The sequence below is a fragment of the Siphateles boraxobius genome, unplaced genomic scaffold (genome assembly GCF_051911475.1).
Source record: "Siphateles boraxobius isolate OS27281-9 unplaced genomic scaffold, OSU_SipBor_1 12, whole genome shotgun sequence".
In the NCBI taxonomy this organism is placed as follows: Eukaryota; Metazoa; Chordata; class Actinopteri; order Cypriniformes; family Leuciscidae; genus Siphateles; species Siphateles boraxobius.
This window is the reverse complement of record NW_027508722.1, coordinates 24,679,514-24,750,536: the sequence shown is the minus strand read 5'-3', so window position 1 is coordinate 24,750,536 and position 71,023 is coordinate 24,679,514. Positions and strand designations below refer to the sequence as shown.

Sequence of the window (71,023 nt, the reverse complement as noted above, 5' to 3'; positions counted from 1 at the left end):
CTGGGCAGCACCAACAGGAATATCTTATTATTGATGTTAATAAGCGTATGGCATCTATTGCTTTCAAAGAGCTTGCTATTGCTAGCCACTTAGAAATTGCCTACCCTACCTTTAACTTGTACTCAACCCAGACTATTCCTTATAGGGTGCATTTTAATAGAGAAACACCCAAACACATTCACAACAGCTCTACTGTGAGCCTTTTGCTGCTGTGATTGAAATCTGCAGGTTGATCTTTGTTTTAGCTTGTGATTTGCATGTGTGGATAATCTAAAATCCCTGTTCATACTCCCTGGAGTCGCTCTGCAAGGACTGGCTGACCTTCCTACACCTACCATTACTCAGCACTCACACACACATACACACACACTATCTGTTGTTTGTGACAGCAGGAGGAATAATAGGGGTGCAATGATTGCTCCACAGAGCAATGGATTTAAAGAGCGGTTTTTGAGGGGGGAAAGATTTCACCTCCTTCCATTTACCAAGTCTGGTCAAGGGCATTTCAGATGTTACAGTTTATACATTGCAAACATATTCAACAGCTTTACCTGATGAACTGACAGAGGAAATTTGACAGTGCAGTCAGTCATTTCAGAGATGGTAGGAGGAGACGGGTCACTTGTACATTACCCATTCAAGTAGATAGGCGCTGTACCTTTGTGCCTTACCTTTAAATAACCATTTTTATTTCCACCAATCTTTCAACTGTATTGTACATAACAGTTACAATCAAATATATGTCTGCATATGTATCATTGTCACAATTATGTTCTGTCTTGTCTGCACCTGTTCTTGTTATCACTGATTACTTAACCTTCATCCACCTGTGTCTAGTATATAATATATTAATATATATAGATTAATATAAAAATTTATCTTATCATATTTTTAACCAAAGTTACAGCTTCAAGGCTGCATTTATTTGATCAAAAATAGTAACAAAACAGTATTACTGTCACACACACTTTTTATTTGTTCTTAGTTTCTGTTTTCATGGACTTTCGGTTTGTTTTCATTAGTCATGTGTTTCTTTGTCTTAGATTTCTGCAAGTCATCTGTTGTCATGGACACTCATCTAATCATCATCTGTTCCTTAAAGGGTTAGTTCACCCAAAAATGAAAATGATGTCATTAATGACTCACCCTCATGTCGCTCCAAGCCCGTGAGACCTCCGTTCATCTTCAGAACACAGTTTAAGATATTTTAGATTTAGTCCGAGAGTTTTCTGTCCCTCCATTGAAAATGTATGTACGGTATACTGTCCTTGTCCAGAAAGGAAATAAAGACATCATCAAAGTAGTCCATGTGACATCAGTGGGTTAGTTAAAATGTTTTGAAGCATCGGAAATACATTTTGGTCCAAAAACAACAAAAACTACGACTTTATTCAGCATTGTATTGTCTTCCGGTTCTTTTGGGGATCCGCGTTTACGAGTCCGCAGTGACGCTGATGACGTAAGGCGCTGCTGACGTGTATCTGGTGCGTCCGTGTATTCGGGTTCAAACAAATATGGCTGGGCAAAAAAACGCAAGTCTTCCTCTGTGTGGAAATCCTTAGACATGTTTGTGAAGATTGTTTTGTTTCCAGCGTGCGTCTCCCTCAGACTGTAAACGAATCTCGGGGCCCACCAGACACACGTCAGCAGCGTCTTACGTCAGCAGCGTCACTGAACGCGGATCCCCAACAGAACCGGAAGACAATACAATGCTGAATAAAGTCGTAGTTTTTGTTATTTTTGGACCAAAATGTATTTCCGATGCTTCAAAACATTCTAACTAACCCACTGATGTCACATGGACTACTATGATGATGTTTTTATTTCCTTTCTGGACAAGGACAGTATACCGTTCATAGATTTTCAATGGAGGGACAGAAAGCTCTCGGACTAAATCTAAAATATCTTAAACTGTGTTCTGAAGATGAACGGAGGTCTTACGGGCTTGGAGCAACATGAGGGTGAGTCATTAATGACATCATTTTCATTTTTGGGTGAACTAACCCTTTAACATTTCATTATCTCTGTGTATTTAGTTCCTCTGTTTTCAGTCTTTGTTTGGCAGTGGTTGTATGTGTTTCTGTTGTTTCTGTTTCTGTCACTGTTTTGTCTTTGCGCTTGCTTTTGGATTAAACCACGTATATATTTTGAAACTGCCTTCTTCAGTCTGCTTCATCAGGTGACAGATACTATAAATGTTATTACAAATACAAATAATTGTTTTATATTTGAATATAGATTATAAAAAGTAAATAAGTTCTTCTTTTAACAAAATATCTTCCATTTTAATCAATTGTGTGTATTTGTCAAAGATGAATTTCCAGCATCATTACTCCAATCTTCAGTGTCATATGATCCTTCATCATTCTAATATGCTGTTTTAGAAGTTCAATAAACATTTATTATTAATATCAACGTTTAAAACAGTTATGCTGCTTAATATGTGTGTAGAAGCACACGCACACGCACACGAAAAGTTACTTTGAAAAGTATGCATTACAATTGTGTTACTCCCTTAAAAAGTAACTAATTGCGTTAGTTTTTTTTAGAAAAGTAATGCGTTGAGTTACTTTTTTCCCCACTTGGGCTGGCCTTGTTTTTATTTTTTTTATAACAAAAAATGTTTTTGGGCAAATGTAAAGACCCTTTCACACCAAAAGTGAAATAATAAGCCTCAGGTTGAAGAAAGCTGCTGCAGAAAAAAGTTTAACACTTACTTTACCTATAAAAAAAATCTATAGTCATTTTTGCTTATGGTTTAACTGAATCATCGAAGGTCAGAAGCAAGTACATTGGTCAATAAAGTGAGATGTTTTATTTAACATATTCAGCTATTGGTGGTTTGCATTCTGCGTTTCACTGATTTTATTCATTTTGAGGAATATTGAACCTTTTTTGTGCAAGGGAGATGAGTAGGCCTAAATGCACGCTCACATTTATTCTAGAACAAAAATGTATGTTTTGTCTCAACATGGGGACAAGAGGGCTGTCAGTCAATAAATGTGAAAACAAAGTAACTTGCGTTACTTATAAAAAAGTTTTTTTTTTAAGTAACTCAGATATTTTGTTGTAAATTTTGAAAGTACTGCGTTACTACTAGTTATTTGAAAAAGTAATCAGATTACGTAACTCAGGTTACTTGTAATGAGTTATAACACTGTATGTGTAAGTATATATATATTAGATATTATGAAATTAATACATATGAAAGTAATATTACAATTACACTTACTCAAATGGTGTGTGATGACATTTCAGGACATTCGTAATAACCTAAATTTGTCAAATGAAGTGCATATACTTCATTCTTTGCTCAGCGAGTATGCAGTGAACAGCTAGTGCAGTGAATCTGTAGAAAAATGAGACCATAATGCTTGCACAACAGAAAAAACAGGCTCTTATGATTGATTAATCCCTCCTGCCAGCACTGCCACAGGTGATTTCTGGGGGGATTGTGTTTTCACATGGCAGTTTGCTTCAGATTTAAAGTAATTAAAAATGTCCATTAAAAATGAGAGGCTGATTGCATTTTTTGGGGGGTTTGAGTATGCGAATGTGTGTCCACATGTATTTTAAAGGCAGATGTGCTTGAATCGGAATGTGTATAAAGCCCACCTTGCTCATCCTGTCCACAACAGCTGCGGCCAAATGAACTTCGCTAATGCAATTACAGAGCAGCTGTTGCATCCAGATAACACAAAGGTGTGTGTGTGTGTGTGTGTGTGTGTGTGTGTGTGTGTGTGTGTGTGTGTGTGTGTGTGTGTGTGTGTGTGTGTGTGTGTGTGTGTGTGTGTGTGTGTGTGTGCGTGTGCGTGTGCGTGTGCGTGTGTGTGTGTGTGTGTGTGTGCGTGTGTGTGTGTGTGTGTGTGTCTGTGTGTGTGTCTGTGTGTGTGTGTGTGTACACCGGTGGAGACATCAGTATACATAACTGAGCAAGCTGCCGCCCCAACAGGGCTGAAATTGGATTAGTGTCAGCCTTGATAAGACGAAGGACAGTAAAGGGAAGAGTGAGAAATTGAAGAAAAGAGCATTGACAGTAGTATTTTCATTTCCAGATCAGGTGGCTGAAGGTATAAAGGCACTGCTATGGTGCTCCAGTGCAGTAAATGGAATATTCATGCACTGATTGCTTCCTTATCTCTCTCTCTCTCTCTCTCTCTCTCTCTCTCTCTCTCTCTCTCTCTCTCTCTCTCTCTCTCTCTCTCTCTCTCTCTCTCTCTCTCTCTCTCTCTCTCTCTCTCTCTCTCTCTCTCTCTCTCTCTCTCTCTCTCTGTCTGAATTTCTTTCTTTTCACTTCTTATCCTTCCTTCATTGTGCTAGCTGTCATTCAGACACTGTAATCTTATTGTGTTCCTGCCTATGGCTCAGATCTGTGAGATCTGCTGTATAGCAGGCCCAAAGGGAGGTGCCAGCCAACACTGTAGTATTGGCTTTTGGTTAGGCTGAGGACGTCTTCTTGGTGTTTAAGGCCTAGCTTTGCAAGCATCATGTATTCTCAGCTGCCTCTTTGCTGGAAAGTCCAGGTTTTACAAATAAATTAAAATGCCAATATTAATGTTACTCATTGCCAAGGACCTGAAATGTCTTCCATTGTATTGACAATGTGTCATCTGATTCTCAAAGAGAGTAAAACTGCTACTCTAAATACTTTTAGTTCTTTCAAGGTGAAATGTGACACTTCTAAGTCAACAGTACCAAAATGAATCAATAGAGTGCTGCAGGGATGACGTATTTTTGTAGGCCAAAACCCAGAAACTAATAAGCATTTTGGCAGTTCCAGTTCCTTCGAAGTCAATGTTTTTTTAGGAAAAATTAAATAAGGTCTGGGATGTAAGCTTAAGATATTTTTACATTCATGATATAAAATACATCAGTAATAACCACTTGTAATTTTTGAAAGCTTTTACGTGTCTTGAAAAAGATGGTTACTAACATCATCATACCAAACATGTAAACACATCTTAGTCTGCTTTTACATCCGTGTTGTGTTTATAATTGCACTCTTGCAAACTATTCTAACTCAAACTTTCAGGTAAAATATTTTTAAATAAAGACTGAAAGAATTGTCGGATGGTTTATGGTGACGGTGTAGTTTGTTAATAGGCTTCTTTATCTTTTCTTTTTTACTTCTGCCGATTGTATTTAGGCATCAAATTTCACAAAAGCTGTATTCATTTGTGAAGACTTTTCTTGATGAAAAAACTGTATAAAATGCATAAACTTTTGTTAGTCACAGATCTTATTTTCTGCAATAATCCAAAAACCAATGAAGAATTTTCCAGTGGTTTTTGGATTATTGCAGAAAAAAAGGTTTTGTCAAAGGAGCCAGGGTGATGATGACTGACTGAGAATGGGATATTACTAACAATTCAATAAACAAAATGTTAGTAATATTCCCAGTTGCTTACTATTTTTGCTCCACCAAAGGAAATATTTCTGACAGTAGTAGCCTATCCGAGCAACACTCAGTAGTAAAGTTTACTTCTTGAATGAATTAAATTCAATGTCTCGATCTTTATGAGTGATTAATTTAAAACACTTTTTTATGAATCGGTTAAATTAATCATTTAATGATTCAGTCACTTGTTACCACCTATTGGCGTGCAACCAAGAGTCACCAGAAGAAAATAATCACCACCACTAAAGTTCTACACCTTTCAATCAGAACTACAAAAAAAGTATTTTTCTTAGGCTCTCATGCAGCATCACCCAATATATGCCACTTGCAAAGAGATACAAACCAATACATGTTTAATGGGCAGCTCAAACTGCTGACAAAGGTATGAGACTCTCTCCCCTGAAAATCTATATTTCTCAAATAATTATTATGGTAAGCTGATTATGTGGATTTACGAAAGCCTTTCCCTGTGAAGTGCATTTTAGGTTAGAGGGAGAGATACAGGGCGAATAACTTCAGTGCATAAAAAGATTCATCACTCTGCTCACAGCTGATTGGCTCATGTTTGTTTGAGATCTGTGATCTAGAATATAACCTGCCCCAGAGCAGGTAATGAACCCTGGTATCAACATACCCACCTTTGTAGCTACAAAAATCAAGGGCTGGCTCAGCAAAAGTGATAGTGTTTCTGTTCGATTTGTCAAAGCTTCTTACATCAAATATGATTTCACTGAGAGTTAGGTTACCCAAACAACGTGTTTTTAAAGTCTATGATGAGCTTTGATTTTTAGTTTGAGAAATACCAGTAGGCCCTAAATAATTAAATGAGAGTCTGGACTTAGAGCCTTTTGTACATTCATCCAGCTTTAAGGGGCATAAGAATAATAAAATATAGAATTTGGTGTTCCAGTACAACTGTAAGGTTTCCTTAGATGTAATTACATCGTTTACTTCTAAAATATCTATAGAAATATCCTCTAATCTTACAGGTATAAACAAAACTTAATTGAAGAAGTCATTGCAGAGTCTGAACTTTAAAATTGTAAACAGGTCTAAAATAACACTGCTTACTCATATGAACCTTTTAAAAAATTACTGAGTTGATCTTTATATATCAATCTTCCATTAATATAGAAGTTCTCTCCTATAATTGAAAGTGCAATTGAAAGCACAGACCATATGACATATTAGTAAAGTGATTTTATTAGAAGCTGTCTGCTACATGTCAATGTCATCAATCTGATATCCATCAACCCTAAGAAACAAGCTGACTTGATATGTTATGGCGATATAAATCAAAAGCATGTCTGTTTTACATCCTTCTAAAAGCCTGCAAAGCAAATGTCAAGGTCACACCAACCTCTCTGAATCAATATCAATAATTTCATTAAAAGCACAAGATGAATCGTCTTTGCTTCACTGGGGCTTTGCAGTTGCATCCCTAAATGGTAAAATGGTGCACTCCTAAAGCTCAACATTACTGGAAGATCAATCCATGAATATGAAACAGGCATTTGGCTTCAGAGCTAGAAGTGAAGTGAAGTGATCATAGACATTTTAACTGCTTGTGTGGTTAGACATGAACCCTTGTGGCCGAATAAAATTATGCTATTGATAGACAAGAACGTTAAGGTCTCTGTGAGAATTGTGGATTGAGAGGGGGGAAAGAAAGAGGAGAAATAGGAAACAGACGCAGACGGGTATTCAGAATTCAGCTATGGGGCATAATAGCTTCGGGCTTGTCTGCCAAGAAATTTCCATTTCCACAACGTGTGAATTATCCACATTGCCTTTGTATGGTCACGTTCCTATTAAATAAGCTGCAGACTCAATCCTATCTACAGGGACCACACAAATGATTTGCCAAATAGTGAGTTCATATTTGAAAATGTGGCAATATTTCCGTGAACTCATTCTGGTGGTAAATACGCACACTCATTGAATTAACATTTATGAGTGAATACATTTTAGATATGATGATGGTATTTGCATTCTTCACCACAGACTGGTCCTGAAAGTATCTGGCCTTATTATGCATAAAATCCATCAGTGTCAGACCACAGGATGTGCTGCCATGTACATGCATTTACAATATTTTTTGACTGTATTGTAAACACGATTCATCCATCATTCAGCAGTGGACAAGCAGCACACATTGCAGGCCGACAAACATAAAAGCATGTCATTATATACAAGCACACAAGTTCACAGTACCAGCTGTATGCTGGAGATGTTTGAAGGAGTTTTAAATTTAAATTATTCCATCTTTCTTATTTTATTACTTACGAAACAACAAATCAATAAAACATCTTATGCAATTCTTTAACCTGCCATAGGAATAAAACAGCAATTCTGCAGAGGTTTTCAGAGCATTGGCTTTGGAACCATATAAGCATGTCGTCCTCCCACACATCCATGCACACGAATTCACATATGCTGCATTCAACACACACACACACCACATCATAGTTCCTCTGAGAGCTCCTGATTTGCCTCACAGATATACTGACATGGGATTTTCGAAAGATTTCAGCATGAAGCTGAAATGCTAATGCAAACAAATGATCGAGGTATTTGTTATGCATAATCCTCAGAGGAAAGAGTAAAAGTAACTCAGATGAAAAAGAGGGAAGGTTCTGGAGACAATCTCTATATTCATTTGAATATAAGGGAGGTCAGGGCTAGTTGTCACAGATTTTACTTAATATTTTGCAGGGTAGGTTTATGTTTGAATTTTAATTTTAGAATAGACATCCCTAAAAACCGTGAGTAGTCATAACTAACCACTGCTATTATAATAATAGCTGGTTATTATACTCATAATTTCAAATGGAATTGAAGAATACCATTGAACAATTTAAAATTGGCATTGAAATGAATTTGAAAATATTATCTAAACGTACAATGTTCTTTTTTCTCTATATATGTGTTCTATAGCCTATATATACTGTGTTCTCTTGTGTACTCAAACGGCTAGGGCTACTGCAAAAAATAGGTTGTGAGTTTTGAACAAGGTGTTTAAAAACAAAATCTAACATTGTGATAGCTCTTGTGATACCCCTGATCTCAGTCATGTTTATCACAGGCATTGTGTCCTACTGTAACATATTGTAGGCTACACTCATGCATAGGCCTGAATGAAGGGGATTTAGTGATCAATCAATCAGCTTGGTGAAATTAGGTAGCCTATGGCTAGGCTACATCTTCGTGTGTCTGTGACCAGCTTGATGACTACTGAAAATAAGTTGACCATAAAAAAGAAAAGCTGAACTTTAGTTCACAAAATATTGTTTTTGTTACTGCATTTAGTTATTTTTTTATGTAATGTGTATTTAACCAGGAAAAGAGTAACCAGGACATAAATTTACACTTGATATATAGGCTATACAAAAAAAATGCATAAACTTTTGTTAGTCGCAGATCTTATTTTCTGCGATAGTGTGTGTGTGTGTGTGTGTGTGTGTGTGTGTGTGTGTGTGTGTGTGCGCGCGCGCGCGCGTGTGTGTGTGTGTGTGTGTGTGTGTGTGTGTGTGTGTGTGCGCGCGCGTGCGTGTGTGTGTGCGTGCGTGCGTGATTTGTGAGGACACAAATGTGTATAATGACATGGGTATTACACTGGTATTACAACTTGAATGTGATTTAATGAGGACATTGAGTCCTCATATTTCAAATGGCTTTAAAAACATACAAAGCAGTGTTTTATTAAAAATGTAAAAATGTAGAATGTCTCCTGTGATGGGTAGGTTTAGTGATAGGGGCAGTGTAAGGGGATAGAATATACAGTTTGTCCAGGATAAAAACCATTAGGCCTATGGAATGTCCTCACAAATATATAGGATACATATGATGTAAGTCATTTATTTTTGTTTCAAAGCAGTGACAATAAGTCGTTTGAAAGTAAAGGGCAACAGCCTAGTCATTTTGCTGCTTTCAGCACCGAGTCAATAGCGTTACGACGCTGTGTCAACAGTGGCCCCTAGCGGATATTGAGAGTAATGCACAAAAAGAAGTCGTATTTTGAAGAGAGAAGGGTTAATAATTTGTAAGTTTTATTTACTTATTTAATCTTTTATTTACTTTAAAGTTATTTAAAATCCGCGAATGAACAATGGAACAATTTATTCACTTAATTTATCCACCATGGATAATCACAGTTTTTCTTTTAAAGCACTATCAAACAAGTAATAAACAAGCTGCTAAATAGCAGCTTAATAAGCCTAATAAATCGTTCTTAAGGAAACTCTATAGGTTTTTACAATGGTTAACTGATGATTAGCTCAGTACAAACAATAGAAGTCAATAGCAAGTCTTTCATAATAGAAAAACATATGTGTAAGATTTGTTTGAAAGTCGGTTCATTAATAGACTAAAAATATCTCATTTCACACATAAAAATGGCAAAACTTTAGGGTTAAGGTTAATTTATAGCGTGTTGTTTAGCACTGTCACAAACATACCCCTGCTCTCTTGTTTTAGTCCATGTGGCCATTGTACTGACAGAAATTAGTATGAAGTGCTTCAGGTGCCAAAATCAGGTGCTTAAAGATAAAGAGAGAGAGAGAGAGAGAGAGAGAGAGAGAGAGAGAGAGAGAGAGAGAGAGAGAGAGAGAGAGAGAGAGAGAGAGAGAGAGAGAGAGAGAGAGAGAGAGAGAGAGAGAGAGAGAGAGAGAGAGAGAGAGAGAGAGGAGGGGGGGAGGGTATTGCTTTAGCCAAATTCAGACTCATCTACACATTACACAGGACTGAGGTCTGCAGGTAAGCCACATACATTTACTCTAACTTTTCTATCATATATTGATCTATTAGATCAATCGAATTTGGTGGTCATTAGTGGTATAGATTGCATTATTTGTTTAAATTCTAATGTGAATATATAGATGTTATAGAGGATGTTGTACATTATGTAGCCTCCATCACAGTGGAGATTTTATAACAGCACAACCCATCGATCAAACAAAATAGCATTTTACACATGCAGACAAAAAAAAGAGCATGCATAAACACAGGGACTCTCAGACTCTCATAGATTACACAAAACTGTCAGCAACAATATAATATTTAGTGAGCATCTATTATTTGTATAAAGGAATTTTTATAGGACTTCTTCGAGTCCTAGAAATCTCTGCTTGTTTATGCATCTCATTGATTTTTGCCATTTAAAAGCCTAACTAAAAGCTGGACTAAAAGCCTCTTGATGTCCATGAAGCATCTCTGATCCAGGCTGAGCTCTCTGCAGACTGATAAGCATAAGGTTCCAAACCCCCTGAAGATGTATGAGCTGTATTTGGAAGCGGTGAATGACTACATTAACGAATCATATGGAGAGGACGTATGGAGGCTAATCGAGGCCAGAGCGGAGATCCCACACCTCAAATTTGTTCGCCACCAGATGTACAAGTATGTCCTGAAAGTGCAGAGTCGCATATCTGATTAATTAAGTGTCATAGATTGTTCGGGCTAATTTAGCAATAATTGAGTTTATTATTCCAGCGATAATCTGATCCTAAGATTGGCAAAGGCAGCTGGTGAGGTTTTAGGAAAAACTCACAATGAGCTGATGTACGCTTTCGGGGTCTACATGGTCAAGCGGATAGGAAACTATGGCTATGAGAGGATCTTAAAGGTGATTTTTAAGCACGGTAGACTATGTATGTGACATGTACTCATTTAGATAAACATAATACACTATCATTCAAAAGTTTTAGGTCAATAAGATTTTTTGATTTCAATTTATTTTGATGGTCCCTTTAACACATTCTGTTGACTATAAGTAATGTTGCACCTACATGTCAACTAACTCTCATTAGGGTGTTAGTAGAGTATTAGTAGACTGGTAGGGTTAGGGTTAAAATAAGCTGACGTGTAGTTGCAAAGTTACGTATAGTCAGTGGAATGTCTGTTGAAGAACCATCACAATAAAGAGTTAGCCGATATTAAGCAGTCAACTAATACTCTAATCAGAGTTAGTTGACATGTAGTTGCAAAGTTACTTTTAGTCAACAGAATGTTCAAAAGGGACCATCAAAATAAAGTGTAACCAACTTTTATTTTTTAATTGGTCAATTGTGAAAGTAAAGACTTTTACATTTATACAAAAAGGTTATTTAAAATCAAATGTTGTTCTTTTGAACTTTCTATTCTTCAAAGAATCCTGGAAAAAAATTTATCATAGTTTCCACAAATTTATTAAGCGGCACAACTGTTTTCAACATTGAGTAATGATGCTAAAAATTCAGATTTACCATCACAAGAATAAATTACATTTTACAATATATTAAAATAGAAAAGAGTCATTTCAAATTTTAATAATATTTCACAATATTACAGTTTTTACTGTATTTTTGATTAAATAAATGCAGTTTTGATGAGCATAAGAGGTTTTAATAGTATAATAAAAATTTTAAATATAGGCTACTATTGTTTTTTTAAATAAACTGTCTTAACCTATATTTAAAAAGAATTATGATTTATTGCAATATCATTAAAAATTGACATTTTTCTTCTATTTTTCTTTATTGGGCTTTTTTCAATGGACAATTGTATAATTGTACAATTTTTTACATAGCTTTTAAGTCTCTTTTAATGTCTTTGTCTCAGGTACTGGGGCGCAATGTACGAGATTTCATCAATGAGCTGGATAACCTGCATGAGTACTTCCGTTTCTCCTTCCCAAAAGTCCAGCCTCCCAGTTTCTGCGTAGAGGAAGAATGTGAGACAAGTCTTACCCTGCACTCACCGTTCAACAAGGAAAGGATTCACACAGTTTGTCAAAGGTAATAGTGCTACTGTGAGTGTAGAGCGTATATTGTATTCAGACCAGCAGCACGACTGCAAGTGTGACATTGATTTTAAACAACAGTTCAATAAACCACAAATCAATAACATAAATTCAGACGCAGTATTGGCAGTTACGTCATTAAAAAAAGCCAAAGCAGAATTAAATATTGGGCATCTCAGAGCAACAGAAAGTGATGTTTCGCTCCTGAACAAATCGAGTGGATGAATGTTTATATCATATGATTCACATATAAAAGTCGCTTGTTTCGTTTACTAAATGAATCAGAACAAATTGGTTTATTGAATGATTCAATGAGTCACTTGAGTCTAGAGCCCGACCGATATGGATTTTTGGGGGCCGATGCCGATACGATACCGATTAAAAAAGCCAGATACCGATATATCGGCCGATATTATTTATATGTATATTATAATACAGTAGCAGTATTATGTGTATTATAGTACAGTACCAGTCAAAAGTTTGGACACTTTCCTATTGGTGTATTTAAACTTTTGATGGGTACTGTATATAGAATACACAGTATAAACAGAATAAATATAAAAGTTCTGCAATGATCACTCAAATGTGGTGATCAAACACTTGTGTGACAAAGATATGTAATGGAGGCAGGGTGAATGATAGAATGAGAATGATACATTTGAGCTATAACCAAACTAGTTTGCATTGCATGTTATATTATATTATATTCTAAATACTGTTGCATAATCTTCACTAACGACTTTGTCTTTTAATTTAGTCACGTTATATAAAACATAACTTGTATCAATAAATATATCAAAAGTGTCACTGACAAAACCTTATTATCTTCTATTTTTAGTCTTAATTCCTCTAATCTCTACCAGTGGAGGAAGAACTCAGAACTTTTTACTACAGTAATATTAATAATATCATAATGAAAACGTTTTTAAATACATATGTAGGCTACAGTACTTTTATGCTATTTTAAATAAGTAGTAAGCTAAATGTACTAAACGTGAAACATAAAGTGTTATAATTATATAAATTATTGGAATATTGCTTGATGTTGTAATGTAGCGTTATAGGCAGAATGAGCTTTAAAACTGTGTACACGGGCCCTTATCACTCGTGTCGCAACAGCTGTTTACCCGTGACCCGTTACAAAGCAGAATGGGGCATCATTTTACTGTCGGAGATTTGTCGCTCGCGCAACGCATTTTAATCAATGTTTCATAAACCAATTGCCTGGATTTAATAAATAAGAAGTAAATATAGCAGACAATAATCAGGACTTCTCAGCTGCGCGCTTGCAATAGTCACAAGCTCATACAATACGTGACAGAGGCTGGTAGCAGAGAAATCAATTCTGTGAATTACACTGCGCAAATCAAAAGTAATAGGCTACTACCCACCGGATGAAGAAGGGTTGGCTCTCAACAGAACATAAAAAATTCATTTTATTTTATTCATTTCATGTTCGCATTTATGAGGAAAAAACAATGTTACGGACATGACAAGCTCTGAAAGCGCCACTAAAGTGCTTTAAAACTTTCACAGAGACCTCAAACAGAAAGCACAAAGCCTTTCATTAAAGTGAATTTCGTTTTGTATTAATTGTATCTTAATTTAAATCAATGTTTCATCAACCAATTGCCTGGATTTAATAAATAAGAAGTAAATATAGCGGACAATAGATAATCTCGACACGGAGGCGTCAGCGCATGAACTGGAGGTCATCTCATGCATAAATGAACCGAAACTCAGCGTATAAACCTGAGAAATATATCTATATTGAAATGTCTACTTTTAAACAGAACAATACAAAATGAAAGACAGACTGTTCTCTACTGTAATCCGTATGAAATGTGCATTTCTCTCTGGCGTGTTCACTGAAGATTGCGAGTCAGTGTCTCAACTTTGCAGCGACACTGACTGAAAACACTTGTTAATTAATAAAAAATTAAAATGTCTCCTTGCTATATTTGATGTATTCGCAATCATTACTTTTGCCAGTTCTTTGTGACAGCTTTTAGGTGCTTTACTGGCAGCGCCACCCTTACATGAATCACTGCAGCCGCATTTTTATAAATATTCATTTATCGGCCATTATAAATGCCGATACCGATAGTTATGAAAATGGCAATATATCGGTCGGGATCTACCTGAGTCATTCAAACAGTAGCCTTTTGCCACCTACTAGCGTAACAATGTAACCTGAAGAAAGAGTCACCAGTAATGCAAAGTCAATGCCCAGAATGAAATTTTAACAATAATAAAAAGTACAGGCCAAGTATTAAGATTTCCACCGATTACACCGTTACAACTAATATAATTTACATACAAAACTGTACATCTGAGACAAATTGTTTCCTACTGAGTCTCCTTACATTTGCTTAATAAATCTTCTTTATACATAATTTACTGAACGAACAGTTACCATATTAACAGGATGAGCATAATGTGACCTCTGCATGCGTGCTTTCTGAAACTGCATATTAAAATGCTTGAGAGATGTGCAGCATTATTATTCAAATAATGATCTCAAAGTGAAGTTTAAATAATTGAGAGGTGGTAAAATAATGTTTGACTAGATCTTACACAATAAAAGCTGGTCAGCCAAAGTGTTTGTAGCCTTAGGCTGTTTAAAATTGAAAAAAGGCTGTTGTGGCTCCTCTGTAGGGCAGCTCTCTCAGGTGGGTCGACAGTTTTACAATACAGACATTGACGGTGGAGATTCTGTCCAAAGAGGAAACAGAGCAAATGACATATGTGGTAAGAGTCCAAACAGACGAGACATTTACCTTCCTCTCTTTACACAAACCCAGCTCTGTTATTCATTATTTCTCACATTTCTGATCTTCTCACTCTCTCTCTGAAGGTGTACAAGATGAATTTTGACAATGCTGCGTTTAAGCACCGCATGCCCCAGCAGAAAACAGCTCCAGGCTATGAGAAACTGCCCATGAAGAGAGGAATCTTTTTTGACATGTTCCCCTTCAGCGTAATATTCCGTAGGGACATGACCATGTTTTGGACAGGAGATGGTTTGAAAGAGGTGTTTTCTGATCTGCAGGGTAAAAAGGTCAATGAGGAGTTTACCCTGGTGCGACCCATGCTGGAATTCAGCTGGGATAATGTGAGTGAACTGGAGGGTTTGGAGAATAGATCCAAAGCAGCATAAAAGTAACAACCAACAACTTAAAGATGAGGCGTTTAAAAAAAAATGTTTATGCTTTCTTTTCATGCTCTTGGCATTTGTGTCCTGAAAAGGTGCTTTGTTGGTGTGTGCTCTTTCAGATCTACACCCACCTCAACAATGTGTTTGAACTGCTGTCTAAGGCTGTGGTGAAGAGCAAACAGAAGGTCAACATCCCTAAACTCAACAAAGAGGAACCAGAGGAGAAAGAGGAGAGTGAAAAACCTAAAAAAGAAGAGCGAGGTACAGTGCTTATTCTGTTTTAGTTGAACCATTTTTACACTCACTGTGAGGTAAAATCTATGGAATTCTGCAGAATAGATTATATTAGGGTCAAACGTGCAACAAAAATTATCACGTTAAATAAAAAATAATAACGTTTAAAAAAAGGTCAGTCACATGATTCACTCAAGCAAAGGTCAGCAAGAAATAGATATTTTAAAGAAATTAATGCTTTATTCTTCATTCAATTAAATATATCAAAAGTTACAGAAAAGACTTACATTGTTACGAAAAAAAATGTTGTTCTTTTGAACTTTCTATTCTACAGAATCCTGATGAAATGTATTATGGCTTTTGCCAAAATTTTAATCAGTTCAACTATTTTCAACATTTAAAATAATAAGAAATTAAAATAATTATTACAAATGTGACACTCACTTTTTTAGAACCATTCAATTTAAACTTTTCTTGAAAATGGTATAATGGATTTTCTAAATCATATGAAAACAACATTAGCACAAAGAGTACATTTCTAAAGAACTTGGCATGTGTGTTTTAAACTAGATTTTTATTTAGATTTGTCCACACACACACACACACACACACACACACACACACACACACACACACACACACACACACACACACACACACACACACACACACACACACACACACACGCACACACACACACACACACACACACACACGCACACACACACTCACCTAAAGGATTATTAGGAACACCTGTTCAATTTCTCATTAATGCAATTATCTAATCAACCAATCACATGGCAGTTGCTTCAATGCATTTAGGGGTGTGGTCCTGGTCAAGACAATCTCCTGAACTCCAAACTGAATGTCAGAATGGGAAAGAAAGGTAATTTTAGCAATTTTGAGCCTGGTATGGTTGTTGGTGCCAGACGGGCCGGTCTGAGTATTTCACAATCTGCTCAGTTACTGGGATTTTCACGCACAACCATTTCTAGGGTTTACAAAGAATGGTGTGAAAAGGGAAAAACATCCAGTATGCGGCAGTCATGTGGGCGAAAATGCCTTGTTGATGCTAGAGGTCAGAGGAGAATGGGCAGACTGATTCAAGCTGATAGAAGAGCAACTTTGACTGAAATAACCAGTCGTTAAAACCGAGGTATGCAGCAAAGCGTTTGTGAAGTCACAACACGCACAACCTTGAGGCGGATGGGCTACAACAGCAGAAGACCCCACCGGGTACCACTCATCTCCACTACAAATAGGAAAAAGAGGCTACAATTTGCAAGAGCTCACCAAAATTGGACAGTTGAAGACTGGAAAAATGTTGCCTGGTCTGATGAGTCTCGATTTCTGTTGAGAGATTCAGATGGTAGAGTCAGAATTTGGGTTAAACAGAATGAGAACATGGATCCATCATGCCTTGTTACCACTGTGCAGGCTGGTGGTGCTGGTGTAATGGTGTGGGGGATTTTTTCTTGGCACACTTTAGGCCCCTTAGAGCCAATTGGGCATCGTTTAAATGCCACGGCCTACCTGAGCATTGTTTCTGACCATGTCCATTCCTTTATGGCCACCATGTACCCATCCTCTGATGGCTACTTCCAGCAGGATAATGCACCATGTCACAAAGCTCGAATCATTTCAAATTGGTTTCTTGAACATGACAATGAGTTCACTGTACTAAAATGGCCCCCACAGTCACCAGATCTCAACCCAATAGAGCATCTTTGGGATGTGGTGGAACGGGAGCTTCGTGCCCTGGATGTGCATCCCACAAATCTCCATCAACTGCAAGATACTATCCTATCAATATGGGCCAACATTTCTAAAGAATGCTTTCAGCACCTTGTTGAATCAATGCCACGTAGAATTAAGGCAGTTCTGAAGGCGAAATGGGGTCAAACACAGTATTAGTATGGTGTTCCTAATAATCCTTTAGGTGAGTGTATATACTGTATACACACACACACACACAGAGAATTATTCGCTCACATATTCCATGCCTAATAATAGCCAAAGCCACACTGACCAATCAGAACAAGAACGTAGAGGTGTTGACATCAGAAATCAGATACATTAATAGCATGTAAGCATACACATCCTTTCACAAACTGCTCTGAGACACAAGGGGTTGAGAATCCAAATGCTGCTTTAAATGGCCAATCCAGAAACAAAATCTATATTACAGGCGAGGGTCAAAACCACAGGGCAAACAATCCAGATAATAACAGAGTCCAAGACATAGGCAAATCCAGGGAGACAAGCAGAAGATCAAAACCATGAAACCAGAAAATAACACACAAAATGCAGTGTGACAAGATACAAGACTTTGCAATGAGTGATTGAATAAACAGGGCTTATATAGACAGAGTTAACAAAGGCAATGGGTTATGGGAAGTGTAGTTCATTATTGGAAAGCAAAGAAGACGGAAGGAGTGCCCTTGATTTCCACTAGAGCGCACTCCTTCCGTCTTCTTGGATGGAGAAGCTGGTGGATGTAATGCATCTAACCATCTAGCCTACGCAGATCTACATTGTTTTAAAGCAGATAATGTCCTAAAACATCTCATGCTGACTTCTGTTACTGTGCCTCTGCTGTTCTCTCAGATATTAAAGTGATAGATGAAATGAAGGGGACAGATCTGGAATAAACAACATCTGCAAAGTTGCAATGCTCAAAGTTCAGAGCAAAGGGAGATGTTTGCTTTTAAAGAAAAGGACTACAACAAATGGCTGGTAGAGACTACACGACATTCCTCCCGGGTTACTGACATTAGCAACCCTAAAATTTACAAAATTTACAAAAGTTGTTGTATAAGAGTACATTTGTGAGTCAGCACAAACTTTAGCATCCTTCTTTTCACATGCAATAAAAATTCACTCTGTGTGCATCTCACATCAATGCTAATTGAAGGTAGTTAACTCCACATCAGCAAGATAAATTCATCAACTAACCATTCAGAGACGTCCTGTTGTATTCTACATGTTGTCTCTTCTTCTTGAGTCTCTCCATCTTTGTCTGACTCTGTTTTAACATTAAAGGCAGAACAGTTTCTGTCATTTTAGTGTGTCTGTGTGAGGTAATCAGCTGCTAACACGCAAGAGCTCTTGAAACCCCGCCCTCTGAGGCAGCTCATTTGCATTTAAAGGGCCAGACACGAAACGGTTAAAGTGACAACTTTAACATGCTATATAAAAATATATGTGGGGTATTTTGTGCTAAAACTTCACACACACACTCTGGGGACATCAGAGATTTATTTTACATCTTGTGAAAAGGGCATTTTACCACCCCTTTAAAGTGTTTTGGGAACCTCAGAAAGTGCCTTTAGTCTTGATCATCCAAAGGAATCCAAATCTTCTGTCTATGCAGTGAAAAATTTAACTTCTCTCTTGTTCAGGTAAGTGCAGTGAAACCATATTTGAAGACATGCGGGAGCCCCCTAAAAAGCCTCTCCACCTCAAGGGCCAGATGAAGTACATCCCTCAGTGGGACTCCCTCATCTTTCTAGTTACTCCCATGTAAGCTTTCATAATCTCACACATTTACAACTTTGTAGTCTGAGCTAATGGAAAACATTAGTTTAGTTATTGCCACATAAAACTGACAATCAATAGTTCTCTGCCAAGTCATTTCAAAGGGACCATATCCTATATTCTCGTAGCTTTTTTAGTAATTTTTTAGTTTGAAATTACCATTTTCCATTCTCTCTCTGACCTCTGAGAATTAAACAAGTTATCACCTGGGTTTTTTCAGGATCCAGTTTTTACATTTGACATCATCCAACACTGCAGCAAAAATGTTAAGCATACAAAAGCAACAAGAATGTCCTTAAAAACAAGCATGTTGTAAATAAAAAGTTAGTAAATTAATTTTAAGTTACTAAGCCCATTTATTTTACTATCGTGACTATGCACAATTATATAGGTTATTTCCCCCTACTGTCCATGTCCTGATCAGAACAGACCTGCCAGTTGAGTAGTACTAATCTATATAATTTAAATCCTGTTTTCCAAATGAGCCCTTTAAAATGTGTAGTATGTCTACAATTGTCAGATCTGTCTGTAGAAACAGTTTAACTGCAGAAAAAAAGCTGTTTTTATAAAAAGATTACAGTTATGTTGTAGTCTTTATTAAAACATATTCTCCCTTTGTACAGTATTGAGACAGTGGAGGATATGATAAAAATGGGTGTTTACGTCAATGATTTAAACCTGCACGACTCAAGCAGAGAGCTCATCCTGGCTGGAACACAGCAATCAGCAGAGCTCCAACTGGCACTTGACCAGGTATAAATGTCACACTGATGCCACCAAGCCCAAAATCCCATCCTTAAAGAGACACATTTGAGTTATGTAGCTGAATTTCCAGTATGGACTGACTCAAGTCTATTAAGCCAATTATTAAACACAGAGTCTGTTGTTATTCCATCTAGAAATGACAGGCCGATCTCTGACTGGGCCTCCTACAGGAGCAGCAGAAATATGCACAGCTGCAGGAGATCATTAATAAACTGGACGAGGAGAAGAAGAGAGGAGACTCCCTGCTGTATGCCATGATACCCAAAGCAGTGGCGGACAGACTGCGCAAGGGAATCACAGCCCTGGAGACATGTCAGGTACACACAAACCCACCCATTAAACACACTTCTAAACACAAAATTTAAATGAATTTCACTTAGTATAGACTGACCATTGAGATCAAAATCTCTAGAGGGTTAATGATATACGATGAAAAGCACTTTATTTTTTTAGTGCTGTCCTGCTGTTATTAAGCGCTGTTCTTGATCTGTTATCTCCCTCCAGGTGTTCCCAGATGTGACCATCCTGTTCAGCGATGTGGTGAAGTTTAATGAGATCTGTATCCACATCAGCCCCATGCAGGTGGTGGACATGCTAAACGAGATATACATCGTTTTTGACACACTCAGCGAGAAGCACAATGTTTATAAGGTAACATAAGGAACTCCAACAAAGGCAACTTTTCCACTGACACAACATGTTCTTTAAAGATAAAAGACCTTCAAAAGATCTTCAAAACAATCCTCTCATCAATCCTCAGGCACGATATATATATATCACTAACTATCGGTTATCGCCCTAAATTAGATTATTCTATAATCTAATATTGGCAATAGCTATTTCTATTTTAATATATTTTAAAATGGAAATGTAAAAATGGAAGTCATCATACTCCAGTCTTCAGTGTCACACGATGCATGAGAAATCATTTTACTGATTTGCTCAAGAAACATTATTTATAGATATCAATGTTGAAAACAGTTGTGCTGCTTCGTGTGGAAACCATGATAAATTTTTTCTGCATTTTTTTCAAAATTCCAAAAGAACACCATTTATTTTAAATAGAGCTGCAGTCTGTAGTTTTTCCTCTTTGTTGCCATCTCTGTTCGAAATCTGCAATTGCAGTTATTCGCGGAATTATCAACTTTAAGTGGGTTGTGCCTCGGCATGGCACAGCACGGATGAATCCAATGTTCCCTTTCGAAGGGAACTCAACAATACGTCAACGACGCTATGGGGAACGCGCCTCAGGCGTGACAGGTGTCTGAAATCACTATCAAATCACGTCAATCATATTGACCGGCGACAGCCCGTGAATCATTAGCGTGAATGATTAACGTGCAACCTGGAAGTATAAAGGGGCGCCTTGCAAACATGACAAATCATCTCATCGTCTTCAGGGACTGTCTGTTTGAAAACGCTACTCAATGAAACGGTAAGAAAATGAAATGTACAGCACACGAGTGTGTTTTTTCCTGCCTGGGAGAAGAGCGCGCACGAGAGGTTCTCGAGGGAATCCTCTGTGTGAACTGTGAGCGTTTTTCTCTTAAAACGCTCCGCTCTCGTCTGGCCCTCTTCTCGAGTGAAGGGGGTTCAACGTCTGGTCCGCGTGGTCCCGCTCGTGCCGAGGCAGAGCGGCGACTTGCATCATGGGCTTCCAGATAGAGCTCATCGATCATCTTGAGAGTCCTGTAAACCTCTCAAATGATTCGACGGCTGACGAGGGCGAACTGCAGGCACCAATGGTTTCCTGCAGTTGCTGCTCTTCAGGACGAGCAGGAGATGGCTGAGGAGGTTTATAATCAGGTAGATCCTGAACCCTCTCAGCCACCCTGCCCCGTGTGTGCAGACCTGGTGGATGTTGTGGAGCGCGCCGCCAACAGGCTGTAGCTGCCATGGCGACGCGCTAGAGGAGAGACCGCTCGCGGTAGGCTTGGCGATCGGTTTCTCCCCTGCCATACACACCAGCTCAGGTGAGCCTTCCATTCCTTTCTGATCTTCACACGGAGATCGAGAGGGCATGGAAGAGCCCATACTCTGCCCGTATTCACCGACATCAGCGGGTTAATTTACCCGCTGATGTTGAGGGGATCGCAGAGCATGGGTATGTGTCGATGCCGCCCATTTGACGAGTCGTTTGCGAACTATCTACTATGGTGTCTGGGCAGGCGTCGACACTGAGAGCTCCAACCCTGCCATCCAAACCGCTAAAGTCAACAGCACGTTTGAATGGCAGAGCATACACGACAGCGGTTCAGGCTGGTGCTTCCCTGCACACTATGGCGGTGCTGCAGGCATATCAGGCCGACCTGCTGCAGGATCCTGCATACCGCTGAGATCCGGTTCCACACCCAGGCAGGCGGGAGGGCCTGGCCCTTCACGGTCCGAGGACCGTAGACAGGGCCAGAGAGCCAGTGTCGCCTCTCGTGCGCCCCCTCCGTGGAGGAACAGGGCGCAGAAGAGGCGTGACTCCCGCAAGAAGAGGGATCTGAGGGAGGTTATCCAGCACAAGCGCACACAGTGTCGCTGATGGATAATCTCCCCGGAGGGCTTCATTAAAAAGAAATCCAGCCCTCTCCTCTCTTCTGACTCCCCAGACGTTCATTACATAAGGCCTGGGGCTGGGCCTATGATAAGAACGATGTTCCAATGGCCCGCCTAGGCTTGGCTAGTAGAAACGCCTCTTTCAGGCATGTAAAGTGGTGGACCCCAGGGTCATAAAGAACTATCTGGCGAGTCTTCACTCCGCACGTCGCAGGTGAGCTGACTGGTCTTTTAAGAGTAATTTTTTGTGAATTAAAATTCCGAGATGTATCTCTCTACAGACCTCGTTCCCTGTATAGAGCTATGGGGTCATGTCAAGGTAATAAGGTAAGAGAAGTTTCCTGGATCATTAGGGCCCTGAAGTTCCCCGTTAGGTGGCCAGAACGATAACTATGTTAGCCTTCGGGCTGTTAGCCACCTCAGGGTAGAGTAGTTGGTCTCTCTCTTAGAATTTTTTACTTAGAGTGTTGACTGATGCTAGAGCTTCAGATAGATCTTATGTCCGGCCCACGGGTCCGTTGACTTCTTCCTGAGTATTTCGCCCCTTGAGCTCTGTTTGGGTTTCATTAGGCTGAGCGATTTCTGCAGCCCTTTGTATGGAATAATACAGACTATATTCTTTAGTAAGGCTGTGGCTCCTCCGAGCCCTCAGATTGATCTATGCTTGCAGGCTGGCCCTCACCAGGGCCGCCTCTGTAGCTGGCCTAGGCTGTGCCAGGGATAATAGAAGCGCTCTGCTAAAAATTTTAGCATTTCTTCCTCTGACCCTTCACTGTGTGAATGTTGGTTTCTAGCATCCCTGTATAAACAGCCTCCTCCCGTGGGAGTCGTTAGGCCAAGGCCCGCCCCCTTCTCTGCATTCTGGGGTGCCTAGAGTAATGCAGCGTGGTGCTGAGGATGGTTTGTAAGGACATGGTAGGCCTCAAACAGGCCTCCGTGGTATATATGTCTTTATTGAGCAGGGTTAGGCCGTCTTTCGCTTCACGAAGAAGACTGGGTTTCCTGCCCGACTCTGCCATGCAGAACTGGCCTACGGATTTAGGCCGCCAGTTTAGGCTTCACTCACCTCGCTGAGCTACTGCTCGAGCGCTAGGTTGTAGGTGGTTGGCTTTCATTCAAGCCCCACTCCCCTAGGTTGGGCACAGATACATTTCTGTCACCCCTAGAGCCGCTGGCAGGCCCGCACCCTGGTAACCTCAGGGTGAGGTGTGAGTATTCCCCTGTGATACAGGGTAGGTCTGAGCACTTCACTCCCAGTTCTGTTTTATCCCACCTCGCACCACTATGGCTCGGGTCGAGTATGAAGTAAGCTTCACTTCTTCTTTGGTCGAAGTACGCTCCCCTGAAGCCAGAGCATTGCCCTGAGCTGACGCCCATGCATAGATGGTAGGCCCCTGACTAACTGGGGCCTCCGTTGAGGCAGAGTGGCGTATGTTGTACTCCCCTTGTTTTAAGGGTGCTAGCTTTCTTGCGGAGTACACTGCCATGGGCAATGTGATTAGGCACCAGGATGCTGTAGGCGCTGTGTAAACAGTTTTTTTGCCAACGAAGGCTGCGCCATTAGGTAGTAGGCCTCAGCAGGCCTCCTTGATTGGACAGCCCCCCAGAGGGCACTGTAGGCCAGCTCACTTTACGTGGTTGGCCTTGGTGGTTCGGGCAGTTGACTCACTGATGGGTAGTAGGCCTTAAACAGGCCTCCTCGGAGGTGAGTCCCAACATTGTGGGACATACCTTATAGCGCTACTGGAAGCCCATTAGTGAATTATGCTGTGTAGTATGGTTTCCAACAGTGTACTTTATGGCAGAATATGACTTGCTATTAGCTAGTAGGCCCGACCAGGCCTCCCTGATAGGCGAGTCCCCAGCTGGCTGGCCTTAGCAGGCCACCTTATACTTTCACCCGGACTCAGGGCTCAAAGCTACCAGTGGTTATCAGGTAGTAGGCCACTCAGGCCTCCCTGAAGGTGAATTCCCACTTAAGATGGTTATCAGGTAGTAGGCCTCACCCGGCCGCCCCGAAGGTGAATTCCCACTTACGTTGGCTATCAGGTAGTAGGCCTCTCTGGGCCTCCCTGAATGTGAGCTCCCAAATATTGTGGCTGTCAGGTAGTAGGCTGCTCTGGGCCTCCCTGGATGTGGGCTCCCAAATATTTTGGCTGTCAGGTAGTAGGCCTCACCAGGCCTCCCTGAAGGTGAGTTCCCACATGCTGTGATTATCAGGTAGTAGGCTCCTCCGGGCCTCCTTGAATGAGAACGGTCAGGTAGTAGGCCTCACCAGGCCTCCCTGAAGGTGAGTTCCCACAGATAGTGGTGACCAGGTAGTAGGCCTCACCAGGCCTCCCTGAAGGTGAGCTCCCCACATACTGTGGTTGTAAGGTAGCAGGCCTCACCGGGCCTCCCTGAAGGAGGAGCCGGGCCTCCCTGAAGGTGAGTTCCCACGTACTGTGGTTATCAGGTAGTAGGCCTCACGTGCCTCCCTAAAGGATCAGGTAGTAGGCCTCTCCGGGCCTCCCTGTAACGCTCCCTAGTGGTGCTGGGTTTATGAAGCTAGTGGTCTCTTGCTATCAGTTTCAGCTAGCCTTAATAGCCAGCTGCTGAAGGCGAGCTTGCGCCCTGGCTCGCTAAAGTGTTCATTCTCTGCTAAAGGTTCCCTCCCGGAACCTTTTCTGCCTACAGCCTGGTTTGCCTACCAGGCAGACCTTGTGCTCCCCTCACGAGGGTCTCTTTGAGCATGCGGCTTCCTGAGTCTGGTCAGACGGTCGTAGGCCTCTCGTGAGGCCTCCCAGTTAGATCAGCCCTTAGGCCTTCACAGGCCTCCTCAGTGTTTTGAAACACAGACACTGGGTTGATCCGTGGATCGAGTAGAGAAACTCCGTCGCTAGCAAGGGTCGGAAAGCACTATGCTGAGTCATACTCTCCGGGATATCCCGTCTCTGAGATCCGGGCCGAGTGGTTCACTGCCAGCTTCGCAGTCCCTCGGGTTGGATGCCTTACTTAAGGCATTTGTCCAGAGGCTCTGTCTTCAGACAGACAGGATTTGGCCAGACTAAGTGTCTATGTACTGGCGCCAGGTCAGGCCGTCCTGGTGGCATTTCGGGGTGAGTAGGTTCCCCTGAATAGTGACTGGCTGGGGTTCCCTTGGGTTCCCTAGCCACATTCCCTAGAAGGGACCCCTTCTAATTGGAAGCTGAGGTTCCAGGCCCGGAGCCGGCCCAGGTAGACCTTTCATTTAACCATGTTTATGAAGGTTTTTCTGTGAGGCTGTAGCTTGGGCTATGACCGTAGGGAATGCTGTCACTGACAGCCCAGTGTGACCTGAGGGTGAGTGGTTCTAGCGTTTCATTTGAAGTTGCTGGTTCTGACAGTTGTCACTGCCACTTGGCATGCACTCCCCTTAGCATGGCGGCGTTGGTATATCGTTCCCCATAGCGTCGTTGACGTATTGTTGAGTTCCCTTCGAAAGGGAACGTCTCAGGTTACCACTGTAACCTATGTTCCCTGAGAACAGGGAACGAGACAATACGTCTCCCTGCCATGCCGCGGGGCTTGCCTACCGTACAGTCCCTTCAGACGATAAGGTGATTTGTCATGTTTGCAAGGCGCCCCTTTATACTTCCAGGTCGCACGTTAATCATTCACGCTAATGATTCACGGGCTGTCGCCGGTCAATATGATTGACGTGATTTGATAGTGATTTCAGACACCTGTCACGCCTGAGGCGTTCCCCATAGCGTCGTTGACGTATTGTCTCGTTCCCTGTTCTCAGGGAACATAGGTTACAGTCGTAACCTGAGACGTTTTGAGGAGAATGTGCGGCTGTCAGTCACCACACCAGTGTGGATACTGTCATTCAGAATCACAGATTCTATTTTTTGGAAGTATGACCAACATAAGAATTTTCACCGGAAAATGTCATCTGAACAAGTAAGTAACGTCTCGGTTACATATGTAACCCTCATTCCCTGAAGGAGGGAACGGAGACGTAGTCAACATGTCGACTGATTGGGATCACACTTAGGGAGCCTATCATCTTCGAGTACTGTTAAAACGAGCCAATGCACATTGGCATGCGAGATCTGCATCTCACACTCCGCCCCGCAGTCCGGGTATAAATACAGAAGTGGATGCACGCACCAGTTGTTTTTTGCTGAGGAGCCGAGCGGAGCCCGGAGTCAGTGGTGGTCCAGCAATAGTGGTGAGGGGACTACGTCTCCGTTCCCTCCTTCAGGGAACGAGGGTTACATACGTAACTGAGATGTTCCCTTTCAGTCACTAACGTTTCGACGTAGTCGACGTGTCGACTAATTGGGATCCCAATTAAAATGCCACTACTGCTACCACCTTCCAGTGCCTAGACAAAAGCCTTCTGATCCCCCCGCATTATTGATCCTACTTTATTTTACGGCTGCCTTTGATACTGTAGACCATATTGTTCTTATTTGGCGTTTGGAGCATTTCTTCTGTATCAAGGGTACGGCCTTACAGTGGTTTAGATCATATCTTAAAGACAGGTCTTTTTCAGTGGAGATAGGTACATTTTCTTCATCTTCTGCTCCTATTATTAGTGGAGTTCCTCAGGGCTCTATTTTGGGCCCCCTTCTTTTTAACTTGTATATGCGTCCATTGGGGGATATTATTACGAAACACAATGTATCGTTTCATTTTTATGCAGATGATTCACAGCTGTACCTGCCGTTGAAAGCTGGAGATTCAATTCAACCTTTGTTGGAATGCATCAGGGACATTTAGAATTGGTTAGCGCTTAACTTTCTCCAAATTAATGAGGACAAAACGGAAACAATTGTTTTTGGTTCCCCAAAATTGAGGAGTAGTACTATTAGGGAGCTAAGCAATTATTTTCCCTCTGTTTCCTCCCAGGTTCGGAAACTTGGCGTTATCATGGACTCAGAATTGTGCTTAACTAAACAAATTAATTCTGTTATTAGGAATAGTTTTTATCAATTGCGGATTATTTCAAATATTAAATGTCAGCACAAGACATGGAGAAGATTATTCATGCTTTTATTGACTCACGCTTAGATTATTGTAATTCTTTGTATCTGGGCCTTGCTCAGTCGTCACTTGGTCGCCTCCAGTTGGTACAAAATGCAGCTGCAAGGCTGCTGACCGGGACAAAGAAATATGATCATGTCACCCCAATTTTAGCGTCCCTTCACTGGCTCCCGATTTATTTTAGAATTCAGTTTAAGATCTTGTTGTTTGTTTTTAAAGCTCTTAATGATCAAGCTCCATTTTACCTAACAGATCTTCTTACTCCTCAGCCACCTTCCAGATTAAGATCTGCAGACAAGGATCTATTATCTATCCCCGCTCCCGTTTAAAAACTAAGCTTTCTCAGTTGCCGCCCCCGTCTATGGAATCAATTGCCTTTGGACATCCGCCTTGCAGCTTCCATTTACACTTTTAAATCAAAATTGAAAACTTATCTCTATTCTCTGGCATTTTGATACTTAATATCATTGTTTCAATGTTTGTTTTTGTTTAGTTTTATGTTTCTGTGTTTTTATTTATTTATTTTTTATTACTATGTTCAGCACTTTGGATAGCTCTGCTATGTTTAAATGTGCTTTATAAATAAAATTGACTTACTTACTTACTTACTTACTTGATAGAGGTCAAACAAGCAGGATAACTGTTCTTTTAAAAACAGGTTTTTGACTCAGCTCCCTGAAGTGGCTCAAGGGGAGGTCTCTGTAGTGCAGTAGCACCAGAGATAAGTCCCAAGAGGGTATAAAGGGGGCGCAAGGCGATTCAGTTTCCTTGCTCCCCTCAGGAACCTGATGATCAAGTCGTGCTTCCCCATGGATTTGTATCCACTGCATCATGACGTGTGACAATATAGAGGCAACAAATATTTAGAGGGTGGAGGCAGACAGCCTTACCCAACCCATCTTGCAGGAAAGAAAGGACAGAAGTGATCGAACACCTTCGAGGTCTCCTCTCGGAGAGAAGACTCAACTCAACGAACAGGTTCCACTCCAGGGCGTAAGCATGGCTCGTTAGAGGGTTCTCTCACAGAAGTGATGGTGTCTACGACATGTTTTTGGTAGATCACCCAGAACCACCGCGTCCCGTCCTTTCGGGACCAGAGATGGAGTTTCCTGAGGTCTGGACGCGGGTGCCATCACCCGAGGTGGTGAGGTTTGTCCGCTCGGACAGGGAGTAAAACAACTGGCAATGGGATGAGTCTGGAGAGGCAAACAGATGTAACTGTGCGCCCCCAAAGTGGTCCCAGAACAGCTGGACCCCTGGGGATAGAGTCTCTACTCTCCCTGGGCCATAAATTGTCATGAGGGCTTGTCGGAGGCATGATTGAGCAGGCTGGAAACGTAAGTGGAATGAAGTGACCTCAGAAGCTTCTGACCCCATAGGAAGGTGTACTGTCAGCAACTCTAGGCAGTTGATGCCGATGCAGTCGGAGGCCCGCCCAGACCCCCCTTACTGCATGCCCTTTGTACGTGGCCCCTCAGCCAGTGTTTGGCGGACACTTGCTTTAGGGGCGGCTGGCCTGGAGAAACAAAGGTCTGATCACGGGCTGAGGGTTTGGCGGCAGGCCAGGTGATTGTCACAACGAGCGTGCCGCTCTACCATGGCCATCTCGGGACTCGGCCGTGAAACCAGTGCTGAAGCGGTCATCATATGGAGGAAGCCATTGCGGCTGCATCTGTCATATGCCCAAGGTTCCTCTGAAAACGCTTCAGTGGGACCCTTTCTCACTTCTGAAAGCACCGACCAGACATGTACCTTCTGTGAGGCGTGTATAACCGAGTCCAGCTCCTTACCGGAAAAAGAGATCCTCAGCCCCGTGGCTGAGTTTACTCTTTTCCCAGTTGACCTAAAGATCCAACTGGCTATGTAGCACTCGAAGGGTAAGATTTGTACTGAGACTTCGAACTCTCAAATGCAAAAACACAGGATGGCCTGCATTGCGGAGGATGGAGATCTGAAGTATGCGTCCTTCAGGTAGAACACTGCAGACCAATCTCGGGGACGGAGCATTTGAAAATGCATCTCTGCGTTAGTAACTTGAACAGAGGCTTGTACAGGGCCCGAATGAAGAGTCGCAGGTCCGAGATTGGCCATAATCCACCACCTTTCTCGGGTACAACGAAGTACGAGCTATAGAAGCTGGTCTTCATACCGGCTGGAGGAACCAGTTCAATCGCATCCTTCTCCAGTCGACCAGACATGTACATTCTGTGAGGCGTGTTTAACCGAGTCCAGCTCCTTACCGGAAAAAGAGATCCTCAACCCCGTGGCTGAGTTTACTCTTTTCCCAGTTGACCTGAAGATCCAACTGGCTATGTAGCACTCGAAGGGTAGGATTTGTACTGAGACTTCGAACTCTCAAATGCAAAAACACAGAATGGCCTGCATTGCGGAGGATGGAGATCTGAAGTATGCGTCCTTCAGGTCGAACACTGCAGACCAATCTCGGGGACGGAGCATTTGAAAATGCATCTTTGCGTTAGTAACTTGAACAGAGGCTTGTACATGGCCCGAATGAAGAGTCGCAGGTCCGAGATTGGCCATAATCCACCACCTTTCTCGGGTACAACGAAGTACGAGCTATAGAAGCTGGTCTTCATATCGGCTGGAGGAACCGGTTCAATCGCATCCTTCTCCAGTCGACCAGACATGTACCTTCTGTGAGGCGTGTTTAACCGAGTCCAGCTCCTTACCAGAAAAAGAGATCCTCAGCCCCGTGGCTGAGTTCACTCTTTTCCCAGTTGACCTGAAGATCCAACTGGCTATGTAGCACTCGAAGGGTAGGATTTGTACTGAGACTTCGAACTCTCAAATGCAAAAACACAGGATGGCCTGCATTGCGGAGGACGTCCTTCAGGCCGAACACTGCAGACCAATCTCGGGGACGGACAATTTGAAAATGCATCTTTGCGTTAGTAACTTGAACAGAGGCTTTTACAGGGCCCGAATGAAGAGTCGCAGGTCCGAGATTGGCCATAATCCACCACCTTTCTCGGGTACAACGAAGTACGAGCTATAGAAGCTGGTCTTCATATCGGCTGGAGGAACCGGTTCAATCGCATCCTTCGCCAGTAGGAGTGTCAGCCCGCGTGAAAGGGAACATTCGCTTAACACCGAAGTGTAACGAACACTGCTGAACTTGGGTGGACGCCGGGCGAACTGAATCGTACAGCAGAGTCTGATGGTACGGAGGAGCCGACTGGACCGGTCACACGGCGCCGTAGCGGGGCGTGGTAATGGGGACTCGACCTTCACGCATGAAGGCGAGTCTCGATCTCAACACCGTGATGTTCTTGTAATGAGAACATAACTATCCAAAAATCGCTGCTTCAGCGTATATATATATATATACATTTTTTTTTAAACACTTGCAACCATTGTGACCGTCAGAGGGGGACAAGGGACGACCGCATCCAGAAACGCACGGATAGATTGACTTCTTGAAAAAGATGCAAACGCACCCGTGTTGCTCTTTCAGGAAATGGGACCCGTCACCAGTGCCGGAGCACACAGGTTAATGACCGCGGCAACACTGAACAGTGAACTGAAACAGTGAAGCACTCACTTCTTTGCCCTCTGACCAACCGTCAAAAAACACACAGAAACGATGCTGTTAAAACAGCAGTTGAGAGCTCAGAAGCTCGTGATCACTGCTGCACTCGCACTTTAAAACCACCAGCACTGGGAGGGTCTTCCAGAAGAACACCGACACACTCGCTCGTTGAAAACTTCAACACTCTTCAGAGACATCTACACCGATCAGCTCTGAAGCGAAAGACAACTGGTGCGTGCATCCACTTCCATATTTATACCCACGCAGCAGGGTGGAGTGTTAGATGCAAATCTCGAACGCTAATGTGCATTGACTTGTTTTAACTCTACTCGAAGATGACAGGCTCCCTTAGCGTGATCCCAATCAGTCGACACGTCGACTACGTAGAACGTGAGCGACTGAAAGGGAACACCCACATTTGTTCGGACCAACTAAGGGGAAAAAATCATTGCAGTAAATCGTGCTGATTAAATCTAACAATCGCTTATCATATCACGTCAAACCCAGCAAATTATACTTTGTTCTCAAATTGTAAATGTTAACAACATCAGCATTGCATGACTACATTTAATGTGTATTAGGGCTACCTGTAGTTCAGTTTCCATTTCTGTGCCACCAACAAATGAATGTTCCTTAGAACTGATTCTTACCTTTCCAGCAGAAAAAAAGCCGTCTCTGCGTCCGTTTTGAACCCCTTCAAAACACGAAGTTCACACCACCTTTCAAAAGCTTTTCTGATATTTATCCTTGTTTTCACATGGGTCCTGCTGCAGTCTCTCTTTTTTTCTGTAGCCACTCCGAAGTCCGAAGTCTTTTGCATTTTACAACAGGTGAATCTCCAGTTGTCACTGGTGATTGTCATTTCAACCTTTCTGGATCCGCCATCAAATTAATACGTTTAATTATATCAAGTGCTGTGAGAAAAGGCTATAAATCTCCACCTCCAACATCCTCACAGGAAACATGGCCTCCTAGCCGAGACACCTTCTTTATGTGTACAGATGTGATGTAATTACACAAAAACATGCTCGAATTTCCCGCGGATATCCACCAGTACCACTGGAATTAAAAACATTATTACAAGCTTACCGTTTTGAATCGAGCTACGGCAAGCAGATAGTTTTGAACACTGGCTGGTTATGTACTGTTATGATCATTTTTAACCCAAAAAAGTTACGGACTGAAGCTTTAAATACATTTTTTTTTAGCATTATATGTATCAATTTAATGCATCTTTGCTGAATGAAAAAAACGTATTTCCGTACTGACCCTGTTTGGTACAGATACTGTTTGGTGGTATCTGCCAGGATTATGCATCTATGCATCTCTATTTTTTAATAAAACTTTCTAATTTCTAATTAAGTACGGTACCTTTCATCTTTATTGTCATTATGAAAGCGCTTCAAATTGGGTGCGTAATGAAACTCCCAACTAATGCTCTTGCTCACTCAGGTGGAGACCATTAGGGATGCCTACATGGTGGTGGCAGGTGTGTCCAATAAAACCACATTTCATGCCCACCACATCTGTGACATGGCCCTAGATATGTTGAGCTCTGTTGATCACCTAAAAGACCCCTCCACCGGGGACAACATCCAGATCCGTGTTGGTAGGTACACACGGACTCACACAGTATCCCATCCATAACAAAACAACAACTCTTTCATCTGATGTATTCATAATTTGTAGTGCCTACACATTTTAAGCTCTTCATGCTCCAGCTAAAGGCTTTTGTTTTGGTCTTCACACAGGGATTCACTCTGGAATGGTGGTGGCAGGGGTGGTGGGTCTGAAAATGCCCAGGTATTGTCTGTTTGGAGACACTGTGAACACGGCTTCTCGGATGGAGTCAAATGGCGTGGTGGGTCATTTTCTTATGTTGTACTGAGACTAGACTGTCTTATCATGAAATAAATAATGAGGGGAAACAATTAATTAACAGCTAATTTTACTCTTTCTGTGCGGCTAGGGTATGCAAATCCACATCAGTCAAACCACCAAAGACCATCTGGAGCATGAGCCATACATCATTGAGGAACGTGGACAGATTTTTGTTAAGGTACTACAGTACATTATTATCATCACCAATATCTTCACTATTATTATCAACAATGTTATGCACATTAAAACTTACAAAACTATGTACACCAATGAAAAAAAAAATGTTTACAGGGTAACTAAACCCCTGGTCAGAGCCTGACTCCACCCACTGGCAATATTTGAAAAATGCTGGAAAAGTGGGCAGAGCCCAGCGGAGGGGGGGAGTGCACCTGAGACGCATCTCTCTGTAGACAAGGGCGTGGTTAGCTGGTACCCTCTGACCTCAGAGGGTACCACAACTTCCAATAGGAAAATTCAACTGCAGTAGCCACCGTTCAACCTGAAGAGGGCAGCACTCAGACGTTTTTACACCATATATTGTAGAATTAAAACACTTTAAACCCAAATGTCAAAAAACGTACTCGAATCAATGAACAGCATTTATGAAGCTCCATTCTTACAGATCATTAACTAAAAAAAGTTGTTTTAGTGTTTAGTTACCCTTTAAGAAGTATTTTATGATCACCAAGACTGCATTTATTTGAGCAAAACTACAGTAAAATAGAATTAATGTGAAATATTATAATAATTTAAAATAAATGTTTTTTTTATTTTAATTTATTTAAAAAAAATATTCCTTAAATGGCAAAGCTGAATTTTCAGGTTTCAGTCTTCAGTGTCACATGATCCTTCAGAAATCATTCTAATATGCTGATTTGGTGCTAAAGTAACATTACTTATTATTATGAATGTTGAAAACAGTTGCACTGCTTAATATTCTTTTAGAAATCGTGACACTTTTTCCAAGATTCTTTGATTAAAGAACATTCAAAAGAAAGTAATTTTTGAATACAATTTTTGCTGTCACTTTTGATCAGTTTAAAACATTCCTTTCTGAATAAAATAATTCAATACCTTTAAACAAAAATCTTACTGACCCTAAGTTTCCAATGGGAGTGTATATATTAGAGTTCACAATCATAACATAGCATTACATAGTATGGGTCTAAACATTTCTTTCAGAGCCAGAGTTTAAGTCTTGCCCAAAAACAGTTGCATTCAGCAATATAAATGCTCAGCCCGATCCATATGTAGTAAAACATTTATTATCCTATTTAAATAGCTTCATATAATTTAAGTGTACATTAATGTAAGTGTAACAGAAGGCCAGCTAGTAAAGAGCTGCGCGAGTAAACCTCACTTCCCTGATCTCAAGAGGCACACTAGCGATGGACTACCGTCCTTGTTAGCACACCCCCCTACCATGCTGGAGACGCTGCTTGACCTGTTATGAGTAGAATTGGAAGGGTTTCATTGCTGCCGAGACCCGGATGAGAATGGGGTTTATGGGGGTGAGTGTAACTGAGGCCAGCTAGTGAGAGCTGTGCAGGAAAACCCCCATGACACTAGAGGCTGTGTTCTTTAGCATCTTTGTTAGAGCGCCCACCTCCCATGCTGGAGATGCCGGTTCGAATCCCACTTGGAGCGGAAAGAGTAGTAGGAAGCCAGCTAGTAAAGAGCTGTGTGAGTAAACCTCACTTCCCTGACCTCAAGAGGTGCACTAGAGGCTCCAATGCCGGGAATGCCAGTTTAAATCCCCCTTGGTGCGGTGTGAGTAGAACTGGAGGGGTTACATAAGCATTATGTCTTAAAGTACCATTTGTCTAAAACTTTTCAAATAAAGATTTTCTTTGAGTATGACTTAATATTACTCATACCACAAGCAAATAAAGTGGTGTGAAATCAACTGTAATCCCTCTTGATTCAGGGTAAAGGTTATATGAAGACATACTGGCTGAAGGGAAAGCAAGATCTGTCATTTAAGACTCCAGCAGAGCTCAGATACAGCAATGAGCAGAAGGACTCAGAGGAGAGAAGCTCAAATGGGTGAGTTTGGAAAAACACAAGTGAAAGCACAACAACTATGTGATCTACACTGCTGAAAAAAGACCAGAATTCTAGGTTTTCAAAACTTAACTGGTGAAACTGGTTGAAAAGCATCATGGCCGACCAAGGATGTTTTGCTAGTCAAAAAGGACTGGAGGGGACACTAGTATAGCCTACAAGCAAACACAAAACATAATGCAGGTAGCTGGTTTTGCTGGTAAGTGAATATCTTTCACTTCATATGCTCTCCCGTTTATAATGAATCATTTTGATGCCTTAAACATGATGATATGACTTACCTGCCATAGGCCATAACCTTATACCTTTCAATTTATCTTTTTTTTCCCTCTTCCAGAGAAATATCCTGACAGAATGCTTAACAGTTGTGTTTCTGTCTTCCATCTTAAATGTAATTTCATTCAGGTCCACTTGCACCAACAGCAAACATTCCCCATCAAACCTGAGAATCCCCAATGAGGAGCAGGCTGAGGGCAAGCCCACTCCCACTGACCTGCCCCCTGACGCCCTACCAGCACTAGAGGGCGCACCAGACCCAAACACATTCGCCAATGAGTCCCAGCAGGACAAAGAAAAGGTTAAGAAGACAAAGAATAACAAAGAAGGGAATGTAGAAAAAGCTTCGGGTAATGCGCAGGAAAGCACTCCGCCTGCTGGCGGCCAGGAGAATGGAGCCACAGAGCTTAACAAAAAGCACAGTTTCAGAAGCCAGTACTCACGATTACCAGCAAACCTTCCCATGCGAAGCACAGCCTGCAATTTGCTGTAATATCCAGGGGGAGATTTATAAAATAGTACTTATTATATTAGTGAATATTTCCAGCTTGAATTTTAAAAGCAAATTTTGGGAACAAATCTGGTGAATAATGCTGACTGTGGTACATAAACCTTTTTTTTCATGCAGACTTAGATGTCTTTTTAATGTCAAGATAAGATACTTCTTAGTGTCAAAAAAATACTGGTAACTAAATTCCATGATGTATTTGGATCCTAATTTGACAGTAAATCGAAAAAAAAGGGAGAGGATGTCCAAAGTGCAGTTCGGCTGCTACTGTACTTCCTCTTTAAAAAGTTTGAATAACTGTATTTGAATGTTTTATTTAAAGTAACAGATGTGATATATTAAAATCGATCTATTGCGTTTAAGAACATTTGCATGTACAGTTACAAAATTTATGTTAAACTTTAGAGAGGTTCACTATGATACAGTAGATGTGCCGAATCCCTGTATTCATTTGGTTACTGTAACAACAGTGAGTTTGCTGTATATCTAATCTAAAATGTTAAATGTAATTGTTTACAGATTATGTTTAAATTCATTGTTTGATGAGCACTGAATTCATTGTTCGATGAGCAAACATATCAGATAATCTCAAGTGACCTATAAAGCATGTGAACACATTCACCCAAAAACATACACCTACCTTTAGAGAGGCCTACACACACACACACACACACACACACACACACACACACACACACACACACACACACACACACACACACACACACACACACACACGTAAACAAAAGGAGATATCAGATAAACCAGGAAACAAACACTAGCATCATACTTAGAACGAGACGTATTTCCTATGCCATAAGTTCATTGTTACTGTCAAGTATGCTTAGAGTCAAAAAAGGAAGAATACAAATGTAAGAAAATGTAACAGAAATCTGAAAATGTGTTGATCCTGATCAAACGTGTTTTTTTTTTAATCAGATTAAGGTAATCATGACATTTACATTATCACAAAGTTAAATTCATCAAACTGTACTGGATACTCACTGCTTTATCTCTTAAACACATTACACATTCGCACACACACAACATGTCAGATATCATTCAGCGATAAAGAGGAAGCCATCAGGAAACCACTTAAGCAACACTTCCTGTCTGTTGCCTTGGAAACAACCTTAATTCTTACTTTGCCCGAACGGTCTTAGCTTTGCAGGAAAACACAGATGTCATGTTTTCAGCCTCAATCTCATAACTGAAAGAGAAAGCTGTTGTAACTTGAGAATCCAGCTGATATACCTAACCTATACTACAGATTGTAAACAACACTTTTGTTTTAAGAGTCGAGCCAGATGCATCGATTCCTTTTTTAGTCCATTATTATATGCATTAGGGCTTAAGCCCAGATGGTTTCCATTCAGATAGCAGGCAGATAAGCAGCCATATTTAGTATGGACATTCCCAATGCACAGACATTAGCCCTGAGGGTGCCTTTCTATGACACAGAACCAATTCATTGTACAGCCATTTCTAATGTTTGTGAATAAACAATGAAGTTTGCACAAGAAAAGGGAAAATAAAGTTATGTTATCACCCAGCTCTCCCACCAGTCTCTGTGTGTAGTAATTGGTTGTTAGGCCTCTAAAATGAAATGGAATATATAAAATAATCAGCTGCTTTAGAACATATGTTCAGTTATAAAGGGATGTTTGTGTTTAAGGATGTATCCTGCGTTGTGAGCATTTTTAACCTTGTGGATATATATATATATATATATATATATATATATATATAGTAGGCAAATTAAAAGTACAATTTATATATATATATTATTTATTTATTTATTTATTTTATGTCAAAGAATCAAAACTATACATAAAGGTTTTTTAAAAGTAGCAAAAAAATTATGATGGCACTGAAAAAAGTATACTTTAAGTAAGTAACTAAGTAAGTAACTCTGAAAGAAATAAAGCTCAACCTTGCTGGCACATAAACGTAAAAAGAAAAAATCTACGAACTGAGCCTCATCCAATTTGCATAAAATCAATGACATTTCTGTTGTTGTTGTTTTTTAGTGTATAAACAAATAACTGTCCTGGTCATGCAAAGAGAGAGTGTTATTTAGTGCACACATAATATCAAGGTTTTGTAGGCGCAAAAGATCGAGACACTGATCAATAAGCAAATAACACTGTCACCCCAGTTCTCTTGAAAAGTTATTTAAATACATATAAATAATTTATTTATTTATTCATTCATTTAGTATCCAGTCCTCAAATCTGATTGGCCATGTTTCCAAGAGTACTGGCAATTTTCCTTGTTTGACCACTCTCATTGTTTGCTAGCGACATTATGACATACCAGACCAGAAAATATAACTTAATATAGAACGTAATAAATTAAATATCACAATTTGAATCCAATAATAATGTTAATGGACTTTTTATTGAGAAACATAGCAGTGTTTGTGATGACTCTGGCTGCATTCCAGTTCTACTGATCACAAAGAGACTAAAACCTCTCCTTTCACTGGGCCGCATCCAGGATTACTGCTGAATTCTTTACAAGGGTTGCACTTGTCAGGGCAAGCAGACACACCATGTCAGCAGCTAACACACTGACAGGGTGGAGAGAGAGAGAGAGAGAGAGAGAGAGAGAGAGAGAGAGAGAGAGAGAGAGAGAGAGAGAGAGAGACACTCATGGGTGTGTCTTATACATTTAGTTCCTCAAGGAAGTACAAGTCAAATTATCTTGTTACAGTGGGCTTGTTACAGCACAAAAGACTTTGTAGAGGAGTTTTCTTTGATTTCACCTGTCTGAGGAGATTATTTCATCACTCAGGTGCTGGATTTCAAACACCTGATCTGAGCGCACAGGGTGGACAGAGAGTACAAACAGAAGAGGGAGAGTGAACGAGAGAAAAGCCAGGTGAGTTTGTCTTGGTCTTGACCTCTGCCCTCTCCTCCATCATCTTAGAGAGCTCTGTGATTATGTACACGAGATGTTGTTACTTCAATTGATTAAAGGCATGGTGCACTCTTCCAGAAGTTGTTAAGATAAAAAGATGTCAGCGTTCTGTTTTAACGGCAAGAGAAACTTTAATTTTACTGAGTTGCTTTGGTTAAAAGTGTCTGCCTTAAACATATGGAGGTTTGTAGGTAATAATGTCAAGTTGAAACTTGTTTTTCTGTTCAACCACTCCCATGTTAAACAACTAAAACACACTGGGATAGTTGATGTTTCATCCGCTGGACCTTTTATAAACAAAACAACGTCCAGTCTCTGTTATAATCTGAAGAAAACACACCTTGTACTGAAATAAAGAGTGTGATGCCTTATATTCAGGGTCAGCAGTGTCCTAACCTTGGTGAACTCAGGCTATGGATAGATTGTGAGCTTTTTTGTAGCAGCATGTGTCGTGTGTTGTGGGTTTAACTGAAAAAATCTGGGGGGAAAGTTGTACCGAACAGCCCAGAGTTTCACTTCCCTTATGATCAGGTTCGTACATTGTTTAATTATATTAAAAAAACAACTTCTCAGGCTGAGTGAGGTCTCACACATGCATATGAGTTCTAACTTTACAAAGAAAAACAACACTGGACCTTCACCCCATGCATAGAATAAAAATGCTAAAACTAATTTAAAAAAATACGGGCTGCATTGAGTAATAAGGGAAAAAAAATGCACAATATGTGCTGTGGGGAAATACTGAGGGGGAAACACATGGGAAACACATGACACAAGAACAAGCAACAAAATCGCCGTATTACACGCATGTCAGTGTAGATGGGTATAGAAACTATTGAAACATGGGCATACACATTAAGGCATTGCTTCTTTAAGGATTTCCTCAGAATAATGAATCTAAGCCTGTTCTTAGAGAAAACCAGGTTGAAAAGACCTGCATATGTTGTGTTTTGGATGCTGGGCCATGGGGTTTTGGTATGCTGACCAGGCAACTTAACTAGCTAAACCTGCTGCGGTACCTCAGTCAACCAGCTGAATCGGAAAGACCATGTAGATTACATAATTTATTTATATAATTTAGGTAGGGTTCTCTCTGCTAAAATTACTATCAGCCTATGCTGGTTTACTGGTCATACCTGAACAGCCAGACTGGTCTGTTGGCTGGTTTTAAAGGGAGGCCATCTGAAGACCAGCAGCCTATCTGTAAAAAAATCGTTTATTTTTCCAGCAGGGCTGTCTTTAAATCATTTTAAATTAGCCTAGAGCCATTCAGAAACAAAGTGCCCCCACTCACACACTTGAAACAGGACTTTCCACACTATCATTTTTATAAATGTATAGTAAACGTCACGTCAAATGTTTATTGTAAACGTTTGACCCCTCTAAATAAAAAAACCCAAAGAGTTGGCTGTGGATCACAGATGCAGGTTTTGACCCGTCTCTTCTGTGCTGTCACTGGAGCTTGTGCTGTGGCTTGCTGCTTTGTAATGACAGGGTGACTACTGTGGTCTTTAGGTTGGAAGAACAACATGATTCCTCACATCCTGTAAATCCCCTGGGCTTTATACATATGTGAACACACACACAAAGAGGGAGAGAGAGAGCTTCAGGCTATGCGCTGAAGTTATCTGAGGAATGCTAAATATTTACCTTGTCTGTGACAAACCTTTAAATCAGGAGAATGGATACAGATGGTAATTTCAGCTGATTGTAACTGAACAGGAATAAAATGACCTTAGATTGCCTTAGATGTTTTTTAGCTAAGAGTCTTGGATTAAAAGTCAATCGTAATCAAATTAAGGTAAAGCTGCTTATATATCATCTTGTCAGGTACGAATGAGCTTGGTGTAGGCCCTAAAGAATTATCTTAAAATTATTTAATAAATATACAGTATCTACTGAATAATATTATTTAATAAATTGTTTTAAATAATACATTTTATCAAATAATAATAATATTCAATTATTAACTAATTATTATTCATGAATAAATGTTATTTTATTAAATAATGTATTTTATCAAATAATATTAAGATTAAAAAATATTTTACAAATATGAAGAATTGATACAATTATTATTTAATTACTTTTATTTTTAAAAAGTATTTGATAACAAATTATATTAACTCTTGCCTGACGCACATGATTGACTATTTACACACAAACTGTGGTTTCTTATTTAAAATTGTTTTAAATAGCACATATATTTCATATTATATTTTAGTATTTACTATGTAGTGAGGTAGTGAGTAAGAAATGCAAAGAAAACCTTCAAAAAAGGAAATCAAGCCCAGTATAAGCCTGATCTGATCAAATGTTTAGGAACAGTTTGAAGTCCAGAGCAGAACCAACTTTATATTTTATATCTATTTTCTTAAAAAATAAAATAAAAAAGTAGACATCGTCAAACACTAGACATCAGATAATTTTTGCTCTAATAGAGTAAATGAGAAGTATTGAGTGTTAAACCATAGGATTATGCTGCTTCCACAGTTCAACTGAAGTGTACAGCATGTTGATTTGTTCAAATCAGTATTTATGTAGTTGTTTTGATGTTCCATGTCACAGAACGTAATGGCTGCTCTAATGCACTCTAATTGAATATAGTTCATTAGGAAATGAAACTCTAACTGCATTAAAATTTAATCAGGTTGGTTTGCCATAAACAGAATTGGATTTAAAAAGCAAAACAGAGCTAATGCGGCTTTGAAATATGACATAACTTTTGGCATGTCTTGATTCATTTAAAAGACCACAGTGCATGCCATTTGCATGTTAATATACTTTGCAGTTATTGCATTTGTATATGTGTAATCTATTTAGCTAAGAATTTTTAATAAATGCTGTACAAATAGATAATCAACAATGACAAGAGCTCTAGCATAGCAAATATGTAAGACCTCAAAATTGCATTAATACATTGAAGAACATATTTAAGCACATAAATGCCTGTATCATGATACAATCTGAAGACTCGTGTAGGAACTTGTTAGTACTATGCAATGAAGGTTTTTTCATACATGTCTTTGCAAGTTCTCCTGACTATACGATCTGTGAAGCAATCCTAAGACATACTGTGTTCTACATCAGCCAAAATGTACAAAGTTCAGCTAATATCATTGTATTTAATTATACTGCACAACAACATCATGTAAACTTAAACATGATGAAATACTGAATGCTATAGTCACACTGATCACAGATGTTTGGATGACATTGAGCAGCATTGAGAGTATAATGCTGCATATGATGACACATCATGAGAGTCTTGAGAACAATTAGTGTTGTTTATGAGATGTGTGGGAAATGATGAGGTCCTATATGGCATGCGCTTTCCCCTGTAGAAAAGAACGTGTTAAAGTTAGACTGTAAGGGGACTTCTCCATGGTGGGAGTTCTCCCAGGGCTGACACTCTTACCAACACACAAACAAACAAAAAAACAAAAAAATTCAACAGAAAATTCAAAATTTATCATAAGAATATTTCAGAAATATGTGATAATTCATATGCATATGCTATGACATTGTTATTATGCTAGTCTCTTGCTTTACTATTAATCTCTCCTTTTCCTTTTTAAGATATGGAGGCATTCAGCTCCAAGGACATGGCTCTCAAGGCCCAAAAAAAGATCCTGAGCCAAATGGCCAACAAGTCTGTGGTACAGATGTTTATCGACGACACCAGCAGTGAGATTCTAGATGAGCTTTACCGTGTGTCAAAAGAGTACAGTGGGAACCGCTCAGAGGCCCAGAAAGTGGTGAAAGACCTCATTAAGGTGGTGGTGAAGATAGCGGTACTTTTCAGGCACAATCGATTCAATGATGAGGAGCTAAAGCTTGCCCAGAATTTCCAAAAGAAATTGCGCCAAGGAGCCATGACAGCCATCAGTTTCCACGAGGTACACAACATCTAACATTTTTGAGCAGTATTTTCTGAATCTATGTTCCATTAAATTAATTCAATGGTATATAGGCATGAAACCTCCAACACTATATTTAGCCAGTGTTTCAGTTTATATATATATATATATATATATATATATATATATATATATATATATATATATATATATATATATACTGAAAGACTGGCCGATATAGTATGGGAGGTTTCACACCTCAATATGTGTGGCCTGGTGGCCAATCTTTACTAATTTTAAATTCCATCAGTAAGAGCAGAGTGTGAAAGTTGAATAAGCAGAGCAATAGCACAGCTGTACATAAAATATTGCAATCTTCACAACATAATGGGAGACATATCAGAGTTCAAAAGAGGACAAATTGTTTGTGTGTCTCGCTGGCTCATCTGTGACCAGGACAGCAAGTCTTTGTGGTGTATCGAGAGCTACGGTATCCAAGGTAGTAACTGTCGATGCAAGGGGAAAATGTCCGAAAAGGATGTCCGGGTACTAACCAGGATTGTTTAAAAAAAAAAACATAAAACCACAGCTGGTTTTATCTGAAAAGGTCCAGCCCTGTCAAGACTCCTGCCAGTTAAACCTGGTCATAGGAAAACCGCTGTTAATGTGGTCACACTATGCGTTTAAGCATTGAATAAAAAAAGTGTTTTGCAATAAAGAATGAAAACATTTGTAATGCATAAGATGTGTTTTCGATGTTTAAAAGGTTAATCTAACCTTTAATAATAATTTAGTAGGCCTATTAATTTAATTCCGGTTGACCTCGTTTTCTTCACAATAACAGGTCAGGTTATTCAACTAGCAAACACTCAATATGACTCAAGGAAGAAATGTAAGAAAATAAATTGTAAACGCATTTGTCTGTCTTCGTCAAAATAACCTATAGAAAATAGATTACACAAAATGCGCATATAGGCTTATCGCCTATTGTTTATTGGGCGACAGAACAAAAATAGTTTATTATGAACTATGTTTATTACCGAATAACACATGATACTAAGAGAACACATATGCGAGTTGTTGATCACAACAAAAAACATTCTATCTGTAACTTTATCTTAGAAAACGACGTTTATCTGAAAAGTGTTTCAACTGTCCCGGCTCTCCACGCCATAAAGTGCACGCGAAAACGGCTTATCGTGAACGCAAAAACTATTTTTTGGCGTAAATGGCACGAGAAATAAAATTTGTGCAATAGGCGCAGTTTCATGAGATCGTGGCGGGCTTTAACGAGGAGCAGTGGGTCCGAAATTTTAGGATGAGCAAGCCAACATTTGATATGTTGTATCAACGTTTGTCCACATTCCTCTGATGACACGACGTTTCGCAGATTCGCATCGGGGTTGCTTTCGTCATGAAACCGCGGAGACTTACCCTAATGCCTCAAAAAATCCAATCTGCCTGTTTACATGACAGTCGCATTGGCACATTTCTGATTTATATCTGATTTATTTCCACATATGAACGAGACCTGACACCAATCTCGAAATATCCGAATGCATGTGTTTTTATCCTGTTATGCGGTCATAGAACACATCCGATCTGTGTCACATATGAGCAAAAATCGGAATTGGGTCACATTTCACTGACAGTGTAAACAAGGCCTAAATATGTTTGAGCCACTTTGGCCTCGTTTACACTGTCGGTGAAATGTGACCCAATTCCGATTTTTTGTCATGTAAACATGTTTACATAACTGTCATGTAAACAGGCAGATCGGATTTTCGGAGGCATTAGGCAACGTCTCCGCAGTTTAATGAAGAGAGAAACCCCGACGCGCATCTGCAAAAGGACGGATGGCCCAACGAAACGTCATGTCGTCGTAGGAGAAGAATGTGGACAAACGTTGACACAACATATCAAAGGATGGCTTTGCTCCCGCCGGTCTTGATCTCTCTCTCACACAATAACTCAAGCATATGCACAGGCTGCAATCATGGCCCTTTTCCTCTGTCTCAAAATCATGGTGATGTTTCGCGTTTGTCCATCTGTGCAAGAACCTCCTTTAAGCATGAAGGACTTATAGCCTATCTGTCATTCCCGAGACAAAGTGGTGCTGTAGCCTACTGGCCGCAAAAGTAGGCCCTACACCATACTAATAAATGATGTGGTCTAAAACCAGCTGTTTAAGTTTCATTGTCCAACCCCTGTATATATATATTGGCACTGAATAAGGTAGTAACACAATTAAATGAACAATCTAAAGTTTAGACTCCCCAGAAATGTAACATACATTGACCATTGACAACTAACATCTGGGAAATTATATTATTAGCCTACTTATTGGGTGCCACCTGGAACAGTGCATAGAATAGAATAGAATAGAATAGAACAAACAAGCCATTTCTAATCACAGTATTTAAAACATTGACAAAAATGTTGACCATTTGACAATTTTGACCATTGACAACTCATGTGACATCTGAGAAATTATATGATTATGTTTTGGGTGCCACCTTCTGCCATAGTGGGGATATGATAAGATTGATATGATGCCATATGATATACAATATAATAATTCTTTCCTTTTACAGAAATTAAAGAATCAATTGATTGATTTGTTAATTATTTGTCAATTGATCATCAAGTGACAAACAATTGCTTCCAGGTTTTTTAACAAATCAAGTACTGCAGTTCTAAACAAAGCCATATTGTAACCAGTTTTGTACTTTATGCTCACTTAAGTGTCTTCTTTCCCTTTTCAGGTAGATTTCACATTTGACAAGGCCGTTATGTCAGGGATCCTGAAAGAAAGTAGGGACATGCTTCTGAAGCTTGTAAATACTCACCTCACAACAAAATCCCACGGACGGATCAATCACGTCTTCAACCATTACGCAGACCCTGAGCTCCTCACCCAACTTTACAACCCAGCCGGGCCCCTCAAACCCCACCTCACCAAAATCTGCAACGGGCTTAACAAACTGCTGGAGAACGGGACGTTATGAGGACGGTGATGCACTGACAGACTTTTACAGGATTGGCATGGAGGGCCACCCGTGATCTCAAACTGCATACAATGCAACCGAAAAGGCAGAAAGTGACTGACTGATGGCATCAGACTTCAGTTCAACCTTTGAAACAGTGTTGCTGTGCCTTTTAATGAATATTAGATCATTCAGTGGCCTGATAGTGTTAACAAAGCCACAACCACTGCCTGAGCGAGCTCAGATCAAATGTAAAAATATATGAACAATTTTTTTAAGCTCTGAGACTCCAGCTGCATTGGATGGAGGTTTTCTAACTACTTATTTTTTAATAATGGTGTATAAACCACTGGGGTTCTGCAACTCTGCTGTAAATTAGAGCACACTGTATTGTTCAATACTGTTAACATTTTTGAGCAGAATATTTACCTCCTGGACAACAAAATAAGAAAAACGTTTTAGTCTCTTCACACTGCCATCTAGTGTTACCCTGTGGTTATGGCTATGATATACAAATCTAAGCTTGGCACTACACAGTCAGCAACTATATTTTGACACAAACATCTCTGAGGGGGATCTTCTGTGTTCTAAAATGGAACAACCACTAAATAAATATTTACTTGCAGCCCTCACTCATTGCTTATTATGTAATTTGCATTCAGTGTTGCGATACACTACCATTCCAAAGTTTTTGGTCAGTACTTGTTTTTTTTGTTTTTTAAGAATACTTTCAGCAAGGATGTATCAAATTGATCAAAATGACAGTTAAGACATTTGTAATGCTACAAAATATTTCTATTTTAAATAAATGCTGTTCTTTTTTGTGACACTGAAGTCTGATCACTGGCTGCTGAAAATTCAGCTTTGCCATCACAGGAATGCATTTTACATTTTAAAATATATTAAAAATAGAAATGTTATTTTAAACTGTAATAATTTACACAATTTTAACTGTTAGCTACTGTAATGTATTTGCATTGTAAATGTATGACTACATTTTGTTGCTTGGAAAACATGTGTATTAATAATTCACACCCTAATATGAACATGCAATTAACGTCTAAAAGTGTTTCGGGTTAGAAACGCACATGATTGATGGAATGCTGCAATTCAGTTGTTACATTAACTGAATAAACACAATGTATGCTTTAGTTCCGTTACAATTTAGGGGCCTTTTTCACGACACGTTTATAACTAAAAACTGGAATTCTTTATGCGTTTTTGGCCATTCATTTACACAACAACAGCATTTTGGGGGTCTGAAAAAGCTAACTTTTAAAAACAGGTTTTAAAGTGCAAGTTTTTGAAAAATATACGGAAAGGAAAAAACGCTTCCATTTTTAGTACATTGGTGTCATGTAAACGTACAATTAGATCATCTTTACGTACACTTTTTACCCCTCAAGATTTCAAAGACCAGGTTAAAAGACCAAGATCAGTTTGTGTTTATGGCATTTAATCTGTTTCATATTGCATTCATTTCCTGTGGGAAGTTGCATTCACAAATCACTAATGCAAATCGTGAACTGGTCCAGGAAAAGAACAAAGGTGGAAAAAAAAAACAGAAAATGAAGCACTGCAGTGCAAAACTATGCATTGAAAGATGCAGATGTCCAATGGCACATTCCCAAATACTTGTTCAATATTCCTAAAACTAGTACTTCTATCAATTATTTGTGAGGTAGTATTAAATATCAGTTAGCAAATTAACTATTTTTTAAGCTACATTCCTGATTCATTTTCCTCAAATGCAGTCGTCCTCATCACACCTAAAACTGTCCACCATTACTTTGGTTACAGCAGAATTATAATTCGCATTATTACTTTTAGGCATCAGGCTTGTGTTTTTACAGTGCTAATATGTGTGTATGTCTAAAGCCGGTAGCCTTTTTATAAAAACAGGACTTTTGCAAATCACTCCAGCAATCTCCAATCATATTTTAAAGGCATGAAACCAGAAGAGGGAGCCCTCTAAAACATTCCATTTATAAAAAAAAAAAACACAAAAAAACAGTCAGAGGAGTTCTACACCAGAATAAAAGCCTACATCAGAGCTGGAAGAATTCATCCTCCCTATCCCTCAAATTCCTGGTCCGTCTGGTGATGGTAATGGGAACGGCTCTCAATGCGGCCTGCTGGGAGGATACGGTGTCGGACTTCAGATGGCTGTGACGGAGTTGCTCCATAGTAGAGATCCTTTAAAATGCAAAAGTTACATTTTTTGGTGATTTCATTACTGGAAAAGTTATGCTTTACATATGAAAAAAAATCGAAACTGATTCCTTATTGGTGGATAATGGCTTTCTATATAGGTGTAACCAGTTTAATGAATCAGCTGATGTTCTTGTAACCCCTCCTGAGTCAGATGACTCATGGTTCTTCCAATGAATTGAAACTTGCTGAATGACTCGTTTGACAGCAAACAAAATGATTACAATAACTGAACTGAACTCTGAAATACCCTAACAGTAATGTCAGCAGTCATAATTTCATTTTGACAACTTACTGTTTCTCTCCCTCCTGGCAGGTCTTCACAGCTGCTTGTTTTGACTGACTGATCAAGTTGTCTATTTTTTTCAGGTACTCCACCGGTGACAGATCTGCATTCGCTTCACATCTGCTGGAGTCTGTTTGGCTTTTGGGCGTCTCATTAAAAATCTCTGTGTGTTTTTGTGCAGGACTTGTCTCCTCCTCGGTCAATTCCACTCCATTAGTGAAAGACACAGACTCTGTCAGCAGCACAGGGATGAAGAGGGACTCCTTCAGGAATATTGAATCATTTGTGTACAGTCTGTTTGCCCTTTTGATTTGCTCCATCTGTAAAGCAATAAAAAGTTATATTGATAATTATGTAATTATAAAAAAAACTAAACGTTTAAAAAGTAAAGACCTTATTCCTCAAATACCTGCTTTCTGATTAGCCTACTTACAGACACGCCATACTTTAGTGATAGTCCTTGTAAAGTTTCCCCAGGCTGAACTTTGTGTTCAATGCGTCTTTGTCTCACGGGTGATAATGAAGAGGACACCAGGCTGCCGTAGGACCGGGTGCGCTGGCCGCGGAGGAGGCCGTGTGTCCCGGTCTGTGTCACTGAGTGATCCGCGGACATGACCAAAGCTCCAGCGGGATCAGGAGTTTAGCTAATAATTACTTAAGATGAACTTCAGCAGACCATCTGCTGCGGGTGTTGAACGCGAGACAGCAGGACTCATAACAGCTTCTGTTATTAGTCAAATTATAGGGGAGAAATAAAGTCTACAGCAGTTAGCATAACGTTAAACAATCCCTGACTTACTTGTCAACGAGCTACATTACGAACCGATAAAGCATTTAACGCAATTTAACCAGTAGATACATCACACTATGAGAAATGTTAATTATTCAGTCGTGCGTAGTCCCAGATAAGTTGAACAGTTTTAACGTGTTTCGGTTAACGTTAAATAACAGCGGTGCCCCCAAAATTATCAATTCAAACATAAACCATATAACTTAAAGAGACATATACGGTAGCTTTTACATTCTAGGTTCAGACACTCATAAAACTTATTTGTTACAAGCCCTTAGTAGATTAGCTTAGCTTCTGTTGCCATGGCGTCGGCTAAATGTAAAATCCGCTCTTGTTGCACTCATTTCGGCGATTCGGTTCTTTCGGACAATACATCGGTTATAATGATTCATCAGTTCTAATTTCGGACATGACAAAAACTGAATCAGCTCTGATCGGATCAGTCCGAATTTACCCGTCTGTTAAAGCCTTAAAGGGATGAATAACGTTAATTCACCCCAAAATGAAGATTCTGTCATCATTTACTCACCCTCGAGTCGTTACAAATATGTATTTCTTTCTTATGCTGAACACAAAGGAATATTTTTTTGAAGAATATGGGTCCAAACAGTTGTGGAGCACCATTGACATCCATAGTATGGAGGGTGAACATACTATGGAAGTCAATGGTACCCACAACTGTTTGGTTACAAACATTCTACAAAATATATGATTTTATGTTCCACAAATTCCACAGATTCATATATGTTTGGATTCGGAACAACTTTTGTGTAAGTAAACGATGACTGACAGAATATTCCTTTTTGGGTGAACTATCCCTTTAAGAACTGACTCAAAGGAACGATTCGTTCATGCCAGAGCCATACAGAGAAAGAGTTGTGACACTCCCATAGACCGCCATAGGAACTTTGGAATGCGGAAGTAACGCGTGTCGTGGAGCAGCCAATAGTTCCAAACACTGATAGTTCCAGCATTGAACCCCATTCATTTTCAGTGTTTCCGAAGTACTTATTTACCGAACATTGCTGCAAATATAGTCGTTGCTTTCTACGTTATGGGAGCAGTCCATTTCTCTCCTAAATCATTCATTTGTACATGCACAGCGTAATTATTTATATTTTATGTTGGTTGGAATTCTGAACGGACCGCCACTGCAGACCTCTTTGCGTGATCACGAAGGTAGGCTAATGGCTGAATCGGAATTTATAAGCAAGATCACGGATCAATAGCCTAATACAGCCCACTTGTGCTAAAATAAATATCATGAGACGTCCATCATCAGATAAGCCGCCAAAGCCAGTGCTACTACCCATGCGAACATGAACACTAAGCTTTTCCCTCCAAAAAAAACCTAAAACTTATCTAAGTAATATACAGTATTTCGTTGTCACCCTGCCTCTCCAAAGGCAAAACTGACATTAACTAAATGCAGTAACAGCTGAAAAAGTACTTGGGTGTGCGTTTTATTTTATATTTACCGTTCAATAATGTAACCGCTGCTGTCTGTCCAATAGAAGAACATGACAGCCAGCGTATGATTTGGAACTATTGGGGCTTACATGAACCACGTGACAGCCATAGCGGCGACATCGAATCGTGTCGCAACTCTTTCTCTTTATGGCTCTGGTTCATGCATCGGACATCACTACCCACAATTCCACAGACAAAAACAGGAAGGAAGGGATGTTTTTAGTAAGACTATCGGTGGTTGTAGAGAAATAAGAAATTAAATTACTTGTAATTCCTAGAAGTATACTACAGGTCACCAAACATGTCTTTCAAACGGGAGGGTGATGATCAAAGTCAGCTAAATGTATTGAAGGTATAACAAAAACAGCAAACTGACAAATATGTGATATTTGCACCAGCCCATATTCTTCTTCTCACTGTCTTTCTCTGTTTATCTTTCAGAAACGACGAGTTGCAGATCTTCTGTCAAACTTTATCTCAGATGATGAAGCTGTTCTGATGAAAAACGGGAGGTGATTATTGTATTGCTGGTTGTTTGAATTGCACCAAGAAGTCTGTGACTGAATACATCCCATTCACTAAGTAAAGTTTTTCCTCATTGTAGATACAGCTGCCTTGTGTGTTCTCACCGTCCTGTATTTGACACTGTTGATATGCTCATGGTGCACAGAAAGGGAAAGCGACATCTTGAAGGTGAAATTCTACGCATTTACTCAGCCTCTGTATAAACTGCCATTCAGGATTTAAGTCCTCTTTGTCTATTCATTTATAGGAATGAAATGGTTCTACGGCAAAAAGAATAAACTGCAACGTGAAATCGATAAAAGAAGGCATCAAGACTATGTCAAAGCAGAAGATGATCGACAGGTGTCTGAATGCATTTTCTTCAATCGGTTTATACAGTGGTATCCAAAAGTCTACCCTTCTGTCTTCATTTTGCCGATATAATACACTTTTTTCCGTGATTAGTGACCTAAAAATAGTGCGCAGAATGATTTAATTTCGTTAATTTTTATTTCCAGGTTTTATTTTTGAATTTTCAGATTTTCAGTGTAGTCCCAGACTTTCAGACCCTACAGTACATATGTAGATATAACAAGGTTAGTTACTCAGTACATTATTGCTTGCCTTCAGGAACCCTGCAGTTCAGCTCCTCTTCTGAGCCAAACACGCAAAATTACCCATCATGCCTTACTCAGAACTGCTCCGTACAGTAGCTGCCACAGAAAGGCCAGGTAATGTCTGTGAGCTGAACCATGTTTATGAACCTTCTGCTGTCATATGTCAGAATTTTTATAGACTTCTATAGGCTGTTTGTGTCTTTCTAGTTTATTTGACCTCAACCACGCTTCATATCTGATGAATCTTGCAACATCGAGAACAACAAACTGACTTGAACTTAATAACGATACTATTGACTTCTGTAGAGCTTCTTAAAGCTGAATTGAACTTATTTCTTAATTGATTAACTTTACAGGGTTATTGAACTGAACTGAATCAACATTGAATTAATTTGAGCTTATAAAGACATTATTGTCTTCTGTAGAGCTGCTTTACAGCAGAATATGTCTAATATTTAATGAAATCATAATGTTCCTGTTTATTACTTTAAAACTGCTTTAAATCTGTATTGTATAAAGCGCTATATAAATAATAGTGACTTGACAAATTTATCTTCATTTTGCATTTTCTACATTCATAAAGTGAACGAACGGAATCGTCAGGATGTGGCCAAGAAGATGGAAATGATCAAGTCAACAATATCAACCCTCACACGTCCATGAGCACAGGAAGTATTGACTCTATGTCAATAAGCACAACAGGTACACCAAAAATCTGTTTATGTTAAGGCAAAATACATTTTGAGCTTATAATTCCTTTTCATTTTCCATATGCATTTTGTTAATTGTGATCTGTAGTGCATCTGGGACAGATTGAAGGGTTAGGAGAGACAAAGAAGAGAAAGAAGGGGTCCAGCATTGTGACCTCCACTGATTGTGAACCTCTAACAGAGCAGAGACGTAGAGAACTGGACCACTACCTCAAATTAAAGAGGTATGACAACACTCCACACAATGGCTCACATTACTGACTATAGAAGTGGGGCCAGTTGCATAAACAGCCAAAGTGTTAAGACTGTAGATGTGTCCCAGTTCACTGATGTAACTGGCTTAAAGTTATGACCATTCGTAAAGTTTGAAGAAAATAAAATGATGACTAACTTGGAAGACTAGTCCAAGCATTTTTATGCAATTGGACACTGATGTTAGCATACAAGTAGGTATTCAAAATAAATGTTAAGATCACAGTGAGATTATTAAATGAGTTAAATGAGCTTCTCATTTATCAATCTCTTTTCCTCCTTCCCCAACCCCACTCCCTCCCTTCCTCCCTCCACTATTCCAGTTCAGGGTGGCTGCAGGACCGAAGTGGTAAATGGGTAAAAGATGAGAATGTCGAGTTTGACTCGGATGAAGAAGAACCGGCTCTGTTGCCTCCTTGCAGTGAATCTTCATAGCAGACTCTGCTGAAACAGCTCCATACAGTTCAGCAACTGCTTAAAAGGCTTCAGGCTACAACTGTGTGTGAGATGACGAAAATGTTCTCGATAGTCAGCTCTCATATGACATCTTTAAGTGTGACCCACTTTATATATAATAAGGTTGAAACTTTAAGACATTCTTTCTGGAAAAGAGTTTGTGCTATTGCACTTAGCATTTTGCAAATTGTATTAGTACTGTGTACCTGTGGTATGATTTAAACAATTTTCTGATTCTGACCCAATAGAGGATGTTTTAGAAAATAAATAAAGTTAGTCTGTTAGTTAGTTCTCCTCAGTCTGTTCAATCTCATGTGGTGTATTTTTACAAACATCATTATCATTTTACTTTCCATGTGTGAATGTTGGTTGCATGATTGAATAAGTCCAAATCTGTTCCAAATCGAGAACAGAATGTTTAACGGCTGCTTCGTACTGTGGTTCCTTTGCCAAATGCCATCAGATCTTGGCAGAGTGGGACCACATTCTGGAGTATACCTGGGAAGTTTAGTCACTAACAGAAAGCGAACATTTACTTTTGTGACTGCTGTACCTTTTTATAAATTCTTTAAAAACTGTACTTGTCAATTGGTGACACTTGGGAATCTTCATAGCAGGATAGCAGCTGTTCCAAAGGGGAGCATAAATCTCCTCGAGGAAGGCAGTATATATTTGGAGCTTTGTAATTCAAAGCCATCAGCCAGGGTTTCATGACTGGGTGCTCTACGTGTATAAATAGGTTAGTGGAGGGGGGGAGGAAGCACGGCCGTGGGATATTGAATAGTTCCATTTGTTTTGTGCCTCTGGGTTTGGGTCATTTGTACAGGTTAATCATATAAAAGTTATGAAATGACTCATGCATTATTTTATCTCAACCCTCTATTAATTTAATAATGTATAATCTAATATTTAATCTATATTGTAACAGAGTCCAGATCTTCAAATGTAAATGAAGCTGTTTTTTTTTACAGTGAGTCTGTTGAGAGCATCTGCTTTGAGAATATAATGCATGTTTACACTTACTTCCCACTTTTTTTAAAGAAATCTCACCAAGGCTGCCTTTATTTGATAAGAAATTCAGGGGGGAAAAAACTGTAAAATTGAGAAATATTACAATTTAAAAAATGTTTCTATCTTAATATATTTTAAAATGCAATGTATTCCTGTGATGGCAAGGCAAAATTTTCACAAAATTGCTCCAGTCTTCAGTGTCACATGATCCTTCAGAAATCATTTTAATATGCTGATTTGGTGCTCAAAGATTTTCTTCTTATTGTCAACGTTGACAGTTGTGCTGCTTATTATTTTTGTGGAAACAGTGATACATGTTTTGAGGATTAACTGATGATTAGAAAGTTCAAACAAACAGCATTTAAATAGAAATCTTTTGTAACATTAAAAATGCCTTTGCTGACACTTTTAAACAATTTAATGCATGCTTGTGAACAGTTTAATGCATCCTTGCTGAATATAATATTTTCTTTTAAAAGATTATAATGACCCCAAACTTTTGAACTGTAGTGTATGTCAGTGCTTTGATAGAACAAACCTGAATTTAATTATGTTTTTGTAATTTAATTAAACTTTGAAGTCTGAGTAGACAATATAGATTGTAATATTTTATTTGAAATATTTACAAAAAACTTTGCCGGGAGCACCATATTAGCAGAAAATGAACTGAGTAACTAGTGTCTTTTCATGTTTCAAACTGAGGTATTAAAGAGCATGTCAATTTTATTAGATCAGAGCTTTTGATTTGATGAAATCCACAAAAAAGCAATGAAGTCTTATCAAGCTGGCGATAATGATATCCACAATGGCCGACGGTGAATGGTTAAAGCGTGTCAGGGTCATCTGTTGTCATGGCTGTTTCTGAAGTGTCTGTAGGACTCCAAGAGTGCACATGGAGAAGGTTGATACCTCCTAGATGAACTAAACTCCCATCTTCTTTTCATCTTACTCTCTGCTGACGAACTGGATATGGGGTGAATACAAAAAAGTTCAATGTAGAAACAATAATGAATAAAACAATGTTCCTGTTTCAGCTGCAGACAAGTACAAACGGCAATATTTCAGAAAATAATATGAGAACACACTCACGGATGTCATTGTTTCTGGTGATGGCTATGGCGGCTCTTGCACGCGGGCCCTGCTGAGTGAAGTGATAGCCAATCTTTATGATGCTGGGGTTATTCTCCAACATGGATGCAATCTCCATCTCAACTGAGTCGCCTAGTTTCTGTCTCTGTAGGAGTGCGCATGAACAATTTAGTTTTACGATTTAAACAAACATGCCATCAGATGTTTTTGGCAGGAGTATTTTAGCCTCTTACTTGGTTGTCAATCTTAATCTCAGTCAGGGTGGTGTTCTCTCTCAGTGCCTTGGCGACGGCCATCATGCCTTGTGCAGTAATGAAGTTGGACTCGATGTTGAGGCTCTGCAGGGTGGTGTTGGACTGTAACATCTCTGCTACAGCCTGACTCGCAAGAACAGATCAAGAGAAACAATTGATGTCGACTGACCATCATTTCCATAATACATACAGAAGAAGACAGAATTGAGCAATGATTTTATGAAGAATATTAAAATGAACTATTAATTAGTCAAAAAAAATACACTACAAAAGTTTGGGGTCGATACAATTTCTTTATGTTTTTGTTCTTAAAATACAGTAAAATCATTAATATTGTGAAATATTATTATTATAAGATTTTCTATTTTCATTTATTTTTAAATGTTATTTATTCCTGTGATGTCAACGGTGAATTTTCAGCATCATTACTCCAGTCTTCAATGTCACATGATTTCTTATTATTAATGCCTTTACTGTCACTTTTGATCAATTTACTGCAACCTTGTTGAAAAAAGTATTCACTCTTTAAAAAAAATCGGACCCTTTTGAACGGTACTGTTCATGACTAAACTGAATAGTTCCAATAAATTGTTCAAAAAGTTTTTACTTTTATTAACAGCATTTTAAAACTACAAAAATTCAAACAGACTAAGAATTTATTTGATCAAGACACACTTAAAATATTTTCAAATGTATTTTCAGACTTATATGTGGAAGATATGAGATTGAAGCAAAGGAATGAGTTTATGAAACATCATCAGAATTGCAGACTTACAAAGGCCACAGGGTCATTACTGCGTGTCCCAGCGATGCTGAGGCTTTGCACATGTGTGTTGCGCTTCATAGCCTCAAAAATCTCTTTCAGGGTTGGGATGGGAATGTCCTACATCAACATAAACACTCATTAATATCATTATTCCGCTCAAGCAGAGAAATGCATCAATTCTTATGATTAATTTAGGTAATTAATCAGAAGTTTTCAAGAAAACAAATACTTAAAGTGTAAGTGATCAATCTGTTTATAATATTAATGTTAAGTCTAGTCTGTGATGTGACTATAATTATGCTTATTGAGGTGTCAGTACTGTTAGCATGTTTACCGGGATGTTGTTGAGGTTGACCTCCTCCAGGCTGCTGTCGTTTTTCTGGATGCATCGGAGAGTGCCCTCCACATCTGTGTCATTTGGAGGCTCGTCAGGATAGATCTTATACACATCTGGTTTCACCACACCTAAAAGAGAATTGACCAACCAGCTTTTGATACAGAAGTTCCTACTGTGAATATATCAGTGACATTCAGTGAATTAAAAAAAACTCAGTATATCAAACTTTCAGTTGACATTAAATAGTTTAGTGTTAAATGTGTTATATGTATACATACTGTTGATGCCTTCTGTGTTTGCAATCTTGCCAGTGGTGTTCAGGGCATCATAATATTGCTTGTTGCTCATGAGCGTGTACATCCCCAGGATGGCTGTGAGGATATAAACATCTCATTAGTAGATGATTTAAATATACAATACTCTCAGAGTACTGTTATAGGATGTCAGTGAATATCTAAATATGTTTTAATAAAAACATAATAATAATAATTATTAATAATTATTAGTTAAGAAATTATAAATATTAAAATATATATATATAAAATATGTTTATATATATATATATATATATATATATAGTACATTTGCAATACATTTATATGAATAATATTACATAATATAATACAATTTATTAATATTTGATAAAATAAATACAAAATTTTATATAATAATATTATGTTGAAGATTAAAATTAATGAATCATTTATATTTTATTTAATGATAAATGTATAAATAGTAATAATGAATCATTTCATTTTAAATAATTATTTTCATTAATATTATTTAAAAAACAAAATAATAAGTACATGTTTAATAAATTACAAATGTTTTTTAATATAATTATAGATCATCTTTTAGTGGAATAGCTTGTGAAAAACACTGGCACAAATCATCAAACTGCACTGCAGAGAACTGTGTTGAACAGCAAGTGGCGCTGACTAACCAGTAAACCCACCATAAAAAACTCCCTCCATGTTTCCAATAGCACACTGGCTGGACTAGTGAACAAAAACAGTGGGGCAACAATAAAAATTGAGACTGGGTGATAGACCATACCTCACCTTTGTACTACAGCTCTGAATGCCATTTTCAGATACAATAGCCAGATTAAAACCACCAGCACAATTAAAGGGGTCAAAAAGTGTGTATATATATATATATATAATGTTCTTTGAGGTCCGCCTATAAAGTTAGTAAGATTATTACATCGAAAACATCCTAATTCAGAAGTAATAGGCTATTTTCTATCCTTTTTTCTATCCTTACTCTTTCTTTTTAAACACTCCATTTTGGTGGGCCGTGCCTCAACTTTCGATGTTACCATACATGTTTGAGCCACAGTCTGATCCAGAATCAGAAGAAAATCCACAAACCTACACCGAACCTACAACGAATATGCTACAGAAATGTGTTTATCTCATTACATAGTTGAAACATTTGCTAATGAGAAACATTTATGCGTATTACATATGCTTTAAAAGTCTTGGTTGTACCAAATAAAGTTTAAGCAGCCTACTTTGAGTTACCACAACTTGCGGTGTTTAGTGTAAAATGAGACAGCTCTCATTAGAGTCACAAATGATTTGCTCTTATCATCCAATCATGGTTGTATCTCGCTATTGGTGTTACTCGATCTCAGTGCTGCATTTGATACCATTGACCACAACATTCTTTTAAATAGACTCGAAATTTATGTTGGCATTAGTGGAATTGCATTAGCATGGTTTCAATCATACTTATCTGACCATTATCAGTTTGTAGCAGTAAATGAAGAGATGTCTTACAGATCAAAATTTCAGTATGGCGTACCACAAGGCTCAGTACTAGGACCGTTGCTGTTCACTATGTACATGCTACCCTTAGGAGATATCATTAGGAAGCATGGCATTAGTTTTCACTGTTATGCTGATGATACTCAGCTCTATATTTCTTCAAGCCCTGATAAAACTTACCAATTCACCAAATTAACGGAATACATAGCTAATATAAAAAATTGGATGACTAGTAATTTCCTACTACTTAATTCTGAAAAAACAGAGATTCTAATTATTGGACAAAAAACTTCCTCACGTAATAACCTACAATACTGTCTAACCCTTGTTGTCGGTTAGGAACCTGGGTGTGCCCTTTGATAGCAATCTTTCATTTGAAAGTCACGTGAATAGTATCTATAAAACCGCATTTTTACATCTAAAAAATATATCTAAATTACGTCATATGCTCTCAATGACAAATGCAGAACAATTAGTACATGTGTTCATGACATCAAGGCTAGATTATTGTAATGCTCTTATGGGTGGTTGCCCTACACGCATAATAAACAAACTACAGCTGGTCCAAAACGCAGCAGCTAGAGTTCTTACCAGAACCAGGAAGTATGACCATATTAGCCCGGTTCTGTCAACACTGCCTTGGCTCCCTATTAAACATCGTATAAATTTAAAAATATTGCTGATTACTTACAAAGCACTAAATGGTTTAGCTCCCCAGTACTTGAGCGAGCTCTTAACGCATTATAGTCTTTCACGTCTATTGCAATCTCAAAATTCCGGCCAGTTGATAATACCTAGAATATCAAAATCGACTGCTGGCATCTTTTATTTTCTCTCTGAAAAGCCTACTTCGAACTGTGCTTTGTTTAAAAATGAATCCACAGTAAAATGAAGTGAACTAACAAACAGTGTTTTACTGACGCAATCTGGAACTTTGTTAAAAAATAAAGTTCATCCACGCTTAGGATCTCAAGAAAGGTAATACAAAGACTGTTTTTCCACAACTTGGCACTCCAAAATGTCTTGTAATCCTCAGTCATCTCTATGGTTTTGTTGCTGGAGTAATCCTATGTTTGTGTCTCTCGTATTTACTACTACATGACCTGTGTAAATCGGTGGGCGGGGTTAAAGAGGTAAGGGTGTACTGTAGAAGTATTGATTTTCTTCTGCAGAGGCGGTCTTTTGTCGCATTATTACGCCATACTGAGACAAAAAACGAAACAAGTCATTTAGGGAGCTTGGTTTTAGTAAAAGCTGTTTTTGGACTAACAAGGAAGTTTTGAGTTTTGAAACTTCAAGGATATTTGTATAGTATATTGACCTCTTATATGTTAAAAGATCAAGGAAAAATTGATTTCTCAATTCATGACCCCTTAAGAAATGGAATATTACAGCTATCTGTGTCTGTACAATCTCTAGTTAGCTGCATCTCAGCAAAAGCAGACTCATCCATAAAATCACCAAAGGCAAAGGCTATTGACAGTTTAATCCTGAGCTGGACGTGTTCCAGAGTTAAAACTGTGTTCTGAATGAGGGGCTCTGCTGGATAATCTGCTCCCATTGACACGCTCCAAAACTCATGTGTGCTATGACCACAGCTTTAAATGCCCTTAAAGGCAAAGGCTTATTATTATGTGCTCACATCCCAGCACAAGGACATTAGACTATTGACCGGTTTCCATCACTTCAGTAAGTTACATCAAGAAGAATGTTATGTTGCACTTTTAATAGGAACGGTAAAATATCTGATATTTATGTTTAGTTAAATACTGCCAATACACCGTTAGAGTGTTTCTAGCCTACAGAAGACTTGCAGCTAAACATTTTCACTCCATCTCTGCACATGTTGACTAGTTGGTCATTGGTCATTTTATTTTGGTGAGCTGCTGAGCTTGGGAAAATAGATACTGCGTGGTATAATTCTGTGCATGACCTACTACATTCATAGTTCCACAAACAAGTCAGCTAGACTGGTTCTTTTATATATATTCAAAAACAAATTCTCATACGAGACACTAATTGTACAAATAGAGCAGATGAAATTAGAAAGGGTTTGATTGACAAATGTAATGGGTATATGATCAGCTGTTTACAATAGCAAATAGAAGACTAGTCCTTAGTCAAGGATCCAAATTTGGATTACAGTCAGAGCCATTACCGGACATTACAGGTTATAAAGCGAGTGATTAGTTGTTATGCATATCTAGAGCCCTCAGGAACGGATAATGAATATCATAAGTTGTTTTATGTCATGTGAATAGAAACAACAGGAACAGAGCAGAAATGTGATGCCTACCTGCAATGTCACACATTTCAGCATCTGTTGCATTCCTCAATGCTTCCTCCAGCTCCGGTTCCAGAGTGATCTGTTCCTCCGCAGGGATTTGTCCTGACCCTGGTTTAGGGACAAAGGCTTTACCTACAGACAACAGAAAGAAAGAGAAATGCTCACTATAATAATTTACAGATAAAATAAGAATGAACGTAAACAAACAAACTAACTAATAATGAAATTATAATTAGAAAATGATACATACTTATAATAAATAATCATTTAAATTAGATATATGTTCTAATAATTAAGAAGCTGCCTTTATTCTCTATGCACGTGTCAATATAGTATGTCAAAGCATGTGTGTTTACTAAGTTATGTTAACTGTTATGTTACTATCAGTCCAATGGTGGTGGTACCTCTCTTCTCCCCTGTAAAGGGTACAAGATCATCTCTGTCCTTGTGTTCAATGGCCTCCTTCTCCAGGTAATCCATCAGGGCGAAGCGATCGAAGGGGCCCGTGGGACTTTTCTTGGTCTGGTCACGCTGGCGGTAACCGGCTGGGAGCATGGCATTCTGAAAGGTCCAGAGAAGTGAGTGAATTTTAAAACCATCATTGCAACACTCTCCTGCATGTGTGTGCTGTTTACAAATGAAGTGTGCTCCTGTAGAATTTTGAGCTAAGTGCAGTTTAACTTCAATAAAAAGTATGTTTAATAATTAAATTGAACCCTTTGTGTATGTAAAAAGTTTAAAATGATTTCTGCAACCAGAAATCACCTATTTACATATCTAAATTTGATCGGTGAATCCTTACAGAATCATTTGTTTTAAACAGAAAAATCCGTCATCATCTACTCACCCCTATGTCATTACAAACTCGCAGGACTTTTTTTTTTTTCAACGGGATATACAATTTATTTTCAAAATGTCAAAGCTGCACTTTTTTAGTTAAAAATCATTGGTGATCATTGTCCAATTCAGCAGCAATTATGCTTATTTATTTTGCAGATCTCTGGAATACTTGACTCTGATTGGTCAAACACTGCATTCAGCAGTCACATATTTCTGAATATTCGCTGTTGCACATAGCATTGCTTTATATCAGACCATTGTTCCGCTGAAACAGTGCTAGTTTTTTTTTTCTTGTTTTATGCAAAGCAACGGGTGCAATCATGTGTCTCGAGGTCACCTTGTCTGGGTTTATTTTGCAAAAATGACCTGCTGACTGGACATTACCTCTGCCTTATTTATTTGTTTCGTTTGTTCATTCACCCCCTTGCTTGCTTTTTTTTTGTTAATTTATTAATTCATTCATTTGTTTATTGATTTAAATTGGTTTTTGGGCTGAACTCAAATACGTAACCTACTTAAAAATGATTATTTTTTTTGCAGCAAAGCCATATAAGGACCATTTTTGGTTCCCCAAAGAACCTTTGTCCACTATAAAGAACCTTTTGTGCAATCGAAAGATTCCATGGAAGTTTAAGGTTCTTCATGGAACCATCGATGCCAATAAAAACCTTTATTTGCAAGACTCCATGTACATGGCACTACTGAGTTGTTGAAAAACAGTGGGGTTTGTCTCTTTGGTCATATATTTTCTCATCTCGTCTACAACTGATGTCACCTTGCAAACAGTTACATGTGGCAAAACTTTTCATTGCTTATACAAAAGGGCCGTAATGTACTTAAATGATACCTAGCTAGCCATGATTTAAAGAGTTGCACGGCATAGTACCTCAGGGTCCATCTCCTGTAGTTCATACTCCAGCTTCTCCAGCTCCTCTGCGCTGAGGCCCTTGAGGATGGCATCCTCGTCAATGTCTCGGGGATCGCTCTTAGACATGCTTGATGCTTGTTGGTACTCTCAATTCACACAGCTCGCCCAGAGACAGCGGGCCCTGAGAGAGAGATAAAAGTTTATACCAGAAACTTGCACAAAAAACAACTAGTTTTAGTTAATATATTTGGCTTGCAAATAAGGCACAATAATGGCTGCTTGCTTTATTCAGTCCCTCAAAGCTTTCTGTAGAAGTTGAGAATGAATGGGGAAACCTGATTTCCAGTCCAAGTCACTTTCAGCCAGGCCAAAAGAGCCAGACACTGAAAGTTCTCGATTGGGAACCGCTTACATTGTTAAATGCCACAAAGCCCAGCTGAATTAAAAGGACAAGGCTAGCATTTGTGTACAGGAAGAGCTTTTGGGGGGTCTGAGGGTACAGTGTACTTGGGAACAGAGATATGCCTTTCATACAACACCATCTAAGATCATATAGGACATGAGGAAAGAACTCACTGCTTTTTGATTCCAAGGCACAGAGACAGAGAGAATCTTGCCTATTTTTAGCCTCTCAACAGTAACTCTTAGGTTTTGGGTTACAGTAAGGAGGAGAAGGTTAGAACTGTGAGAAGTTATCACTGGCTCACACTCATGTGAAGGTGGCCGCCTGTTAAACAGGCTGATAGAGTCATGGGCTAGTCAACAGTTTCAGACCACCACACCCAAACTAGATCTGCAACACAATCTACAGACAATACAGACTAACATGTTGTGTAACAGACCTAAACTCACCCATCTGTATCTACAGATACAATTTAACTTAAAAAAAGCTAAAGCTCTCCATAAATGTTTGATTATAATCTTTCAAATGCTTTTGATATGTAAATATTTCTAATCAAATTACTTTTTTTAAGATCGGCGATCAATGTTTACAATCATGTAGTAAAACCAACGAGGTCATGAAATATATGCTAAATATATGCTAATGAACATTACTGCTAAATTTCACACAATGAATCACACAGATCTGTTATGTTCCATACTTTCATGAACATACACTCCTGATACTTGCTACATAATTAAATAAATATAGTAAAGTAATGAGCAGATTAGTTAGTGATGGCTTATGTGATATTATGGGCAGAATCTAAAAAAACAAATGTGTTTTTGTGTTTGTTTTTTGGTTGTGTATTTGTGGTTCTCTGTCTATCAGAGGTGTTAGACCAGAGTAGCATGGCTCTAATTTGTAAAGCCAGTGACACAAACACAGGATCAGAGAGCTAAAAACAGAAAATAAAAATGAAATATTGTAGACATCAATCAATGCACCACAAATCCTCACCCCATTTTAAGAATAATTATTAATCGTTAGCAGAATTGTTTTTCAGATTTAGTTACTCGTCTACTGAACCTATTAAATTGAATATATTCTACCAAAACACTTTACAGCAGATACATTTTTCTGATTTAATATATCTAACTTACTTAAGTTTAATACAATCTCAGTTTTAAACAAAGGATAATGACATTAACTATCTTCTAAATGACCTTGCCCTCAGAAATGGAAAATGCGTCTGACACAAGTCTTTCAGGAACCTGTCAGTCTACAAGATTGACAGCTCAGGGATTATAAATAGCTAATAACTATTGTCTCCTCAGTCTTACAATAAACATACAGGCCAAAAGCATGCCTTCTGTTGACCAGGTGTCATCTCTTTTTGTGTTGCGGAAGAAAAATAAGCGGCTGTCTGCCTGTTCCGCACACCTGTTCTCTCAACTCTTAAGTGACACCAACTCAAGCCTAAATAATATTAGCTGAGTTTCACCTGTTCCGGTTCGCTGTTGTGAAGAGGGTCTTTTAAATTAGTTCTTCAACATGGAATCCTTGTTATTTGACTGTTGCAAGGCAGCAGCTAACATTTGACATTTCCAATTGAGAAAATATTTCTTTAATTCAATTTTACTTTTAGTTGGGAAAGTAACTGTTCTTTTGTGTTACAGATATCATTTTAAAGTTTTTGTAATATAGTGTTCAAATTATAACTATTATAATGATTCAACTGCAAATCAAACAAAAAAATCAGATAGGGCATGTTTCTTGAACTGTTTAAGTGATTAAACTCGTGCAGAAAGACAGACAGAAAAACAATATTGACAGAACTACACATAATAAAGGCACTAATAAAGGTTCTAAAGGTTTTTTTTGCAGCGATGCCGTAGAAGAACATTTCAGTGAACAATTCTTAAATGGAACACTTTTTCCTATAGTGTGAAGAACATTTAAAAAAACTCTAAAGAACCTTTTATCCAATGGAAAGGTTCTGTGGACGTTAAAGGTTCTTCATGGAACCTTTTTTTTAGGAATGTAGGCAGAACTTCCAAACTCTTGAAAATAAAATGCTTTAATCCATGGTTCCATGGAGAACCTTTAACATCCATGGAAACTTTCCATTGCATAAAAGGTTGAAAAAGGTTAGAATCTTCACACCAAGAAATAATTTTTAAAAATGGTTCTTTTAAGAACTGTTCACTGAAAGGATCTTTGGGGAAACTCAGAATGGTTCTTCTATTGAACTGCAGTGAAACCCGCCTTTTGGAACCCTTTATTTTTAGTCCTTCCTTGTTTATAAATTTTTTTCTTGTACAACATGGCAAATAACTTTAAATCTGTCCTTCAAACTGACTAAAGGCATCTCCAAAAGCAACATGACTCTTTTGACTGCTCTCCTTCCAGAGGCCATAAAGTTATTATCGTCCATATGACAAAAACCTTGGTTCGGTCTCAGAAACCCAATTCCCCCCCTGGTACTTCAAAAGCACACAGAACAAATATCGGGCACTGACACATCAGATGCATATCATCCACCAGAAAAAGTGGCCAGAACTTTTCTGACATGCAGCAAACAACCTTCTTATTCAGATTCATAGTTTATTCATAGACTCTTTTATTGGGAGCATTGTCCAGCTGACACACAGCTCATAATACTTCACACTATTTGTAGGTTGACTTCACCAAGTCTAACCACCCAAGTGTAAAATTCCAAATCAACCTCAGATTAATTTTAGCTTCACAAGTCAGCTACTTCCAGCTGCATAAATCCTCTTCGCTTGCAAAGCTACAGTGTGCAGTAGCACTGCCGGCTGGGAAAATAATGGCTGTTTTAAAAACAAAAATATATCTAAGAAAATTATATTACATAGAAGGATGACAATAAGCAGGCATTAAACAAGACTGACATTTTTAATAAAAGAAAGATTGTTTTGACAAAACCTCAAATCAACAGGTGCATGCAGGGAGACCCTGGAAAACACAAAGCCTTAGCCTACTCTGGTCTCTAACTACTCTGATAATACTCTAATAATAATACACCACGAACCACTCACTGGGGCCCATATCCATTAACTGATTGCTTCAACTCAATACAAATAATAATTCATGCAATTAAAAACTGAATGCAACAATGCGTTTATTTTATACTGATACACATAAAAATACAAGCTTATGAAATTTAAAAGATTATACATATGTGGTTCTGTTGCTAGAAGAGACAAGCAGACACAGATTACCTACCCACACTAGGACTCAGAGCTGCTGGGATCTTCTGTACAGACACTGTATGTTTGAAATCAGAGAATAGCCCCTCGCTCTCCCCCTCCCCCCTTAAACCCTCCCTTCTTCGCTGTCTTTCCCCGATAACTCGCCTACTCTCTGCGGGGAGCTGAGACAGGGATACGGGTTACTCTTCATGAGGTCAGCATTTCATTATTTTGGCTTTGAGAGATTAGTGACTATGAGAGAGAGAGAGAGAGAGAGAGAGAGAGAGAGAGAGAGAGAGAGAGAGAGAGAGAGAGAGAGATCATGTAGTCATCTGTTTCATTAACTCAGGTTGACTCATTAAAAGTGTTACATTTTGGTAGATAGGACTGACCTCTAGGGTATAGACGCGGTATTGAAAGTAGGAGAGACCCGAATTTGAAGATCAGCTATCTCTGTTGACAATTTTTTCGAAGTTTATACATTGGCTTTAATACGAAGTCGGTTCTCTCCAACATAAGCAAATTTTATAGATAAACCATTTTTTTTATTATAAAAAATAACAAAGACATTCAATAGGCAACAAGACAGCAATCATTACTGCTGTTTTCACTAATATGAATACATTATAAATACATATCACCACATAATTACATTAAAAAGTGCATTTAAAAAAATAAAGCATAAAACCGATATGCAAAGGACAACTACACATTCCATACAACAATGAAGCTTATTGCACTTACAAATACTCTGGCTGTATGTTACCAAAGAACACTGACTGGATGGATGGATGGATAGATAGATAGATAGATAGATAGATAGATAGATAGATAGATAGATAGATAGATAGATAGATAGATAGATAGATAGATAGATAGATAGATAGATAGATAGATAGATAGATAGATAGATAGATGGATGGAGGATCCTCTCTTCTCTCTTGTCTTGTCAATCTTCTGTATTTTTCTACATCCCTTGTTTAATAAAGATCTTCTGCCGCAGATTCTTTGCAGTGGTGTCAGCTGGAGTCGCTGTGCCCGTGCAGGGCAGGCCATGGGCAGTCACATACTTTTTATAGGCCTCCCGGATTATCCTAAAGGCTTGCACATTAGCGTATGGAATGTCCGTGATGGGGTCTCTGTAAAGCGCAGGCTTATGGGTAACAGGGCAGACCTCCTGGACAGGAATTCGAGGAGCTGGAGACTGGGGAAAGAAACGCAGGAAAGATTCATCATCACTGAATGTGATGTAGGTGCGGGAGCATTTGGCAGGGTTTACAGCAGCTGTGTTAGTGGATAGGACACTAGGTGGGGCAGTAAGGGTTGATACTGACTGGGAAAGAGCTTGTGGAAGGTGAGGGCCTGGATTCTGCAGGGCATCTTGGTCCAAACTGTTAATAAGAGGTAACGATAAAAAATGTAAAGACATAAGAGATATAAAGATTAAAAAGGTGCACTCATTTTTTTTCTCATGAAAACTTGAATTTAGAATGTGTATAGGAAAATGAATTGTAGTGTCTCCCTTGGAAATAAAAAAATAAATACATTTTCCATAACCATAACAAAGATGTCTGTATTTATTTTTTCACTAATTTCATAAATAGTTATTATAAAAAAATTACTTATAATTAAGAGTATAATTTATTTCTGATAGAATGATGTATGGTACAGTACATCCCATTTAAAAAAATGTGATTGTTTATTCTATTTATATTATATTTTAAGCATGTTTCAAATGTTTGTTTAAATATAAAAAAGATTTACACATGTAGAACTCAACAGTACTTTTGAAAAATGTTTAAAATAATGCATGTACACATTAGATGGAGAAAAAAATAAAATGACTGAGTTCAGCTCTAAATACCAACAAAAAAAAAGGTATTTTAGGTCATATTAATGAATGAAAGTATTTGTAAACATAAGAGCACTCATACTTTATCTGCCAGGCAATATAAAGATTAGATAGATCTTAGATAAAATGTACGCCCCACCTAAGATAATGAAAGTCTAAGTCTAAAAAGCAAGAGAAGTGAGAAGTAAAAAAAAAGAAAAAGCAAAAGCAGTATGCATGAATACATTCACAAAAAGATGAGGAACCAGTAGAATTACCCCTCTACATCCACGTTTTCCTCTTTAAGAGTGACGTCCGATACCAGGGGCATGAGCACTGAGTGATATCGAATAACAGATCCCACACACTGACGCTTCATATGAACCTGTCGTTTCTTGTCTGCCTCCAAACGCTCATAGTTTTCTGCAAAAAAAAATCAGAAACAGTTATTAGCATTCAAGTTTTAGAGACAGAAAAATTTGCAAAAGTATCAGTTATCAATTCCTCACCCAGTGATCGAAGGTTAATCTCTGCTGTGACCTTGGCTTCTGCCAAAAGTTCAGCCTGGGTCAAAGGTCGCTCATGTCTAGTACCCTTCCTTCGACGTGGAGCAACCTGCCTCTCCTGCAGCCTCAGGTAAGTCAGCCGTGTGTGTTCGGTCGTGGACTGACGTACAGACTTCCTGTCTAAGACAAAAACAATTCATCAGATATTGATTTGGATATGTTTACTAACATTCACTCTGTCCATTATCAGTTTATGATGTGGTCGACACGTGAGTAAATTCTTGGCTTTGCAGGAAGGGATGTAAAATTGACTCATTGACAACTTTTTGATGGATTTGTTTATCTTTAGTAGCCAACGAACACATTTTATTGCACTCAACTAATCAACTAATTCACATGAAGCAAAACAATGACTACATTGATGCTGTTTTGTTTGTGTTTTATGAGTTTAGATTAAATATACAATCAGTGTGTGTGTATATAATAAAATGTTTTATTATTTTTGAAAACATCTGTAATCATTAACATCTACTCACTTCCTGTTGAATAATGTTATGATAATGTTTACTTTCTTTACAGAAACTTGTTTATGGCAGTCACAGAAGGAGGGAGGGTAAATGTGTATCTGATTAATTGATTTAGTTCCACACATTTTTTCAGCAATGAACTGAAGTGACTTGTTATTTCTGTTAAAGGGAAGAACAAATGAAAACATTTTAGAATATACTTACACTGATCATTAAAAAGGTTGGCTATGTATGTTCAGTTATGTCACTTGTGCATGCGTGAACAAAGTGAAAGACTCTCACTCTTGCTGATGTCCTCCTGTAGTTCAGGGGGGTTGTATTTGTCGATCTTTGTCTTGTCTGTCCTCCTGGGCAGTTCAGCCAGTTTCCTTTGTTTTGGTTTCGGCCGCACCACTTTAACGGGCTCCTACACAAACACAAGGATCTGGGATTAAAAGGGGCGTAAAAATGAACATTTTGTCATTATTTTACTTTAGGTACAGAATGTACTGATCAATCTTTTCCATACAATTTCTAGCTTCAAAAAAGATGCCAAAGAAGCATAAAACTAGTCCATACAACACACACATGCATTATATTCCCAGTCATCTGAATAACTCTCATATACCTTATAGGCTTTGGTCACCACTCTGCTCTTCCTACGTGGGCCGTCCTCCTCCTGCTCGCTGTCAGGTTCATCCCCTTCATCAATGTCAAAGTCACTGTCCACCTCATCTTCCGTTTCAGACAGGTCACCCCTATACTCTTCGTCACCTGATTCCTGCACAAATCAAGTTTTGAGGACTCAAAGTCAAAGATAAGACTCTAGACAAGTGCAAATGACTACATATTCCTGCATAGATTACATTCAATTAGAATAATTTATCCAATACAATATCTAATTTATTAGACTAATACATTTGTATTAAATGAATTAACCGTCAATGTAAGCATCTAATCACCCTCGAATGAGGGTTGTGTCACCCCAATTATTGTGTTCATTTTTAAAAGCTGCTTTATAGTATGAAAATAGTTGTGGAAAAGCTCTATACAATATATGAGAGAATATAGAGCCTATTGTGAAAATCTCCAGACAATACATTGACAGAAAAGGTGAAATATCCGAAATGTGGCCAACTTATATACAAAAATACATTTAAGTATTATATACTGTATGTTATAAGTTAAACTTGTGATTTTTTTAGCATAGGCGGAATAAATAAAAGCACAATGACTCCAGAGAGTCATGGGATAATGATCTCCTGACAGTCTCAAGACAATAAAAATCAGGGTGACAGGGCACATTCTCACAGAAACAAGTCATGCAAGTATAAATGTATTACATTTGCGTAAATATGTCAACACAAGCCCACGACAAGCCGCACAGGTGATGTTTCATCACTCACGTCGTGAAATCCTCCATAGGTGGTCTTGTAGAACTCATCCTCCTCTTCTGCATCCAGTAGTCTGGACATGCGGTTTCCCGCAGTCTTTCGAGGAGCCCTGCTGAAAGCTAAACTCATCCTAGCACCTAAATATATTTCACTATCAATCAGATATGTAAAGACAATAAGATACGTATTTAAAATAAAATGAAGGACATGACAAGTTCAAATAGAGCAGGGTTAAAATGAGACCAGATTTCAGGATAGGACTCAAATCTGTAACATCAGGTTAATAAATTGAAGGTTTTCAAATTATTATTATCAGATCATGCCAGCATGACAGAATAAACGTTAGACTCAATATGGCATTAACCATTAAGAGAGTAATCGATGAAGAGATCTATTTCCAGACCAAACTAATAGAACTGATGAGATTCATCCCACGGCCACCAGGTGGAGACAGAGGTAGAGTGAGGACGTCTGAACTAAAGTACCCTCGTGTTGGGACATTTAAGTTCATTTTCAGAAACTTTGTAACACCAGATGTCACACACCTTAGTCAAATGACATCAGGAAAATATATTCTATGAGATGGATAGTTGTTTAGTTTTCCCACACATTTCCACCAATGATTTGCCATGATACTTTTCCCATTACTTATGTTATGTAGCTATTAGCCAACTGGATAAAGAGTATACAAATAATGTTATATTTTATATCTGCACTCACAAAAAGCAGCATTTACCAAATTAGACAATTTAATGTCTGGCATAACCTGAAATATATCACTAAAACTGATAAAAATGAATAATTTGTGAGAAGGTGGTTGCTGTTCTCCTTGTTATTAAAGTTGTGTTCATGGATCATTAGCATTCAAGGGTCAGCAATATGTTTCTATAAATAGTTGAAAAAATTAAATAAATAAACACTATTTTATCTGTCTATTTATGTGACAAAGTGGATATGTTATGCTTGACGAATGTTGTTGAGCATTAGAAAAAATAATCATGAATGTTAAATAAGATAATTTTTGAACTCTGAAAACTGTTTAGTGCACTTTGTCAAATGTTGTGAACTTTATAACTCATATATGTATATATCAATAATTTACTAATTTTTATGGTTGGCAATGTCATTTGCTTACTCATTTGTACATAGCCCTTAAAAAAAATCTCAATGAAACCAGATTACATTTTTCAAATAC

The 71,023-nt window shown here is 38.8% G+C and overlaps 6 protein-coding genes across 8 annotated transcripts; 3 read left to right on the top strand and 3 right to left on the bottom strand.

Annotated features, from left to right (window-relative positions):
- Positions 1-10,604: 10,604 nt before the first annotated feature.
- On the top strand, positions 10,605-35,690 carry LOC143728495 (soluble guanylate cyclase 88E-like). The gene is made up of 14 exons (XM_077219360.1): positions 10,605-10,795; positions 11,996-12,171; positions 14,835-14,927; positions 15,034-15,291; positions 15,453-15,594; positions 18,969-19,089; positions 19,728-19,857; positions 20,040-20,186; positions 20,374-20,520; positions 32,429-32,585; positions 32,728-32,837; positions 32,946-33,035; positions 34,785-34,903; positions 35,327-35,690. Exons 3-14 carry the CDS (start codon positions 14,916-14,918, stop codon positions 35,688-35,690), a joined length of 1,797 nt encoding a protein of 598 aa, XP_077075475.1. The 5' UTR covers positions 10,605-10,795; positions 11,996-12,171; positions 14,835-14,915.
- A 2,564-nt stretch (positions 35,691-38,254) lies between these two features.
- tnfaip8l2b (tumor necrosis factor, alpha-induced protein 8-like 2b) lies at positions 38,255-46,301 on the top strand. The gene is made up of 3 exons (XM_077214435.1): positions 38,255-38,588; positions 42,207-42,526; positions 45,253-46,301. The coding sequence occupies exons 2-3, from the start codon at positions 42,209-42,211 to the stop codon at positions 45,493-45,495; spliced, it is 561 nt and encodes a 186-aa protein (XP_077070550.1). The 5' UTR covers positions 38,255-38,588; positions 42,207-42,208; the 3' UTR covers positions 45,496-46,301.
- A 612-nt stretch (positions 46,302-46,913) lies between these two features.
- lysmd1 (LysM, putative peptidoglycan-binding, domain containing 1) lies at positions 46,914-49,143 on the bottom strand. 2 transcript variants are annotated; one of them, XM_077214423.1, is made up of 3 exons: positions 48,405-49,143; positions 47,981-48,291; positions 46,914-47,670 (listed from the first exon to the last, which is right to left on the bottom strand). In XM_077214423.1, exons 1-3 carry the CDS (start codon positions 48,582-48,584, stop codon positions 47,523-47,525), a joined length of 639 nt encoding a protein of 212 aa, XP_077070538.1. In that variant the 5' UTR covers positions 48,585-49,143; the 3' UTR covers positions 46,914-47,522. The 2 variants fall into 2 exon arrangements, with proteins under 2 accessions (XP_077070538.1, XP_077070528.1); XM_077214413.1 differs by having other exon boundaries at positions 48,381-49,099.
- A 1,265-nt stretch (positions 49,144-50,408) lies between these two features.
- On the top strand, positions 50,409-53,058 carry scnm1 (sodium channel modifier 1). The gene is made up of 8 exons (XM_077214401.1): positions 50,409-50,583; positions 50,673-50,743; positions 50,836-50,924; positions 51,004-51,098; positions 51,366-51,466; positions 51,936-52,054; positions 52,151-52,286; positions 52,638-53,058. The coding sequence occupies exons 1-8, from the start codon at positions 50,533-50,535 to the stop codon at positions 52,747-52,749; spliced, it is 774 nt and encodes a 257-aa protein (XP_077070516.1). The 5' UTR covers positions 50,409-50,532; the 3' UTR covers positions 52,750-53,058.
- Positions 53,059-54,376: 1,318 nt separating this feature from the next.
- tmod4 (tropomodulin 4 (muscle)) lies at positions 54,377-65,866 on the bottom strand. The gene is made up of 10 exons (XM_077214387.1): positions 65,626-65,866; positions 62,013-62,175; positions 60,691-60,847; positions 60,296-60,418; positions 56,506-56,598; positions 56,225-56,355; positions 55,900-56,007; positions 55,104-55,247; positions 54,871-55,015; positions 54,377-54,744 (listed from the first exon to the last, which is right to left on the bottom strand). Exons 2-10 carry the CDS (start codon positions 62,118-62,120, stop codon positions 54,722-54,724), a joined length of 1,032 nt encoding a protein of 343 aa, XP_077070502.1. The 5' UTR covers positions 62,121-62,175; positions 65,626-65,866; the 3' UTR covers positions 54,377-54,721.
- Positions 65,867-66,335: 469 nt separating this feature from the next.
- On the bottom strand, positions 66,336-70,220 carry vps72b (vacuolar protein sorting 72 homolog b). Of its 2 annotated transcripts, XM_077214375.1 has the most exons (7): positions 69,841-70,183; positions 69,063-69,215; positions 68,738-68,861; positions 67,932-68,108; positions 67,701-67,845; positions 66,926-66,982; positions 66,336-66,795 (listed from the first exon to the last, which is right to left on the bottom strand). In XM_077214375.1, exons 1-7 carry the CDS (start codon positions 69,955-69,957, stop codon positions 66,681-66,683), a joined length of 888 nt encoding a protein of 295 aa, XP_077070490.1. In that variant the 5' UTR covers positions 69,958-70,183; the 3' UTR covers positions 66,336-66,680. The 2 variants fall into 2 exon arrangements, with proteins under 2 accessions (XP_077070490.1, XP_077070483.1); XM_077214368.1 differs by having other exon boundaries at positions 66,336-66,982; positions 69,841-70,220.
- Between the last annotated feature and the right edge of the window lie 803 nt (positions 70,221-71,023).

Bases quoted from the DNA above. Each gene is read 5' to 3' on its own strand.
- tnfaip8l2b (XM_077214435.1), top strand. From the start codon at position 42,209: ATGGAGGCATTCAGCTCCAAGGACATGGCTCTCAAGGCCCAAAAAAAG. The intron at 42,527-45,252 runs GTACACAACATC...TTCCCTTTTCAG, and splicing joins CAGCCATCAGTTTCCACGAG to GTAGATTTCACATTTGACAA.
- vps72b (XM_077214368.1), bottom strand. From the start codon at position 69,957: ATGAGTTTAGCTTTCAGCAGGGCTCCTCGAAAGACTGCGGGAAACCGC. The intron at 68,109-68,737 runs GTGAGAGTCTTT...TTTTTGTCTTAG, and splicing joins ACAGGAGGACATCAGCAAGA to ACAGGAAGTCTGTACGTCAG. The intron at 67,846-67,931 runs GTGAGGAATTGA...TTTTTTTTGCAG, and splicing joins GATTAACCTTCGATCACTGG to AAAACTATGAGCGTTTGGAG.
- tmod4 (XM_077214387.1), bottom strand. From the start codon at position 62,120: ATGTCTAAGAGCGATCCCCGAGACATTGACGAGGATGCCATCCTCAAG. The intron at 60,419-60,690 runs GTACCACCACCA...TGTTGTCTGTAG, and splicing joins CTTTACAGGGGAGAAGAGAG to GTAAAGCCTTTGTCCCTAAA. The intron at 56,008-56,224 runs GTAAACATGCTA...ATGTTGATGTAG, and splicing joins TCAACCTCAACAACATCCCG to GACATTCCCATCCCAACCCT.
- scnm1 (XM_077214401.1), top strand. From the start codon at position 50,533: ATGTCTTTCAAACGGGAGGGTGATGATCAAAGTCAGCTAAATGTATTG. The intron at 50,584-50,672 runs GTATAACAAAAA...TTTATCTTTCAG, and splicing joins GTCAGCTAAATGTATTGAAG to AAACGACGAGTTGCAGATCT. The intron at 52,287-52,637 runs GTATGACAACAC...CCACTATTCCAG, and splicing joins CACTACCTCAAATTAAAGAG to TTCAGGGTGGCTGCAGGACC.
- LOC143728495 (XM_077219360.1), top strand. The intron at 19,090-19,727 runs GTAAGCTTTCAT...CCCTTTGTACAG, and splicing joins ATCTTTCTAGTTACTCCCAT to TATTGAGACAGTGGAGGATA. The intron at 34,904-35,326 runs GTGAGTTTGGAA...AATTTCATTCAG, and splicing joins GAGGAGAGAAGCTCAAATGG to GTCCACTTGCACCAACAGCA.
- lysmd1 (XM_077214413.1), bottom strand. From the start codon at position 48,584: ATGTCCGCGGATCACTCAGTGACACAGACCGGGACACACGGCCTCCTC. The intron at 48,292-48,380 runs GTATTTGAGGAA...ATTGCTTTACAG, and splicing joins GTAGGCTAATCAGAAAGCAG to ATGGAGCAAATCAAAAGGGC. The intron at 47,671-47,980 runs GTAAGTTGTCAA...TGCATTTTAAAG, and splicing joins TGCCAGGAGGGAGAGAAACA to GATCTCTACTATGGAGCAAC.